Source organism: Astatotilapia calliptera, chromosome 9 (assembly GCF_900246225.1).
Source record: "Astatotilapia calliptera chromosome 9, fAstCal1.2, whole genome shotgun sequence".
Taxonomy (NCBI): Eukaryota; Metazoa; Chordata; class Actinopteri; order Cichliformes; family Cichlidae; genus Astatotilapia; species Astatotilapia calliptera.
This window is the reverse complement of record NC_039310.1, coordinates 6,673,415-6,745,503: the sequence shown is the minus strand read 5'-3', so window position 1 is coordinate 6,745,503 and position 72,089 is coordinate 6,673,415. Positions and strand designations below refer to the sequence as shown.

The following is a 72,089-nucleotide window of genomic DNA, read 5'->3' as shown; positions in this document are numbered from 1 at the left end:
TAGTAGTACTGATAGTAGTACTGGACAGGCCAGTCAGAGTAGTTACAGGCAGCATCAACCTGACAAGTAGCTACATAGGGAGGTGCACATAGGGTCGTGACATACGTATGGCATAGATGAAGCACAATCTTTAAAACCTTCTGGTGCTACCTAAAACAAACAAATAAAAAACTTGTCATATTGCCAAGATACTGAGAAAATGTCAGGGGAAGGAAAATTCCTCTACTTGAAGCAGTTCTGGGAATGCACGCTCTCAAAATGTGCCCAACACATTTCATATGTTGGGTTCAAATAAAATATAAAATATACAAATATATATATTTGTATATTTATTCAGTGTGTGAATGTGTGTGTGAATGGGTGGATGACTGAATGTAGTGTAAAGCGCTTTGGGGTCCATAGGGACTAAGTAAAGCGCTTTACAAATACAGGCCATTTGCCATATAAAAATCATTTTTTAAAAGTTGTGCTCACTATAAACATTAGCGCTGCGAGATAACACATTAAGGAAGATCAAGTTCTCCAAGCCACATACTTGAGTGTCTAGACTCCTGGCACACGTGATATCAGCTATGATATCGTTGCCTGGACTCTGGCTTTTCATACAGTGGCTGTTTAGCCACTCACTGACCCCAGCAGGAACCCACCTCCCCCTCCTGTGGTGCAGTTCTGTGAGGTGTGAATGAGTCTCTGTTGTGACCCCAGTGACCTTTTCCTGTCTCAGGACCTGCAGTCAGCATGGGGTCAGAGGGCATCTCTTCCCTGATAAAGCCCCTGAGTGCTCGGTGTTTCACACTCCCAGAGACTGGACACAGAAGATTAGCCTGCCTTTGATCGATTAGACCCCGCACCCCCTCCTCCCGTCAAGGCAGGAAGCGTTTTTTTGCAGACCTGATGCTGATTGGGTGAAATATGCCGCAACTTGTTTTTCATTTTGTGTTTACATTCCCAGAATCTCCAAAGATAAAGGAGCATTTATAAGTCTTGGTGCGCGTGTGACTGATGGTTAGGACAGGAATGTGTAAAAATGAAGTAATTACAAGGTGGATACATGAGCACAGAGCAAGAAGGGATTTTGATGGAAGCTGTGAGGCTGTCCAGAAAAGATGTGATATGAACTGCAGCAGTTTGCCGGAGCGATGTCTAGCCTGTCAAATCAAACCTTAAAGCTCCTGGCACTTTATTTCAGAACTGATACAGAGACTGAAAAAAAGGCATTCCTTTCTACCAGGAAAAAGTGATACACTCGTGACTGCCACCATCAGGATAATGAGGTGAACCACAGGTTTGACTGAGACAGATCTTCCGTGCGCCTGTAGGAAACCTTCAGTCTGGTTGTAATTATCTTTTCACCAGTAAGAAAAGTTTGCATCTTTATGATTTTAGGGTGAGCAGGTTTATTTGGCCAGCCTATGCACTCGAATGATGACAGACATGTTGCAAGTGCTTTTAGTTGAAGGCAGCAGAGCATGAATTAAACATGTTTTGCTGAACAGATTTCTATCAGAACTGGCTGAGTTTTGTCATCACATTCTTTTGTTATTTCATTAGAAATCAAAACTAAACTCCATGTGCATGTGAAAATGTTCTTCCCCAAACCATGACTTCAGCATTTGGCTGCCTCACCTTTCTAAGGTCAAGGACGGCTGAGTCTTTCATGTCCAGAATCACCAGAGTGAACCAGCCTCCCTTGACCTGTGTCCACTTCCCGAGCTGGAAGAAACAAAGCTAGAGCGTGATGACAGTGACATCAGTGATGCTGACTGCAGGGGCCTGTTTATGTGTTTCTGTTTCTGAGCAAACAAACAGTGCGAGAGCCGAGTTTGTTGCCAAAGTGCTTGCTCATAGGGGGTCATATGATTGTTGGGTTTTTTTCTCTGTATCTATGAAGCGCCTTGAGGCGACTTATGTTGTGATTTGGCGCTATATAAATAAAATTGAATTGAATTGAATTGAATTGAATTGAGGAGCATTTGACTCTGCAAAGTCAGTAACCTGAGAACACAAAGTCATTAAATACAGGAAAGAAGATCACAAGAAATATATAATATACTGTGCACGTAGGGTAGATTCTATGCAAAATAGTCCACTTATTTTATTTAAGTGTAATAATCATTAAGAATAGAAATTTTAAACTAGATGAGATGACTGTTTGCGCACTAACTGATATGTTTAGACTAAAAATAGACTGCAGTGCAGACCAGTGGATGCAGTTCTCTGTTGGTGGAGTCTAAATCAGAGCTACAAAAAAAGGAAACACTAGAGTGACACTTGTCAGAAACACAACTCCAAATGAAAGGTAATCTTCTCTTGTGTCTTTTGGATAAGGGGAGTGTCATCTTCAAATAATATAATAGCAGTAATGTCAGTTGACAAGTCACCTAGACAAAACAACAGCCACTCAACAATAGCTGAAGCTTTACAGCTAAAAAACAAAAGAAGTCCTATTATTAACTTTCAGCCGGGGCTGAGCTGACTCATCAGGCTGGTTTCAGTATGGTTTGATCAGATTTAACCAAAAGGTATTTAAAAGGGTAGTTGAACAAAGAAGCCATCCACTGTTGCCCCATTACATTTTTCTACTGTTTGGTTGTGAGTGGCTGAAAACAGACTAAGAAACATTGCTGCTTTGTATAAAAATGTCAGCATGTGAGCTTGAGTGGTCGGTGAGGAGATGCAGAAATCGTTCATACGTTCGATAACTTAAAATAACCATTATCATCTCACTCCATGGCAGAGTGAGGTTTGCCTCCATTTCTAGTGTTTAATTAAATTTCAGGATGTCTGTTGTATTTTGCAAAGTCATTAAAACTATCCCCAGTGGAAAACAAAAAAAAAGAAAGAAAAAGAAAGAAAGAAAGAAAGGGCAGCCAGGCTTACTCAGCCAAACCAAAAAGTTGGCTTTACATACTTTTCTTTCAGAGAAGTCCCTCTAGACCCCTAACTGCTCTGTGAGAAGAGGAAAAGCCCCCGTCTGTCCACATTTTGGTTGGGAAGAAAAGCAGGAAGCCCAAACATACGTACACACATCACTTTTTTTCTGAGCTTCTCACATCTTTACCACCACAGCTGTCACATCTGTCAGCCAGAAAAGTAAATACTGGCATTTTTTGAGTTTCCTATTAGTTTTTTTTCTCTTTTCTAGCACCAGTATGAACATCTTGAATGGGGTACCATGCTGTGCGTTCAGCATTGGATCATCCTTGAGGGGTGGCAAGATGAACAGGGTCTCCTATCAGCTTAGTTTAACTCTGAAGCTTTTTCTCCTCTCACAGGGGACCCCTGCAGTCCTCCACTGCAGCTTTGCCCCCTGTCCCAGACAAGAGAGGCTTTTAGCAGGCAGACTGAGCGTTTATAGATGCATCTCCATGTCTGACGCGGAGCCACGGCTTCATCAAAGAGTTCCCATGTTGTCTTCAGCGGTGGACAGTTGCTTTAATGAGCTGACCCTTGTGGCCCCAGGATATGGAGACTCTCTGTCCTTCTGCCCCTTTCCACACGAGGCATGCATTAGCCATTTACTGTACCATTTTATTAAACACATCTAGCTTGGTTCATAGAGTGTTGAGAAGACACAGCACTCAACCACTCAGCACTTCTCGCAGCTCGCTGTCTCGTTCGGTTTGCTCTGTTTTTTTTTTTATGTGTGGCTCTTTTGTTCCAGTACCACTCTTTCTTTTCATCTTTCTTCATCCTTCTTACCATACAGCAGCTGCAGACATGACGGTATACCCCGCCGTATCACCATGACGCCTGACCTCCTGCCTCTCGGCCTCTAAGAGGCGTTACTATAGCAGCAGAAGCACTTAGACTCATATCTTGCTTCCTGATTGTCAAGGACAACGCCATCCAGAGTGTCCCGGCCTACATCACCTTTATGGGACCATTATGGGAACATTAGACCACTAGCTTGGAGAACTATGTTGTCTTCCTGGCGGGGAAAATCATGTCAGTATTATTTCCTTCAGTTGTCCTTTACCACATGGTGCACACGGCAGGAAATAGCCGACTTCAGAAGTATTCACGCTGCTGGAATAACTCAGCATGGGTTAGGGTTATCTGAAAATTACTGTATGTACTGGAATATTAGCTCAGTTGGTACATTTAGACAACACAAATCCTTCAAACACATGGACAGGAGCTTAAAAATTGGCAACTGAGGAGATGAACCACGGTTCATGCATGAAAAAGGGCTTATGGTTAAATTTGTGTCTGTCTGTCTTACACAGTCCATTATCCTGACAAATCTCTGTAGTAGCCCTGGATCTCATCACCCCACCCCAAGCCTGTATGCTGACATGTTTATATCAAGTGGTAGTATGATTTATCTCCTCTACTGCAGAGCCACAAGAGTGACAGAGGTCACTGTGAAGACTTTGCAGAAACGGGAGCTGCACAGTCTGGATAAGGTGGGTTTGTGTATAGAAGTGGATAGGGAATGGAGTTCACACAGGGGATTTAAGCTGGAAGTTTCTTGTGAGTTGGACAGAGCCTCACTGGAGACTTTGTGGAAACCGTGTGTGGTGCAGATGAAAAATGTAACAGGATAAAGGAAAACTCAGGTGGCCGTGTGGCAATTTATATACAAAGACAGCCACAAACGCACATTCATGCACATACATGCGTTTACACACGCAAGGGAGTCAGTGTGGGTTGCTCTGGTTGAGGTGCCCCAGCTGCCGAGGCCCCCCGATGGGGTGAGGAGGTCAGGAACATTACCCACCATTTGTAAAGCAGAGAGTAGGCATGTCCAACAAGTCCCACCTGCCGCTATATTTGTGAAATTACTCATTGCAGGGTTTGGCTTCCATCAGGCTTGACAGTGGGAACCACAGCCGCCTATTAACTTGGACCCATATCTACAGCGTTGCCGGCCGTTTAGAAATCCAAGAAGTCCAACCCTTCCCCCAGTCGACTTTGCACCCATCCAAGCACACTGTAGTATCAACAGAATGCCTCACTCACTAACAGGGGTGACTGACTTTTCAGTGTTGATCTGCAGGATTTCCAAGACACGTGAGAATGCTGAAAGAAATGCACTGCTCTGTGTTTAAGGTTTGCTTGTTTTAGCAAAGCTGTATCTGTGCATTTAAGCTAGCAATATTTTTTGAATCCATTTGAGGGAAAACATAAGTAACAACTCTGAATAGCATATGATCATGAGCTGCTTTTGCTCTTTGATGTAACAATATCAGAAATAGTGAAAAACCCTGAAAAGCGTGCACAATATGTCAATTTTAACCTTAGTTTACTGTTCTTAGCTGACAGCAATGGCACCCCATGTAGTCTACTGCCAGAGATGGGCAGTAATGAAGTAATCTGATTACTTTTTAAAGTAAGGGATTACTATTGCAAAAAAGTAATTAGATTACTGTTACTTTCCTGTAAGCATGCTGCATAACTAAACTGTGATTTTGTTTGGGAGAGTGTCTCATGACAATGACATACGAGCGTGCGACGACCGTGGCAGCAACAGATGTGTGCAGATCAACAATGGATAATATGGAGTGTGGGAGAGGGTACAACTTCTTTCTACAGGTACAAATTAAACTTCAAATCTCAGCAAACACCTAGCACGCTGCCACGGGAATGTGAAATTCACAGAGAAACCCCAGGATCCCCCCACTGACATGACGGCTGCAGCCCCGGGCAAACCTCCACCACTCCTCATAAACAGGTGAAAATAGATGTAAGAGCGACAGGACTTAGTGCTGCTGAATCTTTAATCTTATTAATCTTCTGCTGCGTTTTATTTGCATCTCTTTGAAAAAGTGAGTTAAAAGATTAAAACTAGTAAAACATATCAGAGCATTAATGCTCTTCATGCATTAATTAATGCACTGAATCTCTGCCATGTGATTGGCAGCCATCACATGGCAGTTAAAAAGATGGTACAAAAAAGTGGCTGATGGGTGTATTATACAGGAAATTGTAAACTAGACTAAGAGTAGTTAAATTAAAGGTATTAGATTTCAAAGTTAAAATGACAAGTTTAATTTGTTATCAGTCTTGTGTGTCTGTGGCACATGGGCACAGAGGTTTGCACTGATGACTTAAAGAAGAAAGGTTCTCACTTGCTCTCCCTGCAGCACATTCTCTGGTTTTCTCCCACAGTCCAAAGACACACATATTATGTTAACAGGGGATTCCTTGATAGCTGGAGATGCTGACATGAGATGGATAAAGTGGTGAGTAAGATCTGAAAAACACTATCAAATGCCAGTCTGCTTACAAATGCATGAAACAGTAATAAATTAATGGGTCGCATCAATGCCAACTTTTAAAATAGAAATTTTAAAAAGTTGAATTTTTGCACATGTCATTAATGTGTAATGATCTCCAGAGGGTACAATCCACAAGGGCATGTACAAGTACACACCTTAGAGGGCATGGCGCCACTGACAAGGCGTTGTATGGTAATTAATTTTCTGAGCAGGCGGATTGAGCAGAGCAGATTTTTAGTGCACTAAATAAAACTACTTCTGGATGGTGATAATGATGCTGATGTGACTCAGACATGAGCCAACGACATCAAGATATGAAAAAAACAAAGATATGGGAGACTGACGGCACAACAAAAGAACAGACAAAAAATCACAAAGGTCATTCTGTGGAATACTCGCTCATCCCTAAAATAGCTGTCATAATTTTTTGGAAAACTAAAGATATAACAACAATAATAAAATCATTTAAAAAATCTAAACTGTCACACTTCTTAATTTTTCATTCTGCTAGCTTAAGTGATAAGCATGAGGAAAAATCAACGTCTGACCATGTAACAGCACCTGAGCAGCTTGACATTTAGTGGACTAGTATAACTGCAATTGCATCATGAATTTCAGTTTGGTGAAAACTATGAAATTCCCACAGCTTTTTCATAAATAGGAAGATGGCCTCTCACGATAAAGCACGAGGTAAAATGCAAACAAGACCGTTTCAGAGCTGCTGGAGGTGTGTTTTTTGATAAATACTTCCTGCACCCGTCTGTCTGCAGAATGCACCGATGAAACTGTTATCAGCCTCATCTCATCTCCCTCTTGGTGAGATAGCAAATGAAAGCACAACCCTGGGAATATTCTCTTTTTTGTGGGTGTGGGGGTATCTTAAAATATAAATTCAGTGTTTTTTTAAATACTACAGCTGAAGATAGCCTGAGTAGGTAATAGGATCACTGGTAAAGTCCCAGTAAAGCAGGAGTAGCTAGTGCGAGGTGGGCCCTTCAATGCTCTGATCCTCTTTAGCTCTGGTTAATTTAACTGAATCACTAAATGCTTCTCACACACGTTCAAACACACACACACACTTCTGCAGCAGCGCCTCTTCTCACACCATATATTTAGATATGTAATCCTGTGGGAAGCTCACAGTGAGTGGCTCGGCTCAAAGACCCCTGGCTACGTGTACAATAAGGGAGACTTATTGAAACAAGGCTGGCACTGAGAGCCCAGCAGTGGGGGGGATTTATTTGGAGAACAGCAGGGCCCTGGCTAAACTTTGATCAGTACTCGTGCTCTGCCTCCCCCATTTTTTTTCTCTCCAAACCACAGAGCAACCAATGAACACTGTCACCCACAGGGGGTGACCCTGGTATCCCAGCAACAGGGCCAAGCCTGACTCCAGCTCCCATTGCGTGCTGGCGAGAGAGGCTCTCACTCTCTTTATGCTATTTCACTTAATATTAAAAAAGGAGGAAAAAAACAGTAATAGAGAGTGTTGCATTTGACAGGGTGTTTGGTTTAGCCTACCAGCTTAAGATTATTTCTTTAACTATCGAACATACTGCCTAATTCCATTAAAATCCCTTGAAAGCCAGGAAAACAACATTTCCACATTCTAGCAGAAGAAATTAACTGCTTCGTCGCTCAGTTCTGTCTGGTTGTGTATCTTTGGGAATTGTAGGACCCCCATCATACTGACAGTCATCACAACCAATGTTCTTATAGAGACTGACGTCTCTGGGTGATCAGTTTATAGAAAGACAGCCTTCAAAATTTCTGCAAAATCTTGCAGCTATCTTAGATTTGAGTAGAGCCGGTGATGCAGTGATGGCTGTCAGGTAAGGCTATAATCTTTGGTTTTTTAATTGAACCTGGCCCTACTTTTGCAGCACTATCAGCATTACTGTACATGCAGAGGTGCTGGTAAATACTTGTTATTGTGATAACTCCTTTATCTTTGCGAGGGGCCGGAACTATTGTGCTGATGATGCATTAATCTCTTTCTCAGACTGCTCTTCCTGGATTCTGTTTCTTGGGCGTTTTTTCTTTTCTTTTTTTTTCTTTTTTTGGTGTTTTCAGACTGCATTCTAACTGATATCAGACATCATTCTTTTTATACCGTCAGTGTCTTAGCCTCTTGCCTACATTAGTTAGAAGCTTTGCACCAATTTAACAAAAACTGAAGGAGGTCAGAAGAATGAACTTAAAATGACTGGATCAGGTAGCCTGCAAACATCAATCATAATAGCCCACTGAGAGACACCCACCGCTTTAGCTCAGCAGAGGCTCCTCTTAACCTCACTGAATTAGACCATTGTGCTAACTTGACCTTGCAGCTTTTTACTTTGGTAATGACACCCCATCATTTGGCTGTGGGGCAGCCTAAAGGTGAGCTTAGCCAAAATAATACTTATGAGACTGCAGTTAGGAGAGACACTTTTCACGATGGAATTTCATTCCAAAGAGAGAGTGGAGCAGAGGTGGAGGTCAGCAGGTCAGAGCATTCGGCAAGCTGCTATAGACCCGGCAATGAAGATGAAAGTTAGCTCAAATAATCCTGTAAAGTGTTCAGACGAGGCAGAAATTCCCCCGAGGCCGGTTTCCCGTCTGACCTAAACCCCTCTACCCTCTTTGTCCCTCCCAACCCAGATAGCTACAAACACTTGAGTTCACATACATTAGGCAAATTAGTAATTAGAAGAGTACTGAATGTAACCAGTCAATGTTTGTAGAGATTGGAGCTGATGAGTGGTATGGAGGGGTATGTGTCACAGCCAGAAGGCATACTTTGACATTTTAAGGCTGGATGGCCTGTCACTGATGAGAGTGCTGAGTGACTAGTTTTGGCATGTGATGTTTCATACGCCCCCTCTATCTTCCCTTCCCACCATCCTCTTCTACATAGTTAGATAAACATTCACAGACATATAAAGGGGCAACTTAAGAGACTAATGGCGCTAAAAGCCCCAGTGAAAAGGAACACCGAGCTAATAAATGTCATGTTTTAACGAGTTGAACAAACAAAGACCCAAGGGCAGTTTGGTTGTGTTTACTCACTAGTACTTAAAGGACATGAGGATCCATGGCGCAACATGAAGTCCCTTAAGAAACTCCTCATAAAATTTCATCAAAGGTTCAGTCTGAGGATAAGTGTGTGTTTTTTCTCCAGTGTTAGTTTTCCCAAGTCATTAACATGAGTGTTGTTTACCTGATTGAACCCTACAACTTCCCATACATACATCACTGTTTTCTTGAGACTTTTGCATGACTCATCATTTCAGATTTTTAGTGTTATACTGTTGGCTACAAAGGTCAAATAAAACCCAGCGGTGTTCCATCGGGACAAGCAAGGCAAGCAGTGCTTGCCTGGTCTAATTTAAAAACAGAAATAAATAAAAACATATCAAAGTAAAGCGATCTGTCGCCATTCTTATTAGGAAGCGTTCTCATAAAGCTCCTCCTCTGTTTGCATCAATCTATTACATTACTCCCATCTTGTGGCCATATTCAGCTATTGTTGCTGAAAACTCCACTTGTTACACATTCACAGGAAACTGTAGCTGTTCCCATTTTAAAGGTCTGTCCATTTCCCATTAACAATGACTTGAGTTGGGTTCTAAACCACTTTGTCCAACATGTGAGATGTGGGGAAGATGGGGTGTGAAAAAGTTCTTAATCACTCCTTTGGTACGTTAGTAAGGAAATAACTGACTATGATGGAGAGAAGATGGAAGCTCTGACCATGTCCGGTCTAAGAAATCATGTCAATTGACCAGGTGTGGGCTCAGAAGCAGATTAGCATCTCTGAGAAATCATTTGGTTGTAAGGCATTAACCAACTGTTTTGCCAACACCCCACATTCATTTTTAATTTTATTTTTTAGTATTAACTATAAATATCATAGATATTGACAGCTAACCATGTCACATACTGCTCAAGGCTTTTAATTCAGATGACTTTTTTGTTATCGCTATATTTTAATATCTGTTTTCTTTTCAAGATGTAGACATGTGTTTTTGAACTCAAGAACAACTTATTTGATTCAGAGATGTGGTCCTCTTAGGACAGCCACTACAAACATAATAAACATAACAAATTCATAAAATATGATACTGAACATTAAACAAAATATAAAGAATTTAACATGAGCTCAACCTTATAAAGCTGTTGCAATAATATTAATCAATTTAATGTTGATAGGGAACATTTTTCTGGAGAAAAATTATTTTTGTCTTTGATACTTCAAGTATAATTTTCTAATAAAACAGTTTTGTGTGTACTGAGGCATTTTCATTGTCTTTTATTGCTTCTTTTCTGAAAGGATTGGTTTGAAACATTCCTCCACTACCTGCATCGTCAGCTTATAGTAAATATTTTTTGGTGATACAGTAGATATTTATTTAACTGTACAAGTAAAAAAAATTTACAATTCTTTAGCCAAGTAGGAGTGCAGAAAGATGAAGTCCATGTAGAGGGACTTCACATGTCCTCCATAATATTTTCTTCATCCTGAACAGAGCTTGTGCCATGTTGATCTGGGGCAAATGTCTTCCCCAAAAGGAGGTTCAAACCTATATCACCTTTGACCCCAGCAGCACGTCTGTAGCCCAAACAACTCGCCTCTGTTGCACCTTTTCTGGTTTTAATTACAGGCTGAGAAAAGTTCATGTTTGATGTGGATGGGTGGTTAAGAAGTACAGAAGAAGAGAAGGAGGCAGGGGAAGGAAGGGCTTGCTGTCGGAACTGGGTGACCAGTCTATTTGATGTCTACCAGACATTCAGGCTCTGTCACTCAGGCCAATTCAGGCTCCTTTCAGAGGCAGTCAACTTCAAAGAGGGGAACCAGTCTGTCTCTTGCAGTGGTCTTGTCCAAGCTCAGACCACCAGGTAGAAAATGCAGAGTGAGGAAAGAAGAAAAGATGGGGTCCCAGATTGGATGGCATGAAACAAGGATAGCACTATACTTACCATGCCATGAATAGAAACTATAACTCAGAGGACCACTTGAAGCAGGGATGGTGTTGGGATCGTGAAACCTTGCAAGTCAAAACCTTAATAAGATCACATGACAGCATGTAGCAAAGTTAGACCCTGACGGGACCTGATCCATCCTCTTGTGGACCATAATACTACATGCAGTGTTTCCTATATTAAGCATCAGTGTGTTCACACACTGTAAATATTATACCAGAACCTTAGTGGCTATATAAAATTGACTTTCCATTTTGAATCTCTGACGTACGCTGACATGGACGCTCTCAGTATTCCAGTCTCCTGCGCTTCCTTCCCTTTTACACTGAAGACAGACTTTGTGTGTCCTGCTGAAGAGGCTTTTTCAGAGGCAAACAGAAAGAGGGAAAAATAAAAGTACATCCTGTAAGAGTTCACCCCAGTGTGTAAAACTGTTCTAATTTAGTTTTTTTTATCTTAGAATTGTTTCAAGAAAGTTAAAGTGTTGCATTGACTTGGTAAATAATTGGTCAGATGTCCAACTTTTGAGTTTGCATTATTTTAAATAGTGGTCACTACATTCCATTCAAGCCTTCTGAGCTCTGAGATGGGTGTCTACACTGAGGTGAAAGGAAAGGATTTACAGTGGTTTGAAAAAGCAGTTGCCACCTTGCTTATTTGTTAATGTGCATCCACTTAACGTCTTCCAGTGGCTTTCTAGTATAATAATGTGTCATGTCCCAATGCAATTTGTTCGGCAGATTTTATTCCCTCCCCAAACACGAGGTCCAAATCCAGAACTCCTCTGAGCTGTTGTACATGAGAGATCAGCAACATGATTTCAAACTGACGACATGATGAGCGGAATCCTGTCAAAACGGAGCAGAATCTCAAATTCATGCTCCTAAAATCCATCACTTCAAGATTCAAAGATTCAAAGTGTTTATTGTCATGTATCACAAGAGAAAAGGCATTTCTTTGTGCAATGAAATTCTTTCTTTGCTCTCCACCCACAGATGCCGATTATTATATACAATAGAAATAGAACATATAAATACAAATAGTACAAAATAAATAGCTGAAGACAGAAAAGGAGACAAAATATGGAGATTTCAAACAGATGTTTGCAAAAGAGCTATAGTTTAATATGCTGGCTTAATATGTAAGATGATCAGACATGCAAAAAAAATTATTATTACTGTTCAAAATGGGTCAGCTGTTGAAGAGTCTGATGGCAGTGGGGAAGAAGGAGTTAGTGAGTCTGGATGTTCTGGATTTCACACTTCTAAACCTTCGTCTCGAGGGCAGACGTGTGAACAGTCCGTGTTGGGGGTGTGTGGGGTCTTTGAGGATGGAGGCAGCTCTCCTCTGGACTCTGCGATGGTAGATGCTCTGCAGAGAGGGCAGCGGAGTTCTGATGATCTTCTCCGCGGTTGTTATCACTTTCTGCAGGCGTTTGCGGTCCATACAAGTAGTGCTGCTGTACCATGCAGTGATGCAGCTGGTCAGGGTGCTCTCCACAATGCAGCTGCAGAACCTGCTGAGGATCTTGGCCAACATACCAAATTTCCTCAGCCTCCTCAGGAAATACAGCAGCTGCTGAGCCTTCTTGACCAGCTGTGTGGTGTTCAGTGTCCAGGTGAGGTCCTCAGAGATGTAGACGCCCAGGTATCTAAAACTGCTCACCCTCTCCACTTCAAGGTCCCGGATAGACAGCGGTGGGTGAGGCCTCCTCTTCTTTCTTGTGTCCACTATCATCTCCTTTGTCTTCTCAGTGTTGAGGGTGAGGTTGTTGTGCTCACTCCATGACACCAGACCGGTCACCTCTCTCCTATAAGCTGCTCCAGTGATGCGACTGATTGCTGCAGTGTCGTCCGCGAACTTCAAAATGATGTTGTCTTTGTTGGAGGCTACACAGTGGTGGGTGTACAAGGTGTAGAGGATGGGGCTGAGGACGCAACCTTGTGGGACGCCAGTGTTTGTAATAATGCTGGCTGAAGTCCTGTTGCCGATCCTGACAGACTGGGGCCATGAACCAAGAGAAAGGAAAGGAGGCTAAAACTGTGTTATCATGTCATAGTGTAATATAATGCTGTTGCCATCTCTCTGTTACACAAATGGTTTGCCTTGGTGTCTGTGCCCTGACACACCAGCTGCAGCATTATTGGCTGCCTAAAGCCAACGAACCTGTTTCAGAGAGCTTCAGAGCCTGCATCAGGAGGCTGGAGTGGGTGAAGATGACAGCAAAGAGAATGTGGTTTACAACATTTTAGTTTGCTTTTCTTTTTTTTCTTATTTGTTCCTATTTTTACTTCCTGGTTTAGACATCAAAAGCTATTTTGCTAGGTTCAGGAAAATATGATGGTTTGTGTTCAAATACAGACGTTTTTAACTGTCGCGGTGTCACAAATGTCACAACCTGGCGCATCACACTCTGTTGCCGAAGGACAATTTGTGCGTCAGTAAGCCCTTCCAGCAGCTCTCACAAGACGATGTTGACGCCTCAGGAGAAAGAACACACAGGCTGTACAGGAACAGGTATGTACCTGGAATTAAAGTATGGAAACAATCTTTTTGCTTATTAAAAAAAACAAAACACCAACAATCTCTCTGCTTCACTCTAATTTTTTCAGAGATAACCAACAGGGCGTCCTTTGAGCACTGAACCAAAGCGTCTGAAATCACAACAAGATAGCGATGTCTTCTCTTCCGAGACGGAAACTCAGCACCCGCCAACCGGGCACAGCTACACCCCTGTTTTTTAGAACAAACTACCTACACAATGGGAACCTTCTTTGGATGAAAGGACAGGCGGGGTTGGGAGGGGAAGGGTGTGTTTAAGGATTGGGGGTGAAGGCAGGACAAGGGGATGACAGTGCTGCACCGAGTGTGTGTCAGTTTTGGGAGTTAAGCAGAATTCGGAGGCAAGTTGGAGTGATGGGAGGGGTTGACGGGGAGGTACCGCTGGGAGACAGAGCAGAGGCCTGTGCGTCCGACACTTTGAATGCAGATTATGTTACACTGTACACGGCTCCCCCTGAGTTCAGAGGGAGCGGGTCATTTATTTTGTGGATATTATGAATGTCGGGTTTGTGTTTGAGTCAAACCGAACGAGGAAGTTTTCGCTTGTTTCTCCACACAGGGGCTGAGGGGTGGGCTTTTATTTTTCTCATATGGAAACCATAGGATTAATCACTCTGTAATGTAAAGCCTCCTGCAGTAGAAGTGTTTACACTAGCAGAGAGCGTTTAAAGCAAAGTTTCGGTGTGAAAAACACTAATGATAGGAACTTAAAAGCAGGATAAAGTGCTACATGTGCACAGTTACAGTGCAATGTACACAATCTGGGAATTACAGAGGGGTTAAAAGCTTTTTCTCAGCTGACCTGTTGATCACAGGTCAGCAATAATAACCCAAGGCAGACTTTGCTTGATGAGGGAGGAAGATAAAGCCTCACATGGCAAAAGTAAGGCCTGGGCCAACACAACACTAACATTATTGGCCCTTTTCTTCCTCTCTCCCTTTCCTTTGGCTAAACAATGTCTGCATTCATTTTTTCCTTCTTTTCTTAAGCAATAACGATATGAGCGAGCGCTGAGACACATTCCAAGCAGAGACGGCATTTTTCCACTAGAAGCATCGCCGAAAGAAAATCAAAAGCTTGGATTTATCGGGGGAGATACGGTCACATTCCACGACGTCTGTGTGTGTTGTTTTAACGCGCAGGCAGTGGAGGAGACCGAGAGAGACTGCTTGTTGGTTTTGCATCGATGGTGCATATTAAATATTTTCAGAGCGACTACTTAGATTTAGAGGTCGAACGAAGGGGTTTGATCACTTTTAGTGGAGTGGCTATTTTAATAAACTGAGCAAACAGGAGTTGGACAAACCGGCCTTTGTGTGGAAACGGCGCGGTTGTGAAAAATGTTTAATAATAACTCCTGCGACAGGCTGAGCACAGAAATGTGTGAGAGCATTTTGGGTGTGTGTGCATACTTGTGTGGGAAAGTTATGTCCCCAAAACGCTCACTCTGTTTTGTTTTTGCTTTTGTTTTTTTGCTCTAATCCTTAACTTTTCCTACACTGCGAAGATTTTTTGCCCTCTTTAGTATTATAATCCTATTTTCCACCTCAGTGTGATTTCCTCCCGCAACAGTATTCTTAATTAAACTGGCTCTGAGTCGGGGGGGGATTAGCACATATCACTTTTAATGCCAGCAAAAGAAATGACTGCCATTAACGACATCACAGCACCATCTCAGCAAGTCCCATCATGCTTCAAATGTACACTCAGTGGTTCTCCTATTCTTTTTCCAGCTTCTCGGACCTGGAAGACTCTTTTTGCTATTTAATCACAGGCAGGTATTTGCAAGGGTCACTGCTCGCCATATATGATGGATCTCTTGCTACTAATAACACAGTGCCCATTCAACAACCCCTGGTGGGTTTAGGCCTGAGGGAATGGTGTGCGTGTGTGTAAAGATGGACAGCAAAGCTTTAATATAAAATACTTTTAGTCTGCTTCTATTAAACATTAAAAATTGTAGGAAGATTTCACATCCAAATGTTCAGGCATTTTCTTTTGTTTGTCACCCTGACCTCACGTTAGGGGGCCCTCTCCCATTTCATTTTGACACCTTTGACAGCTCGAGAAAAGTCTTATTAAAAGACTGGGAAGGGCAGGGAGAGAGCTGGGGGGAGACCCCCTGCTTGTTAGCCTGGGAAGGTACTTTTTCCCCTATGAAACAACCCCAGCTGACTCTGTCACTCAGGAGCAAGCGTTTCACAGGGAGGTGTATGTGTGCGATAAGTGGATAAAGAGGGAGATGGAGTGTCAGCTGTACGAGCCCATATTGAAAGTGGGAACTCCCTATGGAGGGACTGCACAGACACGCTCAGCAGGATGATCACTGACGCCCAAAGTCTCAAAGCAGACTGAAGGTGGTGGAGCTGGGGAGGCAGTGGAGGGACAAGTACGTGGGTCAAAGGTCATCAGGACCTCTGAGTTTAAGGGGAACAGAGGGGCCCTGTAAAATATCTCTGCACACTGGGGGTCGACAGACTTTTAAAGAAGTCTTTAAACAATATAATAATATTTATGCTAATAAAAACATTTACATGTTTTAATAGATTAATTACATTTTAATGAGCCTGTTTTTTCTGTTACATTGTCCTACTAAATGTTTCTTAGAAAGAAATACAAAATGTAATTACATCTGCAACAAGAGCAAAAATCGAAACAAAGAAAAATAAAACATTAATTAAAAATGACCAAAACAACCTATTTGCTCACTTTCTCTTGTTTTGTTTTTTCACAGTGGCAGTTATCAGCAGAAATCTTCAGTACAGAACAAAAATAAGAACCCTTTTCTCAACGTATCCAAGGATCTTGAAAATAACGTAACTAATTAAAAATGTTTAAATGTTTAGCACATATATATTCATAAGACTGTTGAACTACTTTCCAGACAATTTGATTAATGCTTTATTTTGTCTCTATATAATGTAATGTTTTACAATGAATTTCAACAAATTTATGCTGATTCATTAAAATCACATCTTTTCAGTAGGGATGGACAGATCACATCACTGTTAACTGATAAATCACAAAAACAGAAGGTGGTCAGTGGCCAATAGTTTTGTCACATCAACTTACTAGATATTCACAAAACATATCATGAGTCATAAGAAACTGCTAAATTTTTGTTCTCTCACATATCTGAACACAACAGCCACCATTTTTCCCCATATAAGCCAAAAAGGAAGTCATTGTTTTGTGATTAATGCCTCAGTTCCTGTTTTTTGCTGATAAATTGGCAAAAAAAACTCTCTGTATGCTGACTTAAAAGAGCTCAATTTCCCCCTCCTCTGGCACTCGAGAAAAATCTTCTCTAAAGACTCATTTGTAATGTTGAGCCAAACACGCTCTCTGGACCTTCTAAATATAGCATCCCCTTTGGTTCCTTACTGAATGTCTAACTCTAAACTTACAGTGCTGTGTAATACAACTCCACTCTTTTCAGTTGACATTGTCAGATGAGCTCGACATTATCTGTACAGTGTGGAGCGGCTGAGAGCCGAGGGTGGATCAGCACGCAGTCACGCATGTGTTACCAGTTTTAAACACTGTCAGACACAGACACATATGCTGCACTTCTCACCCAAAACCAAACGGCACTCTTGGTGTTTCATCCCGTGTAAATCGTTTCAACTGTTTTATGTGCAAACAGGTCGACCAATTATGAAAGCATGAATCTATCAGCTGTCAGTGCACAGCAACTGAAGGGAATTATCGCTATGCTTTATCTGTCGTCAAGAGACAAACAGGCCCAAGAGTCGAGGAGCTGGGGATCCAATGTTCTCACAAACTAGCCCTTTATTGTTTTTAAAACCTTCTTAAACATCACATTAGCTGCTGACTCCAGTTATGGCCTCAAATATTGAACTATGGCTGGAAAAAATAACTCTGTAACTTCTGTCGGTGCTGTGCTTTTGGAAACCGAATTTCCCAGAGGAACCCACCCGAGGGATTAATAAAGTTTTATCTTATCTTATCTTATCTTATCTTAAATCACCAGTAATACTCTTTATTGACCTGTGGACGGTGGTGCGCCACGAAATCTGGATGCCCATTATTTTTTATTCAGTTTTATTTATATAGTACCAAATCACAACAACAGTTCCTCAATTTGCTTTCGTGCATATTAACAAATGCATTAATAATTGATGCATTACAGCCCTCTACTTTTGTGCTTTGGTTTACTTTTTTAATTTAAGAAATAGATTTTCCTGTATTTTTAATTCAATTTCATACCCATGTTAGTTTGTCAGTTTGTCACAGTGAAAGAGACAACGTTCCTCCAAGATCATGGTGCTACATATAACAGACAATCAGCACAGGACTACATGAAGTGCAATGTGCAAACATTGCAACAAAAACAAAACAAAGAGACACGAGACCGTGCAGACACAACAGTGCAATAGAAATGTGCAAAAGATTCTGCATTGTGCAAAAAGCAACTTGGTGTTTAATGGTGTGCATAGGATTCACTTCTGTGGATGGATGCAACATGAGAGGAGGAGCTGGTATGGAGGTGGAGGGTTTTCAAAACAGCTTGCAATAACTGGCAGACTAAAGCAGTTTGAATAGTGTGCCCTGTATTAGATAGCTAATAATAGTAGTAGTAGTGTATCAGTTGAGCCATCGGGCAACGTCGGCTGGCATTGAGATCAGCTGATCTGCTAAGGCGTGGAAGGAAAATCGGTGAGATTTTAGGTCCACAGTGTGAGCCCTATTGCACGCATACAGCAAAGCAGAAAAGTTTAACAAAATAAAATGACAAAGTGAAAAAAGGTTTGCTTGAAATCCATGCAAATGAACTAAAAATAAAAAACAAAAAATATAACAAGTACTCAAGTATTCACAATCTTTGCATGACACTCAAAAATGGGCTCAGGTGGATCCTGTTTCTACTGATCATCTGTCAGATGAGTCCACCTGTGGGGAAGTCAGCTGATTTGGACATAATTTGGAAAGGCACACACCTGTCTATATAAGGATCCCGCAGTTGTCAGTGCATGACAGAGCACAGACCAAGAAGTCCAAGGAATTGTCTGTAAACTTCCGAGGCAAGATTGATTGATCTGTGGAAGGGTACGGAAACATTTCTACAACATTGAAAGTCCCTGTGAACACAGTGGCCTCTATCACCTGTAAATGGAAGAACCACCAGGACACTTTCTATAGCTGTCAGACCAGAGAGGCTCTGTGACCATGAAAAAATGCTCTGGTCTGTTGAAACAAAGATAGAAGGCTTTGGCCTGAAGGCCGAGCATCGTTCATGGAGGAAACTAAAGTAGCCAAAATCATCCTAACAGTGAAACAAACAGTAGGGATGTTTTTAGCAGCAGGAACTGTGAGACTAGTCCAAGCTGAAGAAAAGATGAATGCAGCAATGCACAGAGACATCTTTGATGATAAACAGTTCCAGAGCGCTCAAAGCCAAGATAACACAGGAGTGGCTTGGACTTGAACCTGATTGAACAACTCTAGAGAGATCTGTAAATGGCTCTGCACCAACACTCTCCACCCAATTTAATGGAGCTTGAAGGGTTCTAAGAAAAGTGGGAGAATCTGCCCTAAAATAGTTGTGCCAACCTCGTAGCATCATACTCAAAAAGACTTGAGGCTGTAATTTCTGCCAAAGGTGTTTCCAGAAGGTATTGAGTGAAGGGTCTGAATAGTCATGTATGTGCATATAGACACACCTCCCATGGCTTTTACTGTAATAGCAGTAGACCTTCTATGTCTCTTGACGTTATAAAATGCTTACGTGGGTGCATGCGTGTGTGTTTTACAGTAACAAGCCCACCACCATGCTAACTGACTTGACCTACACTATACTTATCCAAACCGTTGTGGGGTCAGTTCTTGTGCAACAGCCTAACCTCAAAGCTTTAAATAACCTTGCCTTCACCTTGCTGAATCAGCAGCATCTGTGATGTCTCACAAACAAAGAGGCTTTATCTCCAAATAGCAACCCACTCTTTGGGTTTTAGACATGTTTCCCAAAAGTCCTGACTCGTTTCCTCCTCCGTGTTAATAAAGTCCATTACCGGGCCAAACGTCCTCCTCAAATCGCAGACACACGCCCAAATCGCACACAGTCTTGAGCTTTTAGTGCCCCTTTGGTTGAAAGAAAACAGGAAGCATGGAGACTCTGGGATGGGAAGGGATGGCTCCCCTGTCTCTGGATGTTTTAGTTGGATTCCTGTTTGGCCCTAAAATAAGCTTCACTCACTTTTCTCAAGACCTGATTTCATATTTTCATCAGATTTTAGAAATCCAAAAATACAACACAATGGTTCAGGCTTTGGGATATGAGAGAGGCAGTTGAGTTCGTTCCTGCCATGTTTTTAGTATCCCTCCATCCCCTCCTTCCTCCCCCTCAGGGGGTACCTTGACTTGTTGCTGTGTATTCCCAAGAATCTGCCTCATGAATCCTCATGGCTTTTTTTTTGTCCCCTGCCATTCTTGCTACTTCCTCTGTGAGTTGTATAAGCTGGCCTCTATGAACAAAACCTCCGCTGTGCTTTTTTAATTCACAGCAGTTGAATTATGCTACGGTTTCCACCTGTAGCCATGTTTTCCTCTCGTTCCCAGCTGATTTTTATCATCACAATGAGGACCACTGTGTCTGTCTCTGATCGGAACTCCACTCCTAGGCCAGCTGTCAACATTGTATATGTAAAGTGTAGTGAATACTGTGTTGACTCTATTGCCCAGGATGTGTTTAACAGGCACACCAATGACAAAAACAAACCCCCTGAGAGAGTTTGAATTGGACAGAGTTGCACGTGCCAGCTACGTTCAGATCACGGAAAGTACAACAGAATGTAAAAAATGTATTGGCAACATTTAATACATTCAGTCAGAAATATGTTTTTAATGTGAAACCACTGGCCCTTTGGCATTTTTTCTCACTTAGGCTTTAAGCATGTACTGACAAGTGGGATTTACATCAAAATCTGAAAAGTAAAAATCAGATGGGGTGTCACGGTATGGCATGGCACACCGTGGAAGGAGTGGGGAAGGAGGACCCAGGCGCGGTGCTCTATGTATAGGCAGTGTTTATTTACAAAGTGAAAAACAACGTAGCAATAAATCCCCGTGTTCTCCCAGACTCCCGTGTCGTGTCTCCCCGTGAATAGTCCGTGTTTCTGTGCTCTCCGCTCCCGTGTCAGCACCCCCCGGTGCTCGCTGCTCCCGTGTCTTCCACGCTCCTCCTGCGGGAAACAAAAGACGCAGCCGTCAGGACACATACAACTTGCGGGCATACACACACTAACTCGGTAACAGGACGACTAACGTGGGGTCTCATGCAATGATCCCACGTCAGTGGGAGCTCCAAGACTCTCTTAAGTAGCTCCCCCGACGAGGCCTGATCAGCAGCAGGTGTGTGGCTTCGGGTGTGGCCAGTCCCCTTGCAGGACCACACCCTCCAGGCCTGACGCCGCCTATAAACAGGTGCTCAGCCACACACACACACACACACATATACACAAGCACAGAGAAGGGAAGCAACACCAAAATACAAATAATAATAATAACAATATAATTCATAACTGCTCAGGGATCCTGGGTCGCTCAGACCCAGGACCCTGACATGGGGCAAGGATAACTAAGGGAAAATAGAATTCAGCTCAGATGAATGAATATGATTTTTTATTTTAGTGAAAATAAATATGAGTCTTCTAACGTTATTGTGAAAATGTTTTGTTTTTGTTTTTTTTTTACTAAAATTCAGTCTATTTTTTCATGTTAATGATAAAATTAAAAACATAAATTGCCGTCTGTAGCTTTTTTTTAGCTGCATTTTCCAGATAATGTTTGATAACCACTAACTAAAAGACAGCCTGATTTGAGAACTTGCACAACAAGCAGCAAGTTTATCTACAATCAGTGATATCAAAATAAAACATAACACAGGCTAAAATATCGTGTAACACCAGCTCTTGTATAATGAACATCATTTGGATCACTGCTCCCGTCAAAACTGAAAGCCCAACCACCCCATCCAGTGCTCACCCTGCTTTTGGATGAATGTAGCTTCATATTTGCACAAATTCTTCTTCTTTCAAAATATAATTTTGCTTTAAACAAGCCTGGTAGGTTTTAAAACAAATCACCACCACTGATGGTGAGCACAGCTGACGTAATTCGCCAAACACATTCATGTTCTCCTCAATATGACTTGGGCTTTGTGATAACTTTTAAGTTTCAGCACCAGTTTTTAATACTTTGGGTTATGACAAAATATTTGCTAAGCTAATGAGCCCCAGCTTACTTTTTCTTTTTTGCTAATTAGCATTGATGTGCTAGCATCTGAAATTACAAATCCATCCATCCGTTCACCCTGGATAGATTCCCAGTTCATCACAGGCCAAACAGTACAAATTAACCACGCTAAAGATTGCATCTGCAAGTATTCAAATTTAATTTGTGAAGTCCTCAAAAAACAAAAATAAAGAGCTGAGAAGTACACTAAATTAATTATGCTGAAATATTTTTGGATCTGGTGGACAGAGTGAATGACGTTTCTGGTTTTTCTTGGGAAAGAAGACAGTATAAATCCATCTCACTGAGACACGAGGGGGACGAACAGCCTCGCACAGACTCCAGTTGTTTGCGTGTATAAACGAGACAAACAGGCCTGTGTTTTTTTTAATTGTACATCTCCAAAGAGCATGAATGGAAGACAGCCTCCTCTGTTAGCGTGGCGTGACCCTCCTCACGCCTTAAGAAAAGGCAGAGCATTCTTAAGAGAGGTTATGACCCCAGCATAGAAAAGACACAGTGGTGAATGTGCCACACTGTTAGCTAAAGCCCAGCTAAGAGTGAGCAAAGGATAGGCTAGTCAGAGGAAGAAAAAAAGAAGGGATTGAAGACCAAGGAATATCTGTGGTCTCACTGAGCTACATGCCAAACCTTACTCCGGATACCAACCAGCCCAGGATGCCATGTTCCTTCACTCACTCTTACCCTTTTCCCCCGTTTTTTTAAAGGACAAACAGACCTATGGAAAAAAGGAATGTGTTAATTAAAAGTGTCCAGATGCAGGTGTGTGAGAGGTCAGCCAGGCTACCTCCACTTTGGATTTGAGGCCAGCATGCTAATGAACTTGGGCCTTCATGTTGTGTGGTTAGGGCTACACTCACTGAGAAAAAACACAGGATGGAAATACCCCATGTTAAAAACATGGGGAAGAAGCCGAGAGAAAATTTAGAACAATAATGATATCTCCCATAACTCTCACTGAGCCAAGCTTAGAGCGTTTTATTTCTGATACTTGCCTGGCCCCAAATTGAAAATGACAGCATTGATCCGCAGTCATAAACTTGAAAGCAAGGATTCAGATTTGAGTTGAATTTCTTATATAGTGTAATTGCTTCATGTGTTTATCATTTCCTCTTGGAAAATTATTATTCAGCGGGACTAAAAGAGCCTGGGAAAATAGCCCCCCACCCCCCATAGTTATTGTCATTGCTGTTGAAGCAGAGTAGGAAGTGCATGAAGCCATTTTCTGTTATGATTGTCGAAAAGCTTCAGCAGCCTCAGCGCTGCGCAGCTCTTCTGTGACTGAGGCTCAGACATGTAATTAGGAAAGATCTGAGGAGTTGTGGTTTGGCCTGGCTTTAGCCACAGGACAGGGATGGCACTGAAAGAGATGAGAGGGTGTGTAGACAGAGACAAATGGAAAACTAGCAAATTTTAGTTAGGAGGTTTTGATTGTATCCTGCTGAGTTGCCAGCTTTTTCTAGCATATCTTCACAAGCTAGAAAAATCTTTATAACCAATATGCCTCCATCCGGCACGGAGCATTTAAATATTAGTTTAGTTTCGAAGGGGAGTCACTCATAGTCTCTGTATAATATACAGATGATATAATACCATGAGCATCACCCCAACCGGTCGCAGCAGATGGCCCCGCCCCTCCCTGAACCTGCTTCTGCAGGAGGTTTCTTCCTGTTAAAAGGGAGTTTTTCCTTCCCACTGTCGCCAAAGTGCTTCCTCATAGGGGGTCATATGATTGTTGGGTTTTTCTCTGTATCTATTATTGTACGATCTACTGTACAATATAAAGCGCCTTGAGGTGACTGCTGTTGTGACTTGGCGCTATATAAATAAAATTGAATTGAATTGAACTGGTTCAGCTGGTCTAAGTTTAAGATATTGGTATATTTAGAATATTTTTTGACGATAGACTGAAACATTTTCTCACTGTCTTCAACACCACCAAACTCTTTTCCTAACACGAGGTTGCAGTGCATGGGAACGGCCACTCTAAGGCTGTCTCTGCTTTCCCTAGCTTTTAACCAGCCCTTAAAGGAGTGTCAATAAAAATAGCTCCATTCAATGATAATAGTTTTCCCAGAATTACCCGACGTTATCAACATTATGTGAGTGAGCACATATGATCCTATTTATACTGCAAGAATGTTTAGTAAGTCAGTACAGGAGTAAGTATGCCCTCGTCCAACAGGTTGGGAAGAAGAAATGAAGATGGAGAGAGGGTGGTGGAAAGCACTGCTTCATTCTTGTGAATTGGAGAATGAGTAAAGATTACAGTGACACTTGGCACAAACAAGTGCACAGGTGTGGCTAGCTTGCTCTTTGTATCTGTGTGAACACAGAAAGTGAAAGTGACCGCAGGGTGTTTATCTCCAACTTCTAGCATGAGGAGAAAGATCCCACCAGAACTTGGTAGAGAGCCAGAGGCCAGTCAAACAGTTATCTGCATTCCCTGGGAGCAATGGATGGCAGAGAGAAGGATTATCCACATGCAACCTATGCAGACATACTTGTGTGCAGTTTTTTAAAGAGCCGACACTACGTAGCCAGATGGGGACGATGCTGTGTGTACGTTAAATGCTGACTGGTTGAAAAGTGGGCCTGAACAGCAAAGTTCACAAAAAATTGGTAGATGCCTAAAGAAATATTTTAGATCAATAAAACCACATGAAAAGCACAGACAGTGGCTGAGGTGCACATTTTTTATAGTTTTATCACTTCTCTGTTTCACTTCAGCTCTTTGCATGCTGTAACCATAGACAGTGTAAAAAACTGAGATAGCTACCATGATGTCATCCATTGATTTCTCAGGGCCTGTCTTGAAGCCTTGAGATCAGCGTCTTCACTGTTGCTTGGTTTCAAAAAACTAAACATGATGAGGAGAAGTGGGTCTGACTGTCAGAACAAGTCATCATCCAATGAGAATGACATAGATAATCGTCTTTTTTGAAACACAATATGACCAAGATTTGCACAGAAGACTGGCATTTTTCTTCAGTGTGATGAAAAATAGGGATACGCTCCAGCCCCCGAGACCCTGAACTGGATAAGTGGAAGAAAATGGATGGATGACAGAAAATGAGTAAGCCCAGAAACTCATCATGTGTACAGAGTTCAAGAGAGAAAGCCATATTCCCACAGACTAATTATGTTTAATTAGAATATGCTAGAGACCTGTATGCTGTTATTATATTTAAGGTTTTCTATCAAATACCATCTGCTGAGTTAAAAAAAATGAAATATGCAAATGTTTTATAGCTATATAATCTTCTTTATATCATGTTAGCTATACATAGAGTTTTGTGTGAACTTGTATATTTCTATTGTAGCTGATCAGGTATAATGCAAAGTTTTCCTGTTATTGAATTCTTTGAGCAACTTGTCTTTCATATTGCACCACCCAGTGGCAGCAGGGCTCTCTTGACTCAGGTACACTTGTTAATAGGGTGTTGAGTTCTGTTAAGTGCAAAGAAAGTGGATGAAGCCAAAGCCAGCTCGGTTAGCACCATGGTTCAGAGCTCACCGTGCCGTTCATTCCACCTCTTTGGGAAAGAATTAGGACATTTTTTTTCCGCACGTTGTTCAGTAAATCACACATTTTTGGTGTACTTAAAGTAAGCCCCCCGGCCCCAGCAAGCAGTATTAATTTATAACAGCAGGGTGGTGGAAAAGCGTTAGCCGTGTTTATACATTTCAGCTAAAGGAATAACATAAATCCTTAAGTAAACCTAATCTGTCTGTGATTGTAAACAGTCTGTCGCAGTAATGGCCCCAGGAACAAATGAGGACCTCATGGCGGGGCCTCAAGTAAAAGCCCTCCACATACCAAACCCGTTATCCATCCCTCCCTCCCTGTCTTGCATTTTACCACTTTCCATTTAAAACGTGCATCATACTCAGCATATATGTCTATTTTAAGAGGGAGGAGATGTTAGAAACTTCCTGCCGCTGCTTTAAACTCTTGGGGCACTGATTATGAAAATGGCAGGGCAATGCAGGGCCAACCCCTACTCTGTCTATCTCCATGGGAGGCTGGGGGGGGGGGGGGGTCCTCCTCTGACACCAAAGCAGGCCAAGCCAGGATCTGTGCACGAGATAAGACAGGCAACAGGAAGGAGACAACCCAGAACCCCGTGCTCCCTGACGTGACAGAGCCACTATTCATTTTTCAGGAAGAAAGAAAGAAAAACAACATCAACAATATCAGATGCAGCATAGAAGAGGAGAAGGGGGATAAAACGAGGAGAAGCAGGCATCTAATGGGCAACTTAGGAAAAAAAAAACATGTCTCTGTTTGTGTTGGCTTGCTAGAAATCGTTATTAACAAATAATTTAAAAATCACCATTTTTTTTTCCAAGTCAGCGAATAATCACACAATATGTCTCCACAAATTAAAGTTGCTGTGGCGTTAATGGCTCCGGGCTTCAGCCAGTTCCACAGGATAAAGAAATGCACTGGCGCCACAGCAGTCCAAACACTTGTTGTTGTCACTACACACATAAATCACTTCTTTCTCTTCATCGCTTCACAGGAGCTGTGAACAATAGCAGGTAAACAGAGATGACGTTGGAAGAAGAGCCTGTTAGCTCAGTGCTGTCCTCTCCCACACACATTCCTAACAGCCTGTGTGTGGAGTAAAGGTGCAGATTAACAGCCACGGTGCCCTATGTCAGCAAAGCAAACATGCCAGGCAGAACAGGGGAGACAATTAGGATCACACACACACACACACACACACACACACACACACATGCAAATGAAAGAAACTGCTACACTTGTGTGTCAGAGAGCAAGCAGAAAGCCCAAAGCAAGAAAAGACCCATGAATGTCATATACAGTGGCTTGCAAAAGTATTCGGCCCCCTTGAACTTTCCCACATTGTGTCACATTACAGCCACAAACATGAATCAATTTTATTGGAATTTCACGTGAAAGACCAAAACAAAGTGGTGCACACGTGAGAAGTGGAACGAAAATCATACATGAGTCCAAACATAAACTGCTGTTCACAAACGCTGTCCATCTAATCTGACTGAGCTGGAGCTGTTTTGCAAAGAAGAATGGGCAAAGATTTTAGTCTCTAGATGTGCAAAGCTGGTAGAGACAGACCCTAAAAGACTGGCAGCTGTAATTGCAGCAAAAGGTGGTTCTACAAAGTATTGACTCAGGGGGCTGAATAATTATGCACACCCCACTTTGCAGTTATTTATTTGTAAAAAATGTTTGGAATCATGTATGATTTTCGTTCCACTTCTCACGTGTACACCACTTTGTTTTGGTCTTTCACGCAGAATTCCAATAAAATTGATTCATGTTTGTGGCTGTAACGTGACAAAATGTGGAAAAGTTCAAGGGTGCCGAATACTTTTGCAAGCCGCTGTAGCTGACTCACTGCTGGGTTGTGGAGATTTTAATGAAATGTTCATTCAACCATGTTTGCACACAAATGAGTTCACTTCAGCGATTTTGGTAAACGACACTGTGCAGACTGCATTATGTCATAGGTGACAACTTAAATCAGGGCTGTCGAACTCATTTGACATGCGGTGCCACAAACAGACTGCTTTGATCTTACGTTGGCCAGTCCAGTGAAAGTACATAATAAATGTGTAAAATTACAGAAAATGTTTCTGTTGGTTCATTGTCGGAATGATAAAATATGTTTTCATTAATTCAAAGAAAATGTTTGTGTATCAAGTGTAAATTTATAAAGCAGATTTTGAATAAACAGGAACTTTCTGTCATTTAATTGTTCATCTATTACTTGATTGCGTTGGTGCAGTATGAATGGCAAATTATCAATACAGCTGTAAAACCTATCCTAACCTAATCCGTACACTCCTGCACATTTTCTAGAGCTGTCCAGTGGGCCAGATTGGAGTCTTTGTCTGGCCGATTCTGGTCCATGGGCCTTCTGTTTGACACCCCTGACCTAAATAAATACTGTTGCACCGTTCACTCCTTTGAGCTCAGCTAACAGAGCGTCACTGCTGCTAAATTGCTTTGATGTGAGTTTCTAATTTTGCAGCTTCACATATTTAAGTCATCAACAAGCTTTTATTATGCAGCAGAAGAAATGAGGTCTACATTCCATCACATTGCAAAACCTCTTAACTTAGAATTAAATATTTTAAGATTTTTATTTCCAGAAAGAACAGACTTTAGTTGTCCCAAAACACACCAAAAATAATGACCCACAAGCAGTGAGCCTTGAAGTCATGCTTTGCCTGTATGTGCTGTCAGGCTGGTGGTCTCTGGAGTGGAGGATCAGCTCCTTGTCCTGCCTTCACAGTGGGAAGACAGAATGGCAACAGTGTGGACAGAGACATGTGGATTGAGGAGCGGGAAGAGGAGGAGGACCAAGCTGGACTGGACTGGCAGCAGCAGCAGTTTGCCTAGGGAACAATTTGGACCGCATAAGTGTTTGGTTCACTGTTTCACTTTAAAGACGAAAAAAGAAAGAAAGAAAAAAGAAACACTTGGTGTCTGATCGAATGAAAAGGCCCCATCTTGCTGTGAGGTTAAGGGTTGTTGTGGGTCTGAGTGCACGTTTATCTCAGACGGGGACATCGTAGAGGCAACTGCTTGTGGTGAAGTACTGATACATGTCAGTGATACATCATTTGGCTCACGGGCGCGTCACTGCAACTCCCCCTGGTTTCTGCTCCGCGGCTGCTGAGTGAGCCCTCATCTGGGACTCTCCTCAGCTCTTTCTGGGACAGTGGCGCGGCTGCCCCTCTGTTGGTTTTCCTTGGTCTCTTGTGTTCTGGGGGCCTCTGGATGTCTGGAGTTTTGATCTCCTCCATACCTGCTTCATGCCCTGGAGGACGGGGCTGTGGCCCCCCCACACCCTCTAGCAGATCATTACATGAAGGAACCTTTTAAAAAACAAAAAACAAGCGCGTCCATGCTCACAGGTGTACACACGGGTGATCACACCCACAAACTACACCCTTTTTGGCTCCTACCTCAAAGCACACTGTGTTCTGTTGATCTTATGTGCTGCACAATAATGTTTAATATTTAGTATTTACTGTCATATTCCCATATATCATTGTGATGCTGTTTATTCTATTACTCTTGTTCTCTTCTGCTTGTTTTCTTTTTTCTTTCTCAGCAGGTGATCCAGGTGATTGATATATGCTTTTTTTTTCTTTTTTTCTTCTTTTTTTTCTTTTTCTGCTCATTCTGTTGGTTTTTGGTTTTTGCCCTTCTCCCCCGTCCCTCTTCTCAGCTGTTTCTCTTTCCCTCTTTCTTTCTCCCCTTCTTTCCCCCAGTCAAGTCTGTCCCATATTCAGTAAGTGAAAATAAAATAAACAATAAAAGGTGAATCAAATGGACCATTATGGCAAGGCTGGGATGGTCAATTTGGTAAAGTAAATCCGTTGGGCATCTTTCTTTGCCTTTAGACAACAATTCTGATGGCAAAAGAGCCAAACGGGACAGGCAAGAAAAAAAAAAAAAAAGATACATCATTTGGCCATATTCACTTTATCAGAGATGTACCTTATACAAAAATAGCACAACGTACAACAAATACAATTTTAAAAGCCTAATATATGCTTTATTTACATTGAAACATGCTTTTAAATAAAACTTACTAAAAACTAAGAAAACCAATTATTTTATAGCCAATTAAAATTTATAACATGCTAAAAATACAGGAGTTACCTATCTGTTACGGTTACATGTTTGAGTTTTTTTATCCAATAAAACATACTGCTCTTCTGCTGGCCAGCTAATCCTAGACATATCTATATCTATTATTAATGATTTTTAAGAGAGCTTTTTGAATCTGCTTCCACACTCTTGCACATCCACAGATACTTTTTGAGGGGCTCGTTAGATATTAGCCTGATGACATACACTTCAATAGCAAAAACACCAGATACTGTCGCTCCGTAGGGACGTTCAAACTCTTGGCATTGAATTTTCCAGTAACATACGAGTCTACTTTTATGGCTATGACGGTGTGATAAAAGTAGAACTGCACTCGCGTTTTTTCACAAGACTAATCTGTTTTTTTAAAAACATTATTAAACAGTGAAAATATGTACAATGGTAGTGTGACGATGCTGAAGAATATCTCTCTCATTCTTTCTGTTTCACTCTCTTGATTTTCGGCAGATGGCCCCACCCCTCCCTGAGCCTGGTTCTGCTGGGGTTTCATCCTGTTAAAAGGGAGTTTTTCCTTCCCACTGTCGCCAAAGTGCTTGCTCATAGGGGGTCATATGATTGTTGGGTATTTCTCTGTATGTATTATTGTAGGGTGTACCTTACAATATAAAGCACCTTGAGGCGACTGTTATTGTGATTTGACGCTGTATAAATAAAAGTGAATTGAATTGATTTATTGTTTACAGTTCTGAGGACGGTGGAAAGTGAATTGGACTCTCTCATTTGGCTTTAATGTAAATGTCATTGTTGTGTTTAAAGACTGTTTAAAGACTCCAGAATTAACTAATGCTGTCAACTGAATGAGTAGAAATAACTGCTACGTCCAAAATATCTATGCCGTTGAAGCGATATTAACTGATTTTAAACAAGTGCTGCGCTTTACTTTTATGTAATACAAATTTATACCACAAGATGGCGCAGTTAGTGAGCAGAACCTATATTTGATTAGAATAGTGGCCTGACAAAAGGATAGGTCTAATGGTTAAATGTGTGTAGAGCTAAAAAGAAATCAAAGGTTAAAGAGCAATGCTCATTAGCCATCTTAACGCACTTAGTTGCAAAGCACTGCACCCGTGGTGACATTTTTAGTCAATTTCTACAGAGAATAAATATAAAAAGTACCTTTAACAATCCAACTCTGTTTTGTACATTTTTTCTTACCTATTTTATAGAAATAATAATTTAAAAAAATGTTAATTACATGAAAATTCAAACTACAACATGTAAATTTCATGCACTTTATTAGACTCTATTGCTTGCTTTTAGGTACGGTTTCAAGAAGGATTAAATGTTTGCTGTTTCATTTTCACTGAAATATACTGATTCAAAATGTGGATATTTGTTTCCCAAATATAAACACATCACTTAATCCAGTTGCAGTGTCAACGTGTGTTCCTGCCATATTTCTGGGGCATCCATTTCCAGTCCTGTTGGGAAGAACTAAGGGGATTTTGTGTAAGTTTTGAAGGCACAATCAGAGATTACTCAGAGGCAACATATATGTACTGCAAACTTAAACTGGGATTTTTTCCCTTCTTTTCTTAGCATTAGGGGCCGCAGTGAGCACTGATATTACATGTTTTAAAAAATGCCCCAGGCGCTATGTGTAATGATCTGTAATGTATACTGTGTGTTTAGACTCCATCTTCATGTTTCTCTGATCCCCAGCCTGCGTTTTATGATAAATCTCTCCACAAGGAACAGAATAAACATTCTTATTGTTAATTCAGATTTAGTGCTTATATTTACATTTGTTGGATGGTGTTTGAAAGCAGATGTGTGGAAAGTCTTATGCAATAAAGATTAACGTTAAATTGATACTAAAATAACTACTGCACGACCTGTTAAATCCAACCTATATTCCCCATTCCTTCAAGCAGATCCTTCTTTTCACTTGTATTTACACAGACATGAATTGCACTCCAGTTTATATAGTGAGGAACAGATAATGAGTTGGCTTGTTTGCTCTGTAACGACAGAAAACTACGAGGGAGTCAGAGAATTGTGAGGTTTGAATTTCAGAGAGGGACCCAAAGGAAGTCATAAAGTTAATTCTCTAAGACAAGACAGTGGATGATTAAAGCTAAACAAACAATATTGTTCAGTGCAGGGAAGTTTGACAGGATGTTTGGCCAAGTAACAGCACAGAATCACGTCCGCTGGAAGGCATGGTGAAGTTTCTGCTCGCATTACTGCCATGAGGTTGCATTCAGGAATTAATGGTTTTCAAAGTCATTATGGAAAACTTAGCAAACAGAAGCTTGTTTAGACGTGCATTACTATCACTGGCATTCACTTGGAGCCTAGGAGCCGATGTAAGTCATTTATCTTATGACTTACATAAGATAAATGACTTACATGACTTACCTCTTTATTTATATTTATATAAATAGAACAATGCATAATTTTAGATTACTTTTAGTTATTCGTCTATCTATTTTATACAGCTCATCCAAGCCTCTTCTCATCTGCCTGTAGTAGGTTATGACTCTTTAAAATGGGTACAGATTTGTTTAAATTCAGATCTATACTCTATGGACCAAACTGATATTAGCCATGTAAGCTCCGTCAATAAAACGTCCTTTTTTTCCCACCCTCCAAGTCACTAGTGTTAAACTTTTTTAAGGGGCCAAGACATTAAATGATCCTCTAAACACCTGCGATAAGCACTAATGTCAGGCTTTAAGTCTCTGGGCTTCTACAGTAGCATTATGTTAGAGTGTCCATTGTTAGTCACGGGTAGCTTACTGGCTTGTGCAGTATTAAACAACACAAACACAGAACAGGAACACCTTAATCACAGAGCAGCTAGGGCCAGTAATGTGATACAGAGGGATCCAAACTAGTGACCTAATGAGAGACATCTGTGATTTCTCTACTGTAGTCTAGCTGAAAATGTCACTCTCACACTTCAGCAGATTGGTTCTTTATAGTGAATGGAGGAAAATATATCTGACAATTGAACTCTAGGCTAAATGTACCCAACATGGACTTTCTGAAAAGGTGTCTAGGTAAGGCTTGATAAAATATCATGAACAACTGGGAGTGATTTCTTTGAAGAGTCTTTGGTACAAAATCAAAATTGAGAAAGAACATGTATTGAGGACCACCTGGCATAACTGCGACGCATTCTGTGCTAGTTTCTGTGTAATCGGGCCAACTAACATGTGTGAGGTCTGAGATGCACAAAGGATTCATTTTTCTAATGAGTGCTGACATTAAACTAATGTAAACTACTGGCTTGCCAATGTGACAATCACACCGGTGTCACCAGATGGGCTCTGTGAGAAAATACTGTACTTGAGATAGTACCAGTACAATTTTCCACATGGTGGCATGCAGAGTGGAAAGTCACCTAAAATCACAAAAGAAGGCTTTAAAGAGCTTTTGTGTTTTTGCTTTATTTGTGTCTGTGAATCTCACCCAGAGAAATACTCTGGAAACAGAGTTTGTTTTCCTGTATCTGAATGTTTTGGCTGTTTTTTCCTGCATTTCTCAAAGTGAAAGGGCATTGGAGTTCTGTTTGTAGGGTTGCTGTTCCCCCGGGTGTAAAGCCGTAGAGGCCATACCAGGATTGCTTCATCTGAAAACAAGCAGCCGTTCTTTGGTAAGCCCATGAAATCTAGGTTGTTTTGGTTCACTGTGTCTGTTTGCCTTCTCTTAGTCCTAATATTCCAACTCATCACACAGAGAGGGAACCTGGCATGTGTATTCTCTTGGGCTATAAGACTATTCTGGAATTTGATTTCATTTTCATGAAATGCAGATGTATAACTCACTTTGTAAATCTTTCTGAGTGTGCGATGAAAGCAGGTACGTGTGCACATTTTTAGCATGTTCAAGTGATATTTACAAGTTAATCAAACAGTCTTCAAGAAATGGCACAGGCGTTGATACCTGCCTACAGCCTCATGAATCATACAGCCTGTGCTTGGGTTTCTGTTAGGACAGTGTACGGAGAGGTTTTCACCCACTGCAAACATGGTCCCATGTGCATCACTGAACATGGATGACAAATGCAATCGTGGAATACTAGTTGGTTGATAAGTCTACTGGAATAAGGATTGGAGTGACAGTAGAGTTCACGAGGAATGGGATAAGTGTGAAAACAATCAAAGATAAAAAATACAGCATGAAAAGTACAGACAGTGGACCTTTTCCATTGTTTTTAACACTCAGTTTCACTTCAGCTCATTCTATGTTATGACTTCACACTTCTGACGGACCAACAACAGCATCAACAAGAGTAGTCCACAGACCGGTTGTAGCACATGTTTTTGATACTACCCCCATCTGGCAACAAACACTCTCTGCAGGTAGGCAATTATCAATCAGAGTTATTATAGTCAGAGTCAAAAGAGCAAACCAATTCATGCGAAAGCAAATAAAGTCAGAGAGGTTTGCTGTCCTCTGAAGGACACAACAACATGCAAAATTTGTTGCCAGTGTAAGTTCAAGTGATCATTTCAGTGAAGTAAAAGTCTCTTTGTGGAAAAACATCACATAAGCAGCTGCGGAAATTTCAGTTGCTCTAAATGATGCCGTTCCATCAGGGCCATGCAGTAAATGTGCCCGCTGGCTTGTTCGTGGTAGCACAGACAGAGCTTTGTCGGCTTGACAGAGGAGCCCTGGCTCTGCTAAGAGTCCATATTTGTATGTGATGATGGAGCAACACAGACTTGAAAGAATAAAAACTGCTTCTTTTGTTATTTAATTTCCATCAGATGCTTGAATAATTCAGTTTTGGAAGGATTTGTTTGCTGTGACTGTTCGCATGAAAGAAGAAGAAAATATCATTTCTGAATTATTGTCCTAAATAACTTGTGCAAGTTCAGGTTGGTGGCACATCCACACACAGCAGCTCTAGACTCTAAAGATCGATGCTTTGTTTGCACCCAAAGTTCGGTTGGCTGCACGCACCAGTGCTGACAAGCTTAGTTGACCCTAACACAGTCACTCAAATATGTGTGCTGCAGGTTATCCACACTGTGCAGAGACATAAATGTGTACAGTTAAGACTGGGTTTGCACACTGTACTGCCTTTCCATCACATGAGTTTTCACTTGCTGCTTCTGCACTCGACACAAAGACCTCATTGTGACCAGCGGGATTCCACTGCTATAGTCCTAGGTGAGATTATACAAACACACTTATATGTGTGCTCTACATCAGCTCTAAAACGATCTTACACCAACATATAAATACTTGCATTATAGATTTTTGTAATGTCTAAATGCACAGAGCCACACAAAGAGGGTGCATGCTGTTCATTAGAAATACTGCAGGTTGGATTCACATTGCCTCTGCAAGAATCAAAGCCAATATTGCCATCTTGTGGAGAAAGCCCCATACAACACATTAAAATAGTTTAGAGATACCAAGTACATATGCTGTCATTTTTAAACAATAAATGTTTAAAATCTAGTTTGGCTTTACAGTTGAAAATAAAGTAATTTAGATTGTTCTTCTAAAAAAAGAGTTTAATTTCATACCCACAGTTGGTTCATCAAAAGATTTCGCGGTAGCCTGTGTTAAATAAAAACACTGCCACATGTTTTATCTGGTCATTGTGCTTATTAGAAACTGTATATATTGAAAGCTGGCTTTTAAACAAGCATGAAATGATTACATTAAAAAAAAACATCTCTTTAGTCCCAAACTGAAGGCGACAATCCGACACATTCAGACGTAGTAGTAGATGGAATTATTGAAATTATTATTTTATTGATAAGTACTCTATGTCTAATTTGGTTGTATTACAACTTTCTATGTTGTAAGTTATATTGGTTGCGCAGCCGTTAAGTATCAAATCTGTACCAACACTCTCCACATTATATCAAACAGTTGCATGTTTAGAAATGGAGCTGTTAGACAGAAAAACATCTACTGGTTTTCCAATATATTAGTAATTGTCTTTAATCATACTTTAGACCAACCTGTTTTACTTCTCCTTTCATTTGTGCTTTGGCTTGGGGAAATTGTTTCTTGATAAATTATAAATTCACTTTCACAATATTGTGAATTATAGCAACATCATCTTCTGTACAGTAAGTTCAGATTGTTATGATGATGATACCCAGCTCTACCTGTCTACCAAACTTACAACCATTAGTAAGGAAATTACAGGAAATCAATTTTCAATTGTCGCGCAATCTTCTCAAATTACACCCTCTGAGCCGAGTTGCCGAAAGCGGCAGGTCGAGGGGATGTAGCTCAGTGGTAGAGCGCATGCTTTGCATGTATGAGGCCCCGGGTTCAATCCCCGGCATCTCCATTTTCTTTGCCTGCAGTCCAGCGCACTGCTGCTCGAACAGCTTTCCTAAATGACACAAAAGATGGGTAGGGGAGAATATACGTCATGACACTAATCCCCTTAACAGCGTGACGCTGGTTGTCCTCCGTGTTGAAAGAGCAATGTCTCATTGGAGAAACCAAACAGCCACTTCATAAACGCAAGGCACGACATAGAAGAGCCACCTCAACAGGACAAGACTCAGCTGTACATCTGTATCTGAAGACCAAAGGTCGCTCTTTTGTGAATGCCAGTGTCTACGATTTGGACAGAGAAGACAGATGGTTTGAAAAAGGAGGGAAAGAAGCCACCTATGTCCACTGTGAACGACCATCTTTGAACAGAGGCGGTGGCTTTCCACACCAAGTGTCTGCCACCAATAATCCAGTTTTGAGATCCCTTCCCAGGCGCCTGAACGCCCATTCAAATCTTTGGTCATTTGACCTCAGTCATATGACAGAGCTAGGCAAGGTCTTCACCCGAAACCACTGTTGATAATGACCCACAGCCGTCCACGGTTTCTCGGATGAGTGTTGAAACGTCTTCAAGAAACTTAAAGATGTCCCGACGCTTTTGTTTCCAGGCTCATTAAACAATGTGCTTAAGTCGGACTACAAAATGCGCATCTTAAACTCACCACTATGTGTTCTAACCCTGTTGAAACCCTGTTTTATGAAGGCAATTTAAACGAGAACAGCATGTGAAAAATACCATTTCATTACAAAGGTTTGAATTCTTAAGCAAAAGGAACATTTAGCGCCACATTTATGATCAGATTCATTTCTGCAGCATCGCAAAGACTTCTTTTGACGTTAAAAAGCTGCTAGACTTCCTGAAAAGACTCAGAGTAAGTTCTGTGTCTGAAAGGCGTGGGGTGTTTAGGATTGTTGTAATTGCAATAAATAAATTCATTACTTGTTCCAGCATGTTACCTCCCTAAATCAACTGAACTATAGAGAACGGTAAACACACTTTGATCAGTTAATATAGATCATCAACTTTAAATCTATGTTCTTCATACAACAGCGATTCACTTCGGAGCTCAGAGGTGTTTCGGTCAGTTAGTGTTAGATTTTCAGGACAATCTGTGCGATGGTGGTATAGTGGTTAGCATAGCTGCCTTCCAAGCAGTTGACCCGGGTTCGATTCCCGGCCATCGCAGCGCTGGATCTTTTGTGTCTATCTTTGGCGCAATGTTTTGTTTTGTTTTGTTTTGTTTTGTTTTGTTTTGTTTTGTTTTGTTTTGTTTTGTTTTGTTTTGTTTTGTTTTGTTTTGTTTTGTTTTGTTTTGTTTTGTTTTGTTTTGTTTTGTTTTGTGGGGGTGCCTTACTCTAATCTCATCACTGAATCAGTGTTACTGCAGTTAACTAAAACCAAAGTGATAACTAAAAGTAAATGTGAAAAACCGTTACCGTTTTTGAATGTTTTTATGCAGACTTTGAACGTCTACAAGCCTGTGAGTCTGTGTCTTGCCTCTGACATTATGCCCTCCATTCAAGAATAATTAATAAAGACAAAAATTGAAACTAAACTAAAACTAAACATCTACAAAAAATAGAAATTTTAGAAAATAGAAAACAGACTAAAAACTAAACTGAATTCAAATCAAAAAGTTAAAAGGAAATAAATATAAAAGCTAAGAAGAAAATACAAAACACCCTCTGAATTGTTTTGAAACAATTTAGCTGCTGTCTGTGTTAATCTGTTGGAAAATGTGTGGTTAACCTTCAGTATGAAAATGTATTTATTGATAAATGTCCTGACTTCCAAATAGAGTGAAAGTAGGAGCAAAAATTTTAATGCCAAAAAGTATGCATGATATGATGAGCATCAAGGTGAGGACATCCTGAGCACACTTAACCTCGTATTCCTGACAGCATAGTGCAGTCATAAAACCATGTGTCCAGCAGATGGTCCTCTTACTCTGTTCTGTCTCTGTCTGACTGTCTCGGGTTGCATAGGAAATTTTGTACATATCAATCACTTTGGTTTCAGATTGCCTAATATTTAGTAAGAACATCAGTTTGACAAAATCAAAGAGGATGCTGAACATAAAACCCTGCTAACCCTGCATGCAATTAAAAAACAAACCGTATTGCAGTAAATAACACACAAGTACCATCTATTTTTCTTTTAATGTAGCCATGCTTTCATATTGTTTATACCAAATTCTGCAATTCTCCAATCGTGTGTTGTGCAAATTTGGTGAAGCCCGTGTGAAATGTAGCTACAGTTTCCCGTTCTTAGGTAACAGGCGTGACATCCAGTGGGGTCTTCTTCTGTCGACATTGTTTGAGGTTCTCAGAGATGCTCTTCTACGCTAACTGTACGGGCAGATCATTTGCATTTCTGTTGCCTTTCACTCAAAGCAGTCTGGCTGTTTGCCTGTGACCTCTGTCATTAACAAGGCAATGCTACATTCAAAGCCACTTAAATCGCCTTTACTGCTGCCATCTGATTAGCTGACTAGATATTTGCATTTAAGCAGCTGAACAGGTTAATATATATTTGAGGTTTTTCTTTAAATAAAAAAATATAATCATCCACTAAAAGCTTTTTGTGTTGACTGTCACATGTATCTATCCATCCATTCGCTTCCGCTTATCCTTTCCAGGGTCGCTGGAGCCTATCCCAGCTGTCATAGGGCGAGAGGCGGGGTACACCCTGGATAGGTCGCCAGTCACACACAAAGACACAGACAACCATTCGTACTCACATTCACTCACAGATTCACACCTATGGGCAATTTAGATTAATCAATTAACCCATCCCCACTAACTGCATGTCTTTGGACTGTGGGAGGAAGCCAGAGTACCCGGGGAGAACATGCAAACTCCACACAGAAAGACCCCGGCCTGATGGTGGAATAGAATTCAGGACCTTCTTGCGGTGCGGCAACAGTGCTAACCACCGTGCCACCGTATTTATTTTAACCGTATATATTTTAGTTATAAAAGCCTAAAGCACATTTAAACAGCAGAATTTGAGCGCTTTAGAGTGCTTTAGAGACAGGCACATTTACATACCAGGTCTCCAAAGATTTCATTTTTAAATCCATAAAAAGCTGAAAGCTGTGTTTTGTGTTGAACTAATAATTATGGAAAGTAAAAGTCACAGTGATTTAAAACATGTTCAGAATTAGCAAATTGATGATGATTCATCTCATAAGTCCTGACACACTGCTCTCCCTTACATAAGCTGCCTTTTATAGGTTAAAGGTGTTGGTATCACTAGCCCCATATTTACTTGGTATCACATTGAAATTAGCAGTATGGCACAGCACCACTGGCTTGCTTCTTGACGGATATTTCATTACATTAACACAATGCAAACAACCAGAAGCAAAATGTTTCATGCAAAGACTTTTATTTATGAACAGTCTGCAGTACTGTACAACAGCACAAACTTGTCTGTATTTCTGATCATTCTTAATGATCATAGCAAATATAGACAAATACTGTGCCTTCAAAAACAGTTCCCTTTTCACAATAATCTAAAAATACCTTGTTCTTTTTAAATATGTAGCTTAACTTTTGAAAATAAAATATACATTATATGAAATATAACAGTTGTTTATTGGATAGACTATATTGTACCAAATGCAATTATATGCAAATACACTTTCTCTCTGTGACTTCTTACGCATTACATGCACAAAAAAAGAGGAGGGGAAAAAAAGATGCAGCGCATACAAAAGAAGCTGTACATACCTCTGTATGAAAATAGAAAATATCAAAGCAAGATGTGCACCAATAGTCTAGATTATGTTACAAAGAACTCGCCGTACAAAAAGACCTACAGGAATGACCAGATAACACATTACCTGGAACACAGAGGTACAGGTACTGGGTTGTTTTAACACAACAAAGACAAAACCTTGTTTTTAATGCCCTGCCGATGAATTCAGGGTCAGAGCCACATCCGAGAAAGTCTAAAACCAGATCCCAAATACAACTGGATCAAAGAGTGACAGGGTCATACAAGCAAACCAGGAGTTACAGTTTTAGCTTGGAATTTTGCCATTAAACCCAGTGAGTGTTGATGTCCAATGCATAGCACAAAGTTTGGTTTGGTTTGTGTTTAAATTTCTTGTATTGCTACCCCATAAGTGACGTGAGTCTGAACCAAATTGCCAGTTATGCCCACAACTTACAAAGCATTGATATGTCAGTGTTAAATTATTGAACATGTACAGATACTGTGATTAGTATTCCAACATCAATGTTCTGTACAGCATCGATATTAAGCGTTTCTGGCTTAAAATCATTATTATTGCCAAAACACCTTCATACGTCTCCAATCTCATTTAAAATAAAATGGATTTGCTCATGTCCAGTTTAAATAAGCACACAGAAAAAGTTCTCCACAAAGACAGCGTGTACCAGGCACACTGCTACATAGCTACATCTATCATTTCCTGCAAAAAAAAGCACTTCTGAAGTCACACATAAGGTAGGGTGTGAGCAAAAACAGCAAAGACTCCACAAATTCCAGGAAAAAATATATGTGTTGAGATTTCTTTAGGAACAACATGAGGATTAACGAAAGACAGTCCCGGTACATGTCTCGACTGCTGATGCTGAGACTCGAGCGGGGAGGGTGTGAAAAGCGAATCCCTCCCAGTATAATCTCTGAGCATTTGCAGAGATTATCAGGTGCTCATAGGTAACATAAAGCCAATAATCTCAGCTGTGCAAATCTAACGCTTGTACCAAAAGGTAGAGCCTTTAAAGCAAATGAGATCAGTGCCTTGAAATAGAGACTTGCTTCTGAAATCATTTCACAAACACCCCAGCGTGTGACAACTGTATTGCTCTGAGTGAAGCTATTCAAGGACCACAGTGTTTCTCTATGCAATCCTCTCTCGGTACATTCTCTATCACACAAATATAAGAATAAAGAGCAAGGGCTTTCCTTACTGGTAATACACCCAAACACTACAATCCCCCCAAAAATCTACTCTTTCATAACATACATAAGAAAATATACATTTCTTCAGCAATTAAATGTCTTAAATTGTTGTTATTTTTTTTAATATTCTTAATAAAATCTTATAACTCTTTCTTATTTACATTTGGTTAGGTTAATACTGATTGTAATGCAATACTGTCGCCTTCACGTGTGTCTGTATGTTTTTTTCTGTTACATTTCTTTTGTTTGTTTGTTGAGCAGAAGCACTTTTACATTCATATTTCAACACCAGAGCTTGCTGAGAAAGCCCCGAGTGCAGACGGGAATAATGACATGCATTCCTCCAAAAGCAAAAAAAGACAACTTCAAAAGGAGGAAGTCCTCTTGCTCGAGCAAATAAACTAGCTGAGAGGTGGAGAGAGTGGAAGGATGACAATGACGAGACTGAAAAAGGCCTGGAGAGTTGGCACCCAGCAGTGCCTTTATTTGGCTGTAAAAAAAAAAAGAAAGAAAGAAAGAAACTCTTGCAGCACCGGGACAGTCAGTTCTGTGAGAAGTCATGTGTGACATTACTGGAGGGGTCACAGCTGACTGAGCCAAGAGGTGAGATGAAAGCCTTTGTTGCTGGAAAAAGCTGTTAACTTGACAAAGACTGATTTCCACAGTGGTGAAGGCAGTGGTCAGAGGTTACACCCTCTCCACTTGACTGGGGTCGTAAGAGTCTGATGAGAAAAGAGAAGGAAGAAAAGATGAGACAACGCCACCGAAAACAAGACATATCGGTATTATTTGCTCTCACCTCAGTGGACCTTAAAGGAATAGTTTGACATTTTGGGACTGTTATAGTGCGACTGTAACAAACACATTTATTCACGATTTCCTAAAGAGGAGTACGGTAATTGGAACTACGCAAGACACTTGTGAAATTTTGTAGGTGTCACTGACAAAATAATAACAGCCATGCTTGATGATTGTTGTGGGCCAAGAACTTGCTGCAGATTTATGCTTCAGGAGGAAATCTACGCCGTGACTTACGGCGTAACCGATCTCTGTAGAAACGTAACTGCGTGTTGGGTCGGTGCATCCTGCAACTACTGTAATTGGCCTGTTCGTTGATTCCTCCTGTTTATTTCTGTCTACTTTTTAAATGTATCGGCCAGAGACCAACAACAATTACATCGTCTCAATATGAGGAAGAATAATCATAGCATCAATATAAGAACTTGTAATGTTAGGAAATTCTTGAGGGGAGATTTGTTTGCAATGAAAAAACAAAACACTGACCACAACAAAGAGCGGGACCCACGGGAGGAAAATGACCTAGCATTTTATTTGTTTCTACAGGCTGGCACTGCATATAAAACACTGGGACACGAACACATGACAATTAACACATATTAAACCCAAACAAGCATAGATGACAGCAACAATGTCATTTATGGCTATGTCAGGCTACATCGCAGGGTCTACAAAGCCTCCCTAATGACTTATGTTAGTAGGCTAGTTCTTTCCAAGGCAGGTTAGCTATAGCAAAGCTCGATGTTTCTATGTATGTAAAACATGCTGTAAGCGTTATAGTGAGATATGAGATACACAAAGTATAAAGCTATAGCTATAAAACATCTTACAGGAAACAACTAGCCTGGCTTTGTTCAAATATAAAAAACAGTCTTAACATAACGGTGCAAACTTATGTCTTTCTGTGAACTCACATGCACTCCTGGCTACACTCTCGATGTGCTTAACTGCATCTTAACAGATATTTAATGGTTATAAAGCTTCTCTTCTAAATCTTTCCCCCAGCCATTAACAGTAACATAATCAGCAGTGTATGTACTTGTAAATGGTTAATAATCACATGTGTATAGTACACTGAGGGTGCTTTATTCAGGAGGGAAAATAGGCATAGGAAAAGGTTGAATCTAGCCACTGACTTGAACCCACCTGAAATGGAGAGCATTTCCTCATCCTCCATATCTGAGGGGCCACAGGTCCCAACGCTGTAGTTAAGTGGCAGCGTTATTTCTCTCTTGGGAACACTGCGAGGTTTAGGAAGCAGAGGAGGCTTCTGGAGCCTAGTGCGCTGCTTTGGTTTGGGTAACTTTCGCCTGCCGGTATCTTGAGTTGTCTCCGCTCTGCTGACCCCTGCTGCATTCAGTTCGTCTTCCACCTTATCTTTAGAGTTTTCATTGTCTTCCTCCACAATTTTCAAAACCACTTCTTCTTCTGGCTCTTCCTTTTTAACATCAGTTTCTACTTCTTTACTTCCTTCATGGTCTGCTGTTACCACAGTCTCAACATTAATCCCTTCAACCTCGTCTTCCTGTCTCGGCTCTTCCTTACACACCCCTTCATTCACTTCATTTGATCTGCAGTCTTCTTCAGAAACTTCCAACTTATCATGCTCACTTGGGTTTTTCTCCTCTTTTCCTTCTCTTGCCATTTCGTTCTCCTCCTTTTCTAATTGTTGCTCGACTACGTCTTCTTTTGTCTTCTCCTGAACTTCACATTCCTCTCTGTCTTCATTTATCTCTTGCGAGTACTCTTCTTCACCAGACCTGATGTCTTTGAGACTAAGGCGTCTTATTCGAGACACAGAGTCCAGTTCTTTCAGACGGGCCATTCTGTCTGCTGTTGACCTGTCCATACAAGTAGCAGATGAAACCGCGGTAGAGTTCAGCTTATCTTGCAGGGATTCGATTAGTTTGCATGCTCCACCTCGCCCCTTTTTCTCCCAACTGCAAATGCTCAAGGACAGCTTCTCATCGGGGCTGATGGGCAGAGACAGGGGAAGCTTACTTGGTGGGAATTCGGGCAGGTCTAATACTAACTGAGTCTCTGTATCGTCATTGTCTCTGCCATCACTGTGATCATTGCTGTGCTGTTGCCTGTTATCTTCTTCTTGTACTTGTTTATCCATACCTGATGGTGTCTCTTTGAACTCTTCTTGATCTGTACCTCGGACAACCAAGGACTCCTCTTTCACTTGCTCACACTCTCGTTTCACTTGCTGTGTGTCATCAGTTGGGCTTTGTCGTTCCTCAGCTGCAGTAGCTTCTGCATCATCCTGGCTGTCATCAGACTGCCTGTCAGCCACGCCTAAAGCTTCCACTGGAACGGCTATACCCAGGATCCGCGCCGCCCTCTGTTCGATGGACTCATTTTCCGGGATTCCTTTTGCGCATTTGACCTCGTACAGGTTGCTGAGATCCTCTGCACGTAAAGCATTGGCTTTCTCTTGAATCAATAAGTTCTCTAGGTGCTTATCTGCTATTGTTGACTCATTCTTGTAGGTCAGTGGCTCCGACATGGCATATCTCACATCGCCATCATCATCCTCAAACACAAAAGAAACCTCCCTGGTCAACCTTGTGATATGTGGTGAACTGTCTTTCTGGGGTGATTTGCTGCTTTCACTCCTGGTCCTGCAGATGGTTAAATTCACGTCTCCCCTTAATGGTGGAACATTGTTTGATTCAGCCTTTCTTTTTGCATTCCCCTCGGTTTCAAGTTCATTATTTGAGTTGTGCTCAGGGCTACACCTATATTTAAGAATTGCTGTCCTCGTGTCCCAGGAGGGCTCCATCGACTGAGTAAAATCTTTCTGATCCAGCGGTGAGGGGACTGAGAGTGAGCGCTGCACTGGCTCCCCGGGACCACCGGGAGTTTCAGTGTACACAGTTAACCCCACATCTTTCAATAAAGACTCTTGAGGGACTGGGATATCCTGTCTATAGTGGCGGTTAGACTCATTGTGAGGGGGTAGCGAGGACAAGTTGTCTCTGCAGTTTGAGTTTGTGTGAACTGAATGATCATTAGTAGCTGGTATGTTGTTGGCCTGTGATCTGGAAAAAAACCTCCTCATACTCATGGACTCTAGGTCAGCAGTAGATGCCAATGACTTTGATCTGACTTTTGTACTGTTGGGCTTTATATTGTGCAATGGTGGAAGACTGATTGCTTCCCTGCCTGGTTCTGGACCAGCAATAAAGTGTGCTCCTGCATTAAACCGAGCTAAACTCTTATTCATCCCATCAAGATCATCAATGCACTGAGCCACAATGGGCCTCTTGCTGATTGTGTCTTCCATTTCCTTATTGATGCTCTCCAGTTCACCAATAACATCACAGGGTCGTCGGTTCACTGGCTTTAGGAGAAACTGACCAAAGACGACTTGCTCTGCAGTCTCTGGGGTGCTGTTTTTTCTCGGAGATGATGGCTGCTCGTCTCCCTGATTTTGAACCTTGGGTGGAGAGGACAGGTCTTGCTGCGCGGGCTGAAGGGATAGCGGTTCTGTTGGGCTCAGGCTGAGGCGGGAAAAAGCGCTGTTGCTGGAGAGATGAAGGTTCTTCTGGCCTGCCATCGGATAGCCATAAGAGGAGCTGTTGTCTGTCACCACGCCAATATCCGTGGTTGTATTTGAGGCAGACTGAACAGGTCCCTGCCCACCCGGAGGGCTCTGGGGTTCTGGACTTTTTACCACTGTCAAAGGTGAGCCGGTCTGAGTTTCCTGATTACGGTACTGGTTTCCAGGCCAAGACCCAGCATAGCACAACTCTTTATCTTCATTGGCTTGAAGTGTCCAGGCATCTATTATCTCCTTCCTTAAAGGAGCTCTCTTGTAATTCCTCATTGAGGATGTGCTGCTGGTGTGAAAGCGAGAATAATGGGATTTAATAGGCATCTCGTTCACAGACTTGCTCCTAATATTGGGGCTCTCTTTGAGGCCTACAGCGAATGTCTCAGTGTTGGTGACGGTCAAGCTCGGTATTGTCTCATTGTTGTTCTGATCAGCTCCAAAGTCTTTGTTAATGTTAGTCGGTGTATGAACAGGGACAGACACAAGGCAGAAGATGGTCTCACTCACTCTTCTCTTGGTATTCCTATTGTTTTCTGGCCCTGAATCTGGGGCAATTTTCTTCACTTGGGTGATGGTTTCAGCAAAGACCTGGTCTGAGCTGGAGCCCTGACGAGAAGAAGATCTTGTTAACGGGGTTTGGAAGGCTGAAGAGGGCGAAGGAGGAGGGCGATGGTTTTTAGGATATCTGTTGTTGCAGTTTTGGTCAGGTGCTGGGAAGTTATCGACGGTCTGTTTGTGCAAATTGCTGTGCCACCTCTTATTGTCATTGTCAAAGTCGCTAGAAGATGTCTGGTTACCGTCATCGGCCAATTTGGCAGCGATGAAAGGCCCCAATGGCGGGGGCAAAAAGGCACTGTCGTCGGGTGCAGGTTCCGACACGGTGACGCTGGGAAGCTCGTTACGAATGTGGCGAATCTTATCAGCATCCGTCAAGGAGTTGCCACCCAGGGCTGAGGAAATATGGCGGATACGGGGATCATCAAAGGGGATATACTGGACCCCTCCACCAGGGTGCTCTTGGGTAGTATACACAGGGTAAAGTTGCTTCTGGCTCCTCTCTCTCTGGTGATCAGCCCACGGACCTACTGGATGTCTGGTGAACCAGTGAGACCCATCTGGAGCAACTTGAATGTGCTGGTACATCTCTCCTCTGTACCTACGAGTTAAAACAACAAAGTTAACCAATACGGAGATGAACATAAAAAAAAACAACCTACTGGCTTCAATATTAATTTGTGAATAATTACTAAACTATTACTACATAGCTTTGCTCCAGCTTTTGTATAGCAGGTCAGAATTATGCATCACAAGGTAAATTTATTTAATATTTACCAAGTACCACCAAAAGGACAGAAATTGAGCCTTTTTGACAGAAATAAAAAAGATGGAATTATCTTCTGGGTGTGAAAAGTGATACAAGTTGTGCTCAGGGCTACAAGTGTATGAAACAGAAACAACCCTTAGCGCCCTTGATTTATCTATTAGTAAAGACTTAATGAGTTTTTGGTTGCTTGTTTCAAGTCTTATTAAACATATTATAACACTCATTTTGTAAATTATGGTCCCCATTGGAGTCACAGACAAGTTTAAATTGGAATATGCTCATTGGCTAACGACTTGTAATTGACAAGTTGTTAGCTAATGATTGCTCAGTTTCTCAGTAAGATACAACTCTCATGTGACAAGTCTAATTTTATGACCCCAAGTTTGTGACAGTAAAAATTATCAGTTGAAGGCTTCATATTTGGGCTTCCCTAACCAACAAATGACGTTAGAGTGGCTACCTGCTTTTAGTCTATGCATAAAATGCATGTCCTACTTAAGAAAAATATGTATAGGAAGTGGTATCAGATATTTCCTTCTGACATTTTTTTTCTTACAAAAATTATCGACACATTTCGTCATGCTTGTCTTCTGCTGTAGGGTACTTTACAGCGGGGAACATTACAGTAGGGAACATTAAAGCTTCTTATCATGTCCATACCTGTAGTCAACAGCAATTTCACCATATCCCCGCCGCCCTCCTCCCATTATAGGAGCTCTTTTATATGATGGGGGAGGGATGTATCCTGGAGGTCCAGAGTCCTGTGCAAAATAGTCCAGTTGGAGGTCACCTGGTCTTGATATGGGAATTGGCGTTCTGTCCCTGGACTGGGGAATGGTTGAGTCTCTGCCAGACAACACCTCACAGCTTCCCCTGATCTGCTGGTGCATCTCATAAGAGGGAGGTCTGGGGGGTCGGGTGAAGCGGGGCTTTGGTGTCATTGAGAGCTGGTTAGCGCTAGCTGGCCTGCCATTCTCTGGCCAGCGCGGTGCTCTGTAAAGATCATGGTGTAAGAATGGGTGGCCATTGACCCGTCTGTACAGGTCCTGACCAGATGAAGGTATTTCCACAAACTGCAGACTTTCAGGCTGTAGCATCCTGGGCAGGGACTGGGATTTGGCTTTGGTCCTCGGGTGGACTACCATCCCCTCTGGTGTCCTGGCATGGAGCCGTTGTTGCTCCTGTGTCCAGCGCTCGCCCTCACTTTGTGACAGCTGGCTGCCAAAGTTCACAGCTGGACGCCACTCATCTGTCCCCAGGCTCTGGCATTTCCTCTCAGTCGCCATCCTCCACTGATGGAGAGCAGCCTCCCTGTCTCTGGATCGGGCCTGAGCCTGGGCTTGGGCCTGGACTTGGGCCTGAGCGTGGGCCTGAGCTTGGGCTTGGGCCGCCCATCGCTGCCTCTCCTGAGCTGCCCTCTGACGCTCCTCGGCAGAGAGCTCTTGGCCTCTTGCTTGTTGAGGCCTGTCTGGTCTGCTGTAGCTCCCTGGTCCCCCTCCATGGGGATCTCGGAAGTCAGCATAATCCAGCAGCACAGTGAAGTCCTGGCCTCTCCTCCGCCAGTAGGACACATCTTTGGACTGAGACTGAGGACCTCTGGTGCTATCACAAAACCTGTGACGAAACACACAAAGGCATCCATATGCTTCAAGTGAAATGCTTGTCGAAGAAGAAACAACCCATAGCACAATAAAGATGAAACTGGATGAAGAACTGGGACAGAAATAACAGATGAAGAATAGAAATAGAAGTTCTATGAAATTCATAAAATTCCCTTATCTGTCAGTGAAATTGTTTAGATAAGAAAACAGGAGATACTTCTGAACACCAGAGACTACTTCCTGTTTAAACTGCCAACGCTGGAGAACCTGCAGTGAAGCCAAAGCTAATGATGTTAAAACTTTTTTATTCATTAAAAATATTTAAAATGCTATAGTTAGTAGTCTTAATGAGAGGTGTTTTAAAGGTAGAGGGTGTTATGTAGGGAAAAACCTCACACTGGCTTTAGCTAAGATCATATATATTATTTATAGAAATACTAGTCCAATATTTAGGTACTAGGTAACCAAGATTTTAACTCTTTTTCTTCCCTCCTTTAAAGAAAGTGTCTCCCCAATATCTGGCTGTAGATGAAGTAGTTTAGTTATAGGGTAAGGCTCTCTTCATGATCCTTATCGTTATAGTTGATTTAGAGGTAGGCCAATGCAATACTGCATGACATACGCACTGAATAAATCTCAGTAAAGCTGGGCACTAAAAAGTAAAATATAAGTGATATAAGTAGCAAATTTTTATTCACAATTTGAAGAGATTCAATTTTAAAAAAAGGAGCACATTTCCCACTAGATGGAGACAAATGACTATGAGTAATAATGGAGTGTTTGGTAATTGTGATTTTCTATGGGGCATAATGAAGATGTTACACAATGACAAGCTGTGGCTGTTAGTCCCGGACGTCCTCCGAAGCAGATCAAAATGTCGAGGATGTTTCACTGACAGTCTTTCTACAGCACTGCTCATTAGTCCTTAATCTAAGACAATGGGCACGGTCTAAATGCAACGACGGCTTCTGCTGTATCTCTGTGAAGATGTTTGATGACAGACCCAACAGACAACAAGCCGCATTTGGTCCCTACATGCAGCGGGATTGTTTCAGCCTATTTGTGGAGTGACAGACTGACTGACAATGTAAACAAGACGCAAGCGCATGTGTAGCCCCCTCGAGGCCGAGGCCGCCGAGCGTCCTTGACATTTCCATCCGTGATCATCACTGGTCACAGACGTTGGCTTGAAAGAGAAGGAGGGGAGGGGAGACTAGCCGTGGCAGTCTGCTAAATTTGAGGGCATCTTGTGTAAGATGAGTTAACATCATTAGGCTAATTTGGTCTAAGTAGCACTGCTGAGTGGAAGTGCCAATAAAGGCCCGTTCCTTATCTAAACCAAAGCTGCCAGGCAAAACAGATTTGCATGAGGAGGAAGAAAAGAGGGATGAGCAAACAACGGACTGAAATCGCAGAACATATGTCTTTGCGATTCCCTCATTCCCAGCAGAATGCTCTGATAGCACTGGCAGAGCAGCGACATGAAAATGCGGATTACTCATCTCAAAGAATAACACCAAAAATGAAAAACAAAGAAAAATGCCACAAACACAACTGCTGACATTATTCAAGGTCATTTGACTATTTCGAGATGCTCCGTCACTGACTGCTGGCTAAAAAGGATTATGGGGAATCATCCAAGCAAAATGTAAGGAAAAAGGGGGTTGGGGAAGAGATCTGACAAGCCTGTCTAATTGTGTGGACAAGGGAACAGCTGTATTGACTTTGTCTCAGTTACAGCACACTAACCCCCAGAACTGGTGTAAATAGGCAAACTAAACAATCCTGTTTTCAGGGGAAAAAACGGGCTGGCTGCAGCCTGGCGATATCTCCGGAAATATCATAGGTTTAACAGACCTTACCCGAGAGGGTTTCACTTGCATAACTACTCCAGACTAAGCTAAATATAGCCTATGATCCATATACATATTAAAAAAAACTATATGAATACTTTATAATTGATGAGATATGCATTATGTAAGCAGGTTTAATGCCTTTAAAACAAGAGGAAGCCAGTAAAGTATACTTGATATGTACAACCTGGCATACAGAAGGGGGTATTCTGACAAGCCTGGCAACCTAAGTGTGTGCGTAAGACTGGGCATGCTCAAATGGGGCACATAGGTTTGGCCAAAAGCTGTTTTGATTACAACTCCAAGGCCCCATGTGGCAGATTAGACTCCAGCACACATTATCCCTCCTCCCCTCACCCAAGACTTGATTGGAAAGAGGAGGCAAGAGGGAAATAGAGATGAAATGAGATGAAGTTACACACAGGGGAAAAACCGGCAGCGGTGTTAGTTCCATTGAATATGTACTGCAAAATCCCTGTGCAAAACTCTTTGATGACTTACGTCATTTTAGAAATCTCATCCAAGGAAACCACAACATCAAATGATAAACAGTCAGGACAAAAAGAATCAGTTCAGGGCATGCAGAAAGACATCTAGACAGCAGCACATCACGGGTCTGTAGCTTACCCACTGTCTGAGGTCAGCGACTCTCCCAAGGAGTGAGTGTCAGTTTGGCACCGGTTCTCGCCATCCCGTCTCGGCAGGCTCCTATCCCTGGACTCGTTGTTGTTGGGACAGCCCCCAGCATCGTATGCTTGGGGCTGCCTGGTTCCGCCACCATTCCCATAGGCCACTACGGGCCCTCTTTCATAGCCATTTACTGTCCTGGGGCCAGACCTGTTCTCTAGTATTTCATGGTGCTTGCTGTAGGATGGTGGTGAGGTTGAACGGGGTTGGTGGGATGAGGGAGCAGGGGCTGGGGTAGGGGTAGGGGTGGAGGACGTGGCATGCTTGGGCAGCTTATATCCATGAGAGATGAGGAGGTCCTCCACGCTGTACATGGTCGCATTTGTTAATGCTGGTGTGGTTTCGTTTTTCCTCTCTCTGCTTTTTTTTCTGAGAGAGAGGAAGGTAGGTCGGTTGTCAAGGCGTTTCTGCTTCTTCCCTACGTGCAGCGGCGGGATCACCGGCACAGCTGCGCAGCTGAGGCCATCACTGGGAAAAAAGAGAGAGAGAGGGGGACGGCATGAAGACACCAGAAGGAAGACAGAAAAAAAGAAGGTGACGATAAAACCATTATCCCCGCCACCCGTGTCCAGTTTTTGTTAGGGTTCCCGAGCTTTGTGAACATTTGAAGGCACAAAATGAAGAAAAAGAAAATGACCCCAAATTCTGAGTCGCTACGACGAAACCCAGCCCAGCCGCCTTCCCAACAGCCATTCCCTCCCACCTATCTTCTCCAGTCCCTCCTAGCAACAACCCTCTTTTCATTTCACTCAGACATCATCAGCACCGAACCGTCAATGCTCCAGAACTGATGGTGAACCGGGGCTACACGAACACCCTTAAAAACAAGCCGCAGTCGCATGTTCCTCAGCGGGAAGAGGAGTTTCAGGGGGCTGCTGGCGCTGCAGTGAAAATGCAAAATGTCACTGTTTACAGTAGGCTCCCTGCAGACTTCCATACAGTCACTGTAAGGTAGCTGTTAGCAGCCCCTTCCGCTGCTTCATGTTTTGCATCAATGAAGCAACTAGGGGATTGTATTCCTCTCTCTCTCTCTGCCCGCCTCCGCATCTTTTCTCTCCCCTGTCATCTCAAAAGTATTTTCTGGTTCTAGAAGAAGAGGACATGCTTTTAGACATGTGCCCTAAATAAATTTCCTAGTTGGGAGTAGTCGTTTGTGTACTCCTAAGCTCTGTACAAAAATCATTAGAATTTCATATGATGTCAGATTTTCAGTCTATGATTATCCTGGCAAAGGAAATTCAAATCCATCAAGCACAAAAGTGTGCTGTTTTTAGAGAAAAGCTACAACTTAATCTATCTTATTAGTTCAATTGTTATAGAAAAAAATTAAGCAGGGAAATTAAAAAAACACAGGGAATTGTTATGACATGACACCAACTTATGTGCACTACTTAATGTGACTTACTCACTGCTACGTGTTCATCAAGGTTCATTGGGATTCAGTGCTCTGTTGCTGGTATATATAAATTACTTAAATTAATCTGTCTTCATGCTGTAAATGTTAAATAAACTTCAGTATATCTCTCTGTTACTGTCCTCTCTCCTACCCTGTGCAGAGCTACGCACCACGCAGTAAGCCTTATAGACGGTGCAGTATGTCGATAGCCCACATCACCCCACGTTTACTCGGTATGAGCATCACAACTGTAAGGCCAAACTGAAAAACCCCTGGCTGTATGGGTAAATTACAAATGGGACAGCCTCAAAACAGTGTGTATCAAAAAGTCTAATCAATCTTCAAAGAGCTTTGAAACACGTACCATTAGAAAAAGCAGATTCGTGAGTTTCACGTGTTTGCAGGTAGGTAGCATACCAACCTGCAATGACTCCAGACATGTTTGCATGGAAAACTTTATATTCAGCTTTGTATTTTAAAATTTACCGCCAGCTTCTCTGCCGAGTGAGCGAGTGATTCTTTCTGATACACCCTGAATAAAAAGTCTCCATATACTTGTAACCGGGTAACCAGGTAATACGCAAACAGAAAAAATACTGGTATCAGCTGTAGGCCAAATTTTTATTTTAAATATCAACATCAGCCCAAAATTTCACAACAGAAGCATCCCTCCTAAGTATAACAAATAAGCAGACGCTAATGATGCACAACATTTTTGCTAAAAACCAGTAAGGAAGCAACCCAGTAAGGAACTGCAGTGCTACATCCACTTTAGGCTAGCTAGACGAGCTCCCCCATAGAAGTACCATTCTCTGCAACCTTCTAAACAGGCAGCAGTGCGGGGACCCCCAGGGGAAGGTTGGATTTAACGTTTTAAGAATTGCTTTCTGCCCAGCAATCACTGTATCAGTATGATGGGCTGATGAAGAACTGAAATGATGATACCCAGTGTGCATCTGCTCGTGATGTAATGCCCTTGATGAAGTCATGTTTGCTGCCTTGTCAACAGGACAGATGCTGCTGCGGCCCACTCATTCAATACTTTCTGCTGGAACAGACTGCCAACAACCTGGCTGTCCTTAATAAGAAATGGCATACAGGAACAGCGCCGTGTGACTCGTTGCCAGAATCAAACGCCGTTCAGACGGTTTTAAGAGCCAATCACTTTATGATTGTTAAACTGCAAAGCCAAATTGCTTGTTTTCGCTTCTGAAATAGACGGCAATGCAGCCTTGCCGAAATGTATTCAGCTGCAAACACATTAGCATTTGTTTTGCTCCATAGAATTTGTTCAGCCATGATCGTCACAAAGAGATTAAAAAAAATCCTTCTATAAAAGGAGTCCTGACTCAGAGGACAGCGTCACCACCCCTTCTCCCTCCTTCTTGTACCTGAACTGTAGGAGAGCCTACTAGGTGATTAACAGGATCCAAGACCGTGAAATGCTGCTTTCTTTGTATGTCTGGCCCCCTAATACGATTATATTTTTCATTTAAAACCTTAAACCTGTTAGTTTTGGAGGATTGACTCTTGGCTCTTACCCAGTTATTACTTTTATTGACTTTAACTCTTTCCATTTGTGTTTTAGGGTAATCTTCTCAAGAAGGAGCTGGGTTTGGAGTTTTAGCTACTTGTGAGCAAGGTCAGTGAAAACGGGCTGGCAGTTTGCTTCATTTGCTTTCAAGCGAGCAATGTGGACCTAGAACTTTAATTCAACTTAAGCTTGGTACAGCTGTTGCAGAAAAATCGCATAAATGCCAGTAAAATGCACGCTAAGATGTTAATATTTATGACAGCTTGTCACTCATGTGATAGGCCTTTTCTTCTGTGCTTTAAATTAAGAATAACCACCATGCCTCCCCGCAGCCTTGCAAAGGCCCGTATCAGAATCCGCAATCTGATTGGTATCAGTACCCTTTCCTTCCTGCAGCTCAAGCCTATCCCTCCAACCAGGCAAAGGCTTAATTAATTAAAGCCTTAGGCCAAGGGCTAATATGATCATTCATTTTTTGCTATGATATCTGCATATCAACCAAGCTTAACTCAACATCCATATGCTCACTAATCTATCTTAATCCTCAATCTGAGGCTCTCGGTGTCAGCGCTAAATGAAGATTATCTGCATCCTCAGTAAAAGTGAGGATTTCCTACTGTAAAGTGAGCTGCATTCATTCAGTCCCTCTAACCGTCCCACCCCACCCCACCGTGTCACCAGCCCTGCTCCTTCCTTCCCTCCCATGATGGGCTCTGTTTAAATGCCACTAATTCTGTTACGCAATGGAATTACTGATTTTATGTCAAATAAAACCTTGGATTTGAGAACTGGTATGCAACAATGGGCAGCTTTCAACCCCCCAAAACACAACAACATTGTGTTTCACCACAATGCCTTCTTATGTGAAAAAGACATTGGTGTTGCAGCCTCTCGGATTTGGCAACTAGAAAAAAGGGCTGATCGGCTGTATTTTTAATGGCATGGCTCACTCACAGAGAGAAAATTAATGATATAGTTTATGGATAACATGTGCTGCTAAAGTAAGCTAAAAACAAGTGGAAACATATAGGGACTGGCATTCTCATACCACCCCTCATACTATAAACTACTACTGTAGCATCTTTTGTGAATGATAGAAGAGGTCAATTAACATACAGTTGGTGTCAGAAGTTCACATGCACTGAACATTTATTTGAAACGTTATTTTTCCAGGGTGGAATTATTGTGTAGTATACATCTTTAATGACTTTTATAAATAAGAATTGTGTGTGTGAACAAATTTGAATTTATTTTTGATTATCTCTCATTCGCAGGGTCAAAATTATAAATACAGGCTCAAACATACACAAACGCTGACTCACACAAAAAGCAGTGGTGCTGAAGGTTCTACAATGTCAAGTCCAAGGCTTGTTCACGTCTCATTGGTGATTATGATCAACTACAACTGGTAGTTTCTCTTTTTGCCAGCACTAAATGGATTGACCAGTGAGGCTGGATTGGATTGACTCAGTCAACAATGGGAAAGTCCATTGAAGGTTTGTTGGAGCCATTATTAAACAACTACTGATTCAGAGACCATCGGTTCAAACAATTGTACATAAGTACCAGTTATTTGGATGTCTCACCACTTTTCCAGGCGCTATACTGTCAACATCAGATGAGAGGAATGGTTGGGATGTTCAGAAACAATGCAGAAAAGCACTACAGCTCAAGCTTGCCTTTAAGTAGAAAACAGCAGCCACAGTAAAATAAGTTTTACATGAGAGCGTGCTGACTAAGAAAGAAACCGCTGCTCGAAAACCAAACCTTTCATGCTCAACTCAATTTTGCAGCTGCCACAAATGGTCAAGCCAAATGCCTTATAGAGAAAACTTTTATGGTCAAACGAGACGAAGATTGAGCTATTTGGCCACAAAGACGAGAGGTATGTTTGGAAGTATATCGGTGAGGCTTTCAAAAGTGAGATCAATGAACCAACTGTCAAGCTTGGTGGGGGAAGAATCATGCTCTGGGGCTGTTTTGCTGCCAGTTGTAGTGGTACATTGCACAGATTGGATGGAATAATGAAGAAAGACTAATTCCAAATACTTCACTTCAAATCAACAACTAGACAATTGAAACGTATTCACAACTAAGTCTTCCAATAAGACAATGATCCCCAAAACACACGAAAACTGGTTTTGGAAAGGATAAAGGAGGCTAACATTAAGCTTCTGGAAGAGCCTTCCCAAAGTCCGACTTCAACCTTATTAAAAATTTGTGGACTTCACTTAGGTTCATGCCAAGAAAGCAAAGTAATTTAAATGAACTATACCAATTCTGCCCAGAAAAGGGGCAAATATCCAGGCAAAATAATCCCAGAAGCATGCTGATGGTCGCCAAAAGTGCCTGGTCAAGGTGCAAATTCTAACTTGTTCATCTATTTCTTGATTTTTAAAGTCATTAAAGATGCACGATAAACAATCATTCCACCCAGTTCAAAGAAATCATTAAAAGACCAAATTATACTCATCACTGTAAAGAATTTCTATGATGAGAGGGTGTAAACTTCTGACCACAACTGTACACTGTTATTGAAAACAGATAGGAGCATTATTCTTTTAGTTGAGTGTGTGGTGGCTACATTGGGGCGGACTGCAGGGGCATGACGGCTTGCAGGTTGACAGTTTGGTGTCAGCTCCTTATTCATGGCCTAGCTAAGATGGGGCGGGGAGGGAAGAAGAGAGGGCACACAATGCAGGACGGAGACCTAAATCAGGCCTTGAGGTGCACAGAACTGCAGCGTTAGAGGGTGTGACTAAGCACCCCGGGATGCACGGATTACAAACCTAGCACGGTAAAAATTAGCAGAATAATTCAATCTAAAAAAAATAAACTTTACAGACAGTTTGCAGTTGAAGTCTGAAGTAGAAAAACAGAAGACTTTTCACATTGTGCTCAAAACCCACTGAGTAACAGTGATTAAAGTTAACACAGATGTGTTAAAATAGCACATTCCTGTTTAAAATGAAGCACTACAGACAAAAACAAATCTGGATTTAACAGGCTCCAGCATAAAGGCACCACAACAAAAGAAATCTCAAACACCAGGGCCTGGAACCAAAAAAGACGATAAGCCCGCTTCCTAAAATATTCCACAAGAGCCGCACCTCTCCAGCACATTGTTCCCAGTCTCCTTGGAACTATAACAACTGACCCGTGTGGGTGTGTTTTTGGCAAGTGTTTGGGCTGCATCTGTTAGGAGTGTGCATGCACAGGGGCTTCTCAGAGATGACGGCCGAACACATTCGGCAAACAGCAACGCCGTGCAGATTGTTTATCTATGTGACATCACCATGTCCAGCGGAGGGGCCGTCTCTCTTCCTGAGGAAGTGCGTTGAGTGTGAGTGTGTGTGTGAGGGGGGGTGGACGGACGGAGCAGAGCCAGCAGTGTCGCAAGTGTTTCCAATCAGGCGCTCGGCAGGCTCCTGTTTGTCCCAGGGAAAGAAGTTTGGAGGCGTTTTATTTTTTGGGCTGAGGCCGGAGGAATAAACAGCCCAAACGAGCCTGAGGCCATATTTTACCCACAGTGACCCGCAATGTTCCCCACATCAGGTAGGAGTGTAACTCAGCAACATGAAGTGTGGGCATATTATCCGGGGAGCTACGTGCCCTCTGGGCACTTGCTATCCTTTGGGAAAATCCCACTGGGCTCAGCAGCCACTAGAGTTTAGGGCAATTATTATCTTCTGCAAAAAAAAAAGAAAAATTACAGCTAAAAATGAACAAGTAAAGAAATGCTTGAAAGCAAGAAGATTATTACAAAACAAGAGCTCTTCACGACATTGCAACCCATGTGCTCTTTCCACAATGTACACCCTCCTAACAGAGAGGGTAGCAACAGGCTGGGTGCTAGAGGTGGGCGGAGCCATCCAATTATCGATAGTATCAATATCAGCGCTGGTATGGGTATCGGATTAACACGAGCATGATACTTTGTTTCTATTCGCTAACTTCAGTACTCGCCCACTTAAATTCTTCTAAATTAATTATTTTTATGGAAAACAAAAATAGAACTCAAACTATGAAAAATGTCTGAATCCCAGTGTGTTGTCATGTCTATTTTGTTTATAGCTTATAGCAGATTTAAAGAACAGAGGTTGGTCCAGTGTGCTTTAGAGACAGGCACATTTACATTCCGGGTCTCCAAAAGAACACTATTTCGGAAAATACATTTATTGGTCATTAAAACGTGTTTAGAATTTCCAAACTGATGATGATTCATGTCATAGGTCATGACACACTGTTCTCCCCTACTTAAGATGCCTTTAGAAGTTAAAAGTATCAGTATCGGCATCATGCAATACCGGCCCTGTATTTAGTTGGTATTGGATTGCAGTCTCGCACAGCACTACTGGGTGTGTTTACCCCAAGTCAATTATCTCACAAAGGAAAGGTTTTGCCAAAAAAAGCACAAAAAAAACCCCCAACCACTAGCATTATTTTGTTTAGCATATCCCATGGCAACAGTTGTTTTTGCTTTTGTGAATGGCAGCTCGCAGACAATAGCATGTGGACCGCTAAGATATTCCTGCTGCATTGCCGCGCTCCAAAACTTATTACAGTCAAACTCCGCTGGCAGAAAAATCAAAGGCAGGATGGGATGGAGAAGGGGAGTAGGAGGTTGGGAGAAAGGAGGGAGGACCAGGGGGAGGGTGGTGTTTTTGCTCCACCATATTCCAACGCATCGGTGGTATGGTTCTGATTCATTTCAGACGGTCAAGAAGTAGTCCAGCCAAACATTTGTTCAACCCAAAGACAACGTTCAACAACACTGGCTCAGGCACAAGAACAGCACAGCTGATGGCTCATTAATGTACGAGGCAAGTCGAAAGGCGCTGGTGATGTGACGGTTATTATGTCAGCGGACTCATTTTCCATTGTGCAGTGAGGCTTAGCGCAGTTCAGCTCAAATGCAGTGATTTGACATCACGAGATTCTCCTCGTCTGAACGCATCCAACAGTGGTATGCAAAGGGAGATCCATGCCAGAGTCAGGAAATGCTCATAATTTCATATGTGAGGAAAGAAGAGGAAAAAATAAGGATTTTATGCACGTTAATCCAGAAGGCTACACAGCAGGCTTCACCTGCACTGAGCTATTCCCAACTCATACTCATTCTAAGCCTTGCCAAACTGGCTTCATGGTAATTAGTGTCTGTCAATGTCCGGAGCTTGCTAGAGATGACAGTGGTTTGGTTTATCAGCCAGCAACACAGTGATCAAAGGGTTAGCATGCTCTGGCTTTCTGCTAATCAGATGTGGACTGTGCATGGCTCCTGCTCAGCATCACAGAGGGAGAGGTAGCGAGCAGTCCTGCATAAACAGAATCATCAGGAAAGTTTAAGCACATTGCGTGCGTGTCACATTTTAAGACAGCTGATAGAATTGTGTTGACAGGTGACTGTGATGCACATCACAGGTGGGATGAAAAAGGCTCTCCCACACAAACGGAAACAGTAGTGCTGTCACTGGTAAATGTGGAAAACTGCTATGTAAACACATGAAAATGAACAGTCAGGGTTATCTCAAGGGCTTCATTGGCATAAAACTGACACAGAGAAATCACAAAGCAGACACAATCTCAGGCCATCTGCCAAACATATGGGCATTCACCGGCTAGCAGCCAGAACTTAGCAATACTTCTCTCTCTCTCTCTCTCTCTCTATATATATATATATATATATATATATATATATATATATATATATATATATATATATATATATATATATATATATATATATATATAGAGAGAGAGAGAGAGAGAGAGAGAGAGAGAGAGAGAGAGAGAGAGAGAGAGAGAGAGAGAGAGAGTGCGCTTTCCAGATCATTTCATGCCTCTGATTCTCGCTCTGAGAGGCGTGCTGGCAGATGTCAGTATAGCTTTCACATGTTTCATGCAGGCTTCATCCACCAGCCTCCTTCCCCTCCCGCCTGCGTCACCTCTGCTCTGACATCACATGTGACATCAGGCGAGACCTCAGAGGGGATCCCTGTAGCCGGGCAAACATTAGATGGCTTTCAAAGGCTTCAGCTGCAGCCACCCAATAGCAGAAAAAAAAAGAAACAATAATTTTCTTGGCCTATAAAAGACGCTGGAGACCGACTGAGAGAGAGAGGGCAGAACTTGCTACTGTTAACGACACCACAAACAATCACACACACACTTACAGACGCACACATACATACAGACAAGATTACTGAAAGAGAAGTTTGGATCAGTCCTGAGAGTTGAACTGCTACGACTCACTTCATAGCTGTGGAGGGCTCCTTCCAGTTTTGCTGACCAAACCTTTCCTCTCACTGCTGGAGGGAATTAATGAGCTGCTTCCCTTCTTAATGCACTCCCTATCCCCCCCCCCCCCACCCCTCCATTCCACACACACATACACACACCCTCCTCAGGGCATCTATAAAAGCCTCGCGTTCCCACACCATCTCAAATCTCAAGGATGTGCAAAAGACCTACCACATAACACTCATGCACCCACGCACGCAGCCTTTTCTTTTTTTTTTTTTGCAGTGTTTTGGCTTCTTATCTACAAATCCTGACACACTCTGAGGTCCAGGAAATGTCTTTTGCTGACATTTACTAACAGCTTTCGATGGAAACTCACTGACCTAAGAAAGACCTTGGCAAAAAAGAACAGATCACCCCTGCATAATGTTAATTAGCAGTTTGACAGCTGAAGTCAGGTCAGCTTAAATATGAGCGATCGGTGCGATAAATGCACCGTAATAACTAAACTGTAACAAAATCCTGAACTTGGACTGGTCAGGTAAAACAGTCTTGGCAATCTGGCCCCTAGAGGTCTCTAAGTGACAGGAGGAATTTATGTGAAAGCCATTCTAAAATTAAAGCGGCAGAGCCATCGCAAACACTGTGACATAATTTAAGATGTATGGTTAAGAGGCAAAACACAGGCCAGTGTTTTATACTTATCTAGCCTTGTGGGCTATTTAATGGATTTACTCAATGAAAAACATTTAAGATCAACATCAAACAGTGGACCCCAAATCGTGTTATTTCCCAGTCAAAGTGACAGCAGGGTGGCTGTTTTGACAGCGCGTTTCTGCGGAGGTTATAAGGCAGTGCGTGCAGGAAGCCTGCACGGTGAGAAGGAGAAGAGAGGTCAAGCAGCAGCGGCAGCCACCATCATGCAAACACGCTGCAGGTGTGACAAAGTGACAACAAGCAAACATCAAAGCCGCCTAAACTTGACAGACCATTTGTCAGAGGCTCATTGCGCCTGGCTTCCGTCGCAATTTGGCGCTCATCGTACGTACGACGGGCACCGAGAGCTACACGCGTTACCGGACCCGAGTGCTGTCACCGTGCTGTTCTCAGAAAATGATTGACGGGCTCGGCAGGATGCTGCTAGCCCCTCTGGTTCTGGTGCAGATTACTGTGTGCCGTAGCATTACTAGCCTAGCCCAGAAACGCGCAGTTTTACAGAGAAGAAAATTCAGCTTGTTTGGGGTTTAGTCATGTGAGCAACACACGAGTAGACGTTATAACATGACTTGAGACCTTACATGGATGAGTGGAACTCCTTGGCTGATTTCGGCGATCCACTATGCTGTCATCTTTTAATGGTAGCTCCGTTTTGTAAGTCGGGCTAATCACTAGGAAGGGGATACCAGCAGGGCGAAATTAGAGAAAAAGCAATTCTACAAGTTACAATTGCATATAAGTGACAGTTGTTTGGAGTAACGCGGGATGCCTCCCGAGCACCAGCCATGGCCTGCAGCGTTTTCGCTCAAGTCTTTAATTAGTGCTCCGGGCAATGGAAATGTCCGCGCGCGTGCTAGGACATTAAAAACTGCGTAATTTGGACGGAGTTTGGCCTCTGTTCCCCCAGCACGCGCGCAGAACGGCACATAGCGCGGCTAACGCTAGCCGGACTAGCTCCGTGAGCAGTCTTTAACCTTCAGCTGATAGGAGCGCGTCCGCAAACTGTGGCAGCCGCCACCGCAGACGCTCCAAGTTAAAAATAAATAAATAAATAAGGAGCTCCATCCTCCCACTCCTTCACCTTCTAATGCCATATCCTCGAGGTGGCCCGGCCGTTTGTCCCGAACCTCCTATTCCACCAGAGGAAGCAGACAGAGCGCCGAGGCAGCTGGATCAAGTTGAGGGAGCGCTGGAAATGTTGAGGGCAGAGCAGATGCGACTCTCAGCCGCTGTCTACTGCCTCACAGCAGCAGCAGCAGCAGCTCGCCTCCACAGCTGCCGCATGTGTTGTCAAAAAAATAGAAATCACAAAAAAAATAAAAAGAAATAAAGAAAAAGCCACAACCAACAACGACCCCTGAGTCCAAAAGAATGCCTGGATGAAAGGCGCCCTGTGTCGCTCCACTTTTACCTGTGAAATGCGTCGTTGCGTTGCCGCCTAGTCCCCGGCGCTCACCCGTGCCGCTGCTCTGGACGGACTGAGCTGGGATCTGCTGAGGGAACAGCCCCTCTTCTCCACCAGCGCCGAGGAAACATCCCTCTTCTCTAGCAGGGAGGCAGCTGGAGACTGCTGAGCAGTAAGGTCACTTCACACTTAGGGTTTCAGGAGAAAAATAAAAGTGAATTCTCTTTTAAAGCTAAACCTATCCATGCACATTAAACGTCACTGTGTCAGCCTCTGAAGGCGACTTGCAAACAGAAATATATGTGAGTTGACGAGCAACTCCATAAACTACAGGGGCGTTTCCAGGACTTATTTGATGAGGGGGAGGGGGGCATAGGGGGAACCAAGAAGAAGCGGGGAGGTTACAGGAAGCAGCTTTTATGGCATTATTTTTGTGCCACTATTCTGAGTGCACGTAAAAATAAAAATAAAATGAGCGCATGTAAAAAAAAATTGCAGGTGCAAGTGTTGCATTTTGAGGAGAAATTTATTTTGAGCGAAGAAAAGCTAAATTTGAGTGAACAAAATTCATTGCTGCCTGCAAAAAATGTATTTCAGTGTTTGCTATTATCCATACACACACACACAATAGCAGCCCCTCTCGCTCAGTTTTTGCATTTGCGCTTGCTCGCAATGTGTTGCTCACGCTCTCAACATTTCTGCCCGTGCGCTCAACTCTTTCTGTACACAGTTATATTTGTGCCACAAAATCAGCCAATCACAGACTTGGATGCAAAAAAATCGGATTGGCTGTTTTGGTCTCCAGTCAGCTCGAAATGATGAAATGCAATATCCCAGAATCCATTTTGTCCGAAACTCAAACGAGGCAGTGGCGGAGGAACACAGAGTGGCAGAGTTTGAAATATTACTCTTTCTGGGTCACAAAATAAACTTTTAAGATATTTTCATGCGAGAATGGTGCTGTGTAAACTTCTAATATCTGCTCGATTTATAAATACATCACATATTTGCATAAGTGCTCTAACGTTTTCGGAGCGCGCACGGACAGAAATGTTGAGAGCGCAAGCAACACATTGCGAGCGAGCGCAAATACAAAAACTGAGCGACAGGGGCTGCTATTGTGTGTGTGTATGGATAATAGCAAACACTGAAATGCATTTTTTGCAGGCAGCAATGAATTTTGTTCACTCAAATTTAGCTTTTCTTCGCTCAAAATAAATTTCTTTTTATGTGCGCTCAATTTTTTTTAACGTGCTCTCAGAATAGTGGCACAAAGATAGCGCCATAGCTTTTGATCGGAAATAAATAGTGTAGAAACTTGGCTCTCTGTTACCCTCATACAAATGGTATTACATAAAAAGCAGCTGTGCATGAAAGCCTGGCAATTAAGTACTGAATAATTAATACCATATAGTCATACTACTAATACTTTTGATTTTTTTTAAGTTTAATTCAATTTTATATAGCACCAAATGACAACAACATTCACATCAAGGCTCTTTATATTGTAAAGAGAAAACTCCAACGATGACCCCTTGTGAGTGAGCACTTGGTGACAGTGGGAAGGAAAAACTCCCTTTTAACAGGAAGAAACCTACAGCAGAACCAGGCTCAGGAAGGGGCAGCAATCATTTGGGGGCGAGGGGAGAGAGCCAGAGATTATTAATAACTAATGGTTAAACACAGAGAGTTAAAAATGGTCAGTGAAGAAAGAAATCAAGTTAATAATATGCAAGTTTTAATATCAAAGTATACCTATAGTAGCAAAGGTAAATGTGTTCATAATGCATCACATACAATATAATAATATTTGGATCATAAAAATGATTAATTAATATAATCCAACATTAATACATGAAATAGTCACAGCATTTAATTTATCAATTTGTGTTACTTGACTCAAATATTTACATTTTTCTCGTTCTCAGACACAAATTTCCATCCCTTTGCCCAGAACATGATTTTTCATCACAAACATCTCACTCGTGCTTATTAAAATCAAAGTGCTATCACGGGACAGATTTTTACACTGTTATTACTGTTATTCGTTGTCATTAAAACTACTCAGGTTTATACTATAATAACTACTGGTCGATTTACTCTGTTTACTTGGTTGGTTGGATGATGCTTTCCTTCAATCAAAATATGCTTACCATTGTCCGACTTTAGCTTTAGAGTCACGCTGACAGACATGAAGAAACAAGAGCATGGATGTCCATAGACAGGAACAAATCCACTGAGTTTTGTTTTTATTTCACGTTTTGCCATAAGAGTGGGCCGATGTATTACTTTAATGTTGCAGCAAAAGATTTATTCTAATTATTTGTAATTATAATAAGACAGTATAATAGATTTCTATTTTGAATTCTGCAAAATAGTGATGCTAACAAAAGTGAAGCTTTAGAAATAAATATTGTAGTATGATGTTTGCATCCAAAATATTTTGGACTACAAGGAGAAAGTAGCATAACATGAAGTACTGAAATACAGTAAAATTACACTTCATTTCAAGTACTGAGTAAATATACTGTGCAGGCAACAGATTTCAGTGGGGGACGGTCACCACTGAACAAATCACTGCTGTAGGTTCTGTAACATTTAGCGTACACAGGCTAGATGCCCAAACTTGCCTTGCTTCTATTAACATATGCAGAAATGTAATAAGTTGATTAATTACTGTGAAAACAGTAAACTATTATAATAACTGATTATTGTTTATGTAATTTTCAAGCCAGAAGCCCAACAGCTCTTTGGTCCTAGGCTGCTGTTTTTGAGAAGTGGCCATTCTTTTCCATTTTTTTTAACTGTTTCAACAATGACTGAAAAATGATCATTAGCAGCAGCCCTTAGTTCTTGTGCCAAAGTAAACATATATCTACATAATTTGCTTCAGCAGGCCCATTTTCAACAAATTACTGTAGCTTACATATACCATAGTTAGTATAAAAAGTTATTTACAGCAGTTAATCAAACTTTTTTGTTCCCCCATCAAGTTTGCCAGCACCTCCTTTACACCCACCCGGCTCCAAGCCTTCAGAGCTGCAACTCCTTTTCCAGGCCTTAAAAAGAACAGAGGACCCTAAAGCCTCCATAATATTGACACAGATGTTGCGTATAACTGAATTCCCCTGAAAGTAAGGGAGGCTGGTAGACTCAGTGTCTTATCATTGACTTATTTTTAATTATTGCCTCGACTGTCCATTTACTTGATCACAGCTGTTAATATGTTCCCAACAAAAGCAGTCATGTTTACATAAAGTCAGCTTAACGTTGAATTACCTCCTTGATGATTATCTCTTCCCCTCCATTGTTCATAGTTGTTGACTCTACACGCCCTGGCTATAAGTGTATGAAGAAAAAAAACATGCCCAATTTTTTAACAGAGTCAAAAAGATCGAGATATTTAAGTTCCCTTCTGCACATTTGTTCTAGTGAATGAAGCAGTTAAGACAGCGGACATGATGACTCTGGCCTGCCTGACATGTTAAGAAAGTGAGTTGAACCTGAAAAAAACAAAAGGAACTAAATTTGTATGAGACGTTCTAGCTGCTGTTCTAGTTTGGATAAGATACAATGTTTCATTTGGCCTGTGTTGCTTTGGCATCTGCACATGCTCAGTGAAGGTCAACACCAGTGGTTCTTCCATGTGTTCAGGGAGTGCACGCCACACGTGAGCCGCACTGCACCCAACACACTGGCCTGCGTCTGTTTTCCATTGTGCTGTGCATATGCAGCTCATATGCAGCGCACTGAAATGTGGTGCAGAGACACTGATGTCATTGCTCCGTTTGCCAGTTGTGGTTTTGAGGTTGAGCGTTTCTGAGCTCGGTGAGCAGCACTGCCCACTGTGGGCTGCTGCATTTGCCGCTCCCTGATTCCCCAGAACTCGGGTGTAACATCTTGACTCTCTAGGTGTGGGGAGGGGTTTTATATGAATACCTCCCTGTTCCTCTAATCATCCAGCAGCATCAACCAGGGAGAAAACGCTAACATGAATTCACGAATCTTAAGATTGATACTGTGTAGAGGACAATAAGCACATCTCTTACAGATTAGATTGCTTGTATCTGTGGCTGAAACATTGTGTATGACTGAAAACTAAACTCAAATATCATGGACCACTTGTTAAACTTAAAGGTCTTGAACACCCTTCTCTATCTCCTCCTCTGAGATTGTCCTTCCTGAGAAATTGCTGCAGGTTTCTTGTGTAAACTCTTATTATGAGCACTAGTTATAATTAGAAAGTTTTATGATAAGTGTGTAAAACCCGTGCTGCTGTTATCTCCTTTAGATGGGGCAGAACTTGGAATTCAGAAAACCCAGAGTTTTCTTCTTCTCAGATGGTAGAAACAGAGGAACTCTCCTTTAATTATTTTACTACTTGAAAAAAATCCTTATTCACAAGGGATCACCATACATTTGATTTGGCAGATTTTTACACCATTACACAGGATGCATTTCCCAACATGACCTATGGATCTTTTAGTTATTACAAAAATGTTTAAATGGAGCCCCTAGATTTTTCACTACATGATTATTGTAGCCAAACAAATAAATGATAATGATAAATAATAACATGATTAAAAAATGGTAAAAGCACCAAACTACAGTGGCTCAATCGGAACAAACTGTAGATACAACACCTCGGGGTCAAGACATACAGCAAAATAATGCAAGTTTAGGAAAAGTTTTGTTTATATACTTTGGTATATTAACTGATTCAGTTATTTACAGCAACAGTCACCTCAAGGCGTTTTATAATGACCCCCTATGAGCAAGCACTTAGTCATGGTGGGAAAGAAAAACTCCCTTTTAACAGGAAGAAAACTCCAGCAGACCCAGGCTCAGGGAGGGACAGCCATCAACCGTGAACAGTTAGGCGAGGAGACAGGACAAAAGACATGCTGTGGAAGAGAACAAGACATAACTGATAATTAAATGGTCATCCAAACCAGAGTGGTATATATGTCATTGCTGACAAGATTTATCACTTGCATATGTCTTCATTAAATATTGACGACATCTAATAGACCGTTAGTGTAGTTAAGCATATAGACTGGAAAAATGGGGAAAAAACAAGCCTAGCTTAGTCTACAGATCCAAAGCCAATTACTGCACTTGGCCAGGAACTAGTTTAGCACACAACTCTCCATTAAACCACAACTTTTTATTCATTTTATTGTATAAATCAAACATGTTGATAAGAAAAATTGAGATGCTCTTGTTATTCTTGGCAAGATAACAAGAGCATCCCAAAAACATCTGTGTTACCGGTATCCCTCTGCCCCCAGTGTTTGTGCTAAGCTAACCTTCTTCTGGCCTAGCTAGGACTAGGTATCGTCCTTCCCAAAATAAGACTGAGAGCTAGGCTAGCTGTTTCGCCTGTTGTGTTTCCGGTCTGGCTTGAACTTGGTGAACTTCCTCCCATCTTCCCATAGTAACAAAGCTCGTGAGGCTCCTAGAACTTGGTTTCATTTCATCCAATCTTACCTTTTGTTCTGAATCATTTGGTCTCTGTTAAAAAGGTTCTAAAAGTTCATGCAAATATTTCAATATTCAGTAAAAGTAATATGGGAAGTTGAAAAATCTACTTCAGGTTTTGGGCCCAGAAATGAGGAATAAAATTTACAACCTGGAAATAGGCTTGAGACAGCTTTAATAAAGAATAAATAAATTCTACTATGTGAACTCTAACTTGTATTTGCTAAACTTGTCAACTTACAGGAAAAGAGAAAGAAAAATATGAGCTGGATCTAAAAAACGTCTGTGTCTTGACTTGTAAATACACCTCTGACTGATTGTCATTATGTCCAATCAGTGGGTAAAGGGTTTTGTATAGGTTACCCCCGAGGTAAAGCTCACATCAAAGGTGCCTGGGGAAAGAGGTTCGCTACAGTAGCTTTAAATAGATCAGCAGGTAATAGGCTTTGGAAGGCTGTAATTGCAGCAATCCCAATGTAGCGAGTGCAACCACCTTTTAAAGCTTGGCATGGGCCAGACAGATTACCATCAGGGGGCTGTGGTGCCACCTGGCAAACACCGCTCTCTGTGATCAGTCTAATTTATGGCCACTGGTCATGCTGAAGCTGGCTCTTAGTCTCTTGTCTCAGCATTTGTTCTGAGTTCTGACAAATAGCTGATGATGATTTAGGCTTTCCTCCTGACAACAAAAAAGAAAAGTGGGGCATGTGAAACCTCTTCCAGACAGGTTTTATTTAACATCGCCCTGATGGCTCGCTCTCAAAGAGAATGCCAAAGAATGATTTTCTGCTGCTTCGAGTCCATCTAGCTGATTTCTTTTTTCTTTTTTAAAAAGCTTGATGTATTTTTTTTTCATACACAAAGAATGTGCTAAACTTGGCTCGGCTATAATAACTGCACATTTGTGGGCCTCCTGGACCAAAATTGTCCATTTCCCATCAGAATCCATCTGCAGACCTGTAATTAGGATTATTTTAAGAACGCCAGAGTATCCAGTGGTCATTGCATCGACTGAATCTATCTGGCAGAACCACAGGAGCTGCCCTGAACCCAAACAATTGCACCACAGTGTAACATAAACACAAAACTGAGTGTGTGTTACATTCCTCTCTCCATCATCATCGCTTCCAATGAAACTGTGAATCAACAGCAGGGGAATACTTTCAACATTTGGAGTATTGTTGTGCAGTGATTATGAACATGTGTTCCATGTTTACTTCTTCTGTTGTCTTTTTGTCTGCAGCAGTATGTCTCAGAAACTCATTTAAAAACAAAACGTCTTAGTCACCCATCACATGATCAGATGTGATTACAATTTGAATAGACAGTGACAACGAGCGAGCTCGGTACATCACATCCCAGCACTGGTTATCTAATCTACTCAGTTCGTTCCTCCGGAAGGCTTTATTTTTCAAGGCCGCAAGCCCAAAGTGGGCGCTCGGCGACTAGCTGAAGTGGCAGAGAAATTTGAGAAAAAGCACCGATAATCCAAGCAAAAACAAAAACATGCACAGAATCCTCTCAAATATGATCTCAAGGCTTTTACCCGCGTAATACAGCCGTGATCAAACTGCCCCTCCACCAACAAAGTAAATCCCAAAACAGCTGGGATTTGACAGAATAAAGTGCCCTCTGTAACTAAAGACAGATGTGGAAAGGGCCTGACTGTAAGAGGTCTGAACCCCCTTCGGCGGTATCACACCACCCAGAGGCTTCTGCTCAGGAGATCTGAGGAACCGGCTGGGCATTTTTTTGCGTGTTTTTGGTCCGGCTGTGGATTTTGATTATTGTTGTAAGGTAAAAGATCTGTGGGGAAGAGGGCACGCGGGCCACTCTCAACACATGAGGATCATGTAAAGCTGCCTCACCTCTGAACCAGTGGAGTGAACAGCTGCTATGTGTTGATGTAGAGATTTCCTTTGATCCACCTTGATCCGGATTCACGCAAACAGCCGTTTTTATATCATATAGGAGAGTTTCTTTTGGAAAGTGCATGATGTTCAGCTACCAGGTTTTATCTACATGTGTAAATGGAGCATTCTCCCACCAGGACCACATTAACCCATAGACATGCCATGGATTCAAAAATAAGCCCTGGGCCCCTGCTTAATTTGCACAAGCTAAATGTGATATATGGACAATATTAACGCATTTGAACAAAAAAGGAGGCCTGTACAGCTGCTTCCTGCTAACACTGAAAAAAAGCAGAGCATCGCATTTTATACATATAGGAAATTACCATAGGCTGCTAAAAAAAATAATGGCAGAATCAACTGGAACAAATTGTTGTAGGGCTAATCTTTAGCATATGGCGCAATATTGAAAATAAATAAATATGACACTTCTGAAGAACCTTAAGCATACCTTTGACATTTTTATATATTTGTGTCACTTCTTAGCCAGACCGACAAAAGGTCATATCTTAGATGCAAAACGGTTCAAAGACAATCTCCGAATTCCCAACCTCATCTCACAATACTCCAAAGAGCTTTGTGCGATGCCAGGAATGGATGCATGACCTTCTTAGTCTTCTAATCATCAAATGTCCTGGCAAATGCTGAGAGGGACTGAGGTCAGGCAAAGTCCATGACAGCAATACTTAAGATGCCAGCATATCCTCTGCATTGGTCGTTTCATCACATGGTCAATTTTATTTATGCTCACCATTCAGGCACTATATTTCTGAACAATAGGCGTCACTGCTCAGACAATACTGCTACATCAGCACTGATATAGGAAGAGAAGAAGCCAAAATCAGAAGCAAATATATCACCAAGTGCTTTTCCTACACAGTCTGATGTGTTCAGACTGTTGCTTCCTCTGTATATGTTGATCTCAGCTTCCCTACTGATGTTTTGTTTAAGTGGCAATAACTGACACGATCGACCTAGTTGTGGTGGTGCCGGCACAACCTGCCACAACAACTGAGAGGTGCACAACCAGTCGAAGCGGTACGAAATAGTAGCGCCCACCAGAGAATGTGACGTCAAATTCGTTTCCCAAGCGGTGAGCATAGAGGCACCCTTACTCCTCTTTGGTCTTCGAGTAGTTCTCTGAATGTTTGAGATGTGAAGCGCTCATTTTCCTGTACTGTAATCACAGTCTGCATCAGTGCAGCCTTTACAGTGTTTCACTGGATATTTTAGAAACGCAGCCAAGGACTGCAAAATCGTGAGCCATCTGACTGCAGACCTCCTTCAAGCCTTTCCTTTTTAATTGCTGAGATTTCATTTAATCTGGTTTAAGATACTTGTTTAACAGTGGTGGAACAGTTGTTGGGAGGTAATGAAACATCCTTTTTCAACCTGAATTCATTGGTAAATAAAACGAACCCCCTCCTCATCCAGCTGTTGCCTGTTTGAGATCTCCTTGAGGATTCTGCACAGTAACTGGATCCTACTCAGGGAAAAATTAGCAATCAAGACTTTCTGGGATACACAGTGATCAGCACTTTAGTGTCTTTCCTCCAAGGCACAACATGACTGACACATCAGATCGGAGAACCGATAAAGCACAGGCACTTGTCTGCTGATCCCTATGGCACATCTCGTTATTTAAATGCAAAAGTATGTGTATCTAAATTAGATAATATTTAGATGCTTTGTGAAGGCAGGACACGAGGTACCCATGGGCAAAATATTTGACCTCTGTCTGGTATATGAGTAATGCAGAGAAGTGCTTTCATGCAGCCATAGTGGCTAATTTGATATGTCCACACCGCGTGGGTCAGAAGTGACATTTAGTGCACTTCACAGAGACAGACTGATGCCTGCCATCTTCTGTGCCGCTACAGATGGAAAATCGGACGGGTGGTAGCGGAGTCATGGTGATCTACTTCACGTTAATTGTCTGCAGCCTGGATATGGAATCCCACTAAACAAAAACAGCCCTTAAATCATTACATTTGGTTCATTTCACAACACAGAATTTGAAGTCACATAGATCATTCTTTTGGGAAAGGCATGCCAGACTTGGTAGACAACTCAATGAATCACTCTGCATGTGTGTTTTGTCATCCCAGAGTCTTGTTTGTGCTCCTCCCTGTTCCTCCAAGTATCGCCGGGATGTTAAGTGGCAAAACACACAGTCCCAGTAACACACGCACATGGTCGGAGTAATATAGGCTGTCTCGTGGGATCTGACTGGAGTGCAGCAGACGCACAGACAGGCCCAGCCAGCCAGACATGGAAAAGTGAGAGAAGGATGATGGTGGAGCGCCAGAGGGAAAATACAGGCTTATCGTGTAGACAGCCCAGTGTTTCCAATCTGCAGGAAGTTTTATAAGTTGGCAGTAATGTGTAATTGCACCGCAGCTAGCCTAATTACGTGTCTTGACAATGCAGAGAAAGTGCATTATTTGAGGGTGAAGTGGTGGATATTAGGGAGGAGACAGGCTGAGAGGTGTACGGTTCTTAAATAGTTCCCTCACGCAAAATGTACAGTTCACTCTTGTTTTTTTTTTAGATTTTTGTAAAGGAATGATTTTTAAGAGCCGAGATACGTTTTTTGGGGTAGAAAATGTGCGCAATAACACCTTTTCAACCGTTTCTTGTCTAATTCATATCGCAGAATTTGTTGGTAGTTTCAGTG

The 72,089-nt window shown here is 41.9% G+C and overlaps 1 protein-coding gene and 2 non-coding genes across 5 annotated transcripts; 2 read left to right on the top strand and 1 right to left on the bottom strand.

The window, feature by feature from the left end:
- Nucleotides 1-35,900: 35,900 nt before the first annotated feature.
- trnaa-ugc (transfer RNA alanine (anticodon UGC)) lies at nt 35,901-35,972 on the top strand. The gene has a single exon. It is a non-coding gene; the product is annotated as a tRNA-Ala (tRNA).
- Nucleotides 35,973-37,079: 1,107 nt separating this feature from the next.
- trnag-ucc (transfer RNA glycine (anticodon UCC)) lies at nt 37,080-37,151 on the top strand. Its single transcript has one exon. It is a non-coding gene; the product is annotated as a tRNA-Gly (tRNA).
- Nucleotides 37,152-39,339: 2,188 nt separating this feature from the next.
- Nucleotides 39,340-65,494, bottom strand: jcada (junctional cadherin 5 associated a). Of its 3 annotated transcripts, XM_026179676.1 has the most exons (6): nt 65,298-65,494; nt 62,025-62,206; nt 50,667-51,194; nt 47,246-48,199; nt 42,846-46,417; nt 39,340-41,623 (listed from the first exon to the last, which is right to left on the bottom strand). In XM_026179676.1, exons 3-6 carry the CDS (start codon nt 51,038-51,040, stop codon nt 41,589-41,591), a joined length of 4,935 nt encoding a protein of 1,644 aa, XP_026035461.1. In that variant the 5' UTR covers nt 51,041-51,194; nt 62,025-62,206; nt 65,298-65,494; the 3' UTR covers nt 39,340-41,588. The 3 variants fall into 3 exon arrangements, with proteins under 3 accessions (XP_026035461.1, XP_026035462.1, XP_026035463.1); XM_026179677.1 differs by lacking the exons at nt 62,025-62,206; nt 65,298-65,494 and adding an exon at nt 61,695-62,012; XM_026179678.1 differs by lacking the exons at nt 62,025-62,206; nt 65,298-65,494 and adding an exon at nt 61,195-61,675.
- Between the last annotated feature and the right edge of the window lie 6,595 nt (nt 65,495-72,089).

Excerpts from the sequence above, each read along its gene's own strand:
- jcada (XM_026179676.1), bottom strand. The coding sequence starts at position 51,040 with ATGTACAGCGTGGAGGACCTCCTCATCTCTCATGGATATAAGCTGCCC. Across the intron at positions 48,200-50,666 it reads TCGCTGACCTCAGACAGTGG|GTTTTGTGATAGCACCAGAG; the intron begins GTAAGCTACAGA and ends GTTTCGTCACAG. Across the intron at positions 46,418-47,245 it reads GAAATTGCTGTTGACTACAG|GTACAGAGGAGAGATGTACC; the intron begins GTATGGACATGA and ends TTTAACTCGTAG.